General features: G+C 49.2%; 5 protein-coding genes across 6 annotated transcripts; 3 read left to right on the forward strand and 2 right to left on the reverse strand.

The window, feature by feature from the left end:
• Positions 1–6846: 6846 nt before the first annotated feature.
• LOC128268316 (synaptotagmin-8) lies at positions 6847–9465 on the forward strand. Its single transcript, XM_053005372.1, has 6 exons — positions 6847–7269; positions 7354–7437; positions 7604–7979; positions 8060–8250; positions 8877–9113; positions 9181–9465. Exons 1-6 carry the CDS (start codon positions 6847–6849, stop codon positions 9463–9465), a joined length of 1596 nt encoding a protein of 531 aa, XP_052861332.1.
• Positions 9466–13781: 4316 nt separating this feature from the next.
• Positions 13782–41833, forward strand: LOC128268586 (reversion-inducing cysteine-rich protein with Kazal motifs). Its single transcript, XM_053005712.1, has 6 exons — positions 13782–14160; positions 31683–31747; positions 38175–38658; positions 38741–39178; positions 39720–40814; positions 40873–41833. Exons 1-6 carry the CDS (start codon positions 13956–13958, stop codon positions 41667–41669), a joined length of 3084 nt encoding a protein of 1027 aa, XP_052861672.1. The 5' UTR covers positions 13782–13955; the 3' UTR covers positions 41670–41833.
• Positions 35470–36490, forward strand: LOC128268587 (uncharacterized). Its single transcript, XM_053005713.1, has 2 exons — positions 35470–36079; positions 36160–36490. The coding sequence occupies exons 1-2, from the start codon at positions 35510–35512 to the stop codon at positions 36325–36327; spliced, it is 738 nt and encodes a 245-aa protein (XP_052861673.1). The 5' UTR covers positions 35470–35509; the 3' UTR covers positions 36328–36490.
• Positions 41834–42221: 388 nt separating the features above from the next.
• Positions 42222–44748, reverse strand: LOC128267790 (digestive cysteine proteinase 1). 2 transcript variants are annotated; one of them, XM_053004711.1, is made up of 4 exons: positions 44580–44748; positions 43752–44072; positions 43409–43666; positions 42222–43333 (listed from the first exon to the last, which is right to left on the reverse strand). In XM_053004711.1, the coding sequence occupies exons 1-4, from the start codon at positions 44620–44622 to the stop codon at positions 42315–42317; spliced, it is 1641 nt and encodes a 546-aa protein (XP_052860671.1). In that variant the 5' UTR covers positions 44623–44748; the 3' UTR covers positions 42222–42314. The 2 variants fall into 2 exon arrangements, with proteins under 2 accessions (XP_052860671.1, XP_052860672.1); XM_053004712.1 differs by lacking the exon at positions 44580–44748 and adding an exon at positions 44166–44262.
• Positions 44749–46237: 1489 nt separating this feature from the next.
• LOC128267537 (39S ribosomal protein L39, mitochondrial) lies at positions 46238–47496 on the reverse strand. Its single transcript, XM_053004391.1, has 5 exons — positions 47436–47496; positions 47189–47371; positions 46882–47124; positions 46375–46820; positions 46238–46297 (listed from the first exon to the last, which is right to left on the reverse strand). The coding sequence occupies exons 1-5, from the start codon at positions 47494–47496 to the stop codon at positions 46238–46240; spliced, it is 993 nt and encodes a 330-aa protein (XP_052860351.1).
• Positions 47497–70172: the final 22676 nt, after the last annotated feature.

The raw sequence follows: 70172 nt of genomic DNA on the forward strand, positions 1-70172 counted from the left end.
GATAACAAGCGGTGAGCATGTAGCAAACTTTACCGAGCGATGATAATCTGTGTGTGGCCGGGTAAAGTCTTACATCCCGAAACGCTCAAACATAGTATAATTGAATTTAACTTAATAATTCAACCAACGAACACGTTTCGAGACGACTTTTTACTCATTTTAGATGAGACACGAAACGAGATTGTAAAAGGAAGGCATGAAAGATTAAAGTTGGATCCATCCTAAATTACAGGGCAGATTCGATGGGGAAGTGGTCGAAAGTTTCGGTGCTCGGAAAATAAAAGAGAAGCAATTCTTTCAGAACAACCACCGTCACGTAACGGATACGGTTGTCGGTCGGCATTCGAAATCATAATTGGGGGGTGGCCGTGCTTTTGATGACAGTTTCAGCTTTCCACGGAGTTCGCCAAGATATTCGCTCCCGGCCACCAAACAGGAGGGCCAGCCCGTACGCGTGATGATGATGGGTATTTCCTTCCAAAAGTGTGGCCCCCGCATGCCAAGATACGGTGATTACAGTCATTACCATCAAGCGTCTACTTGTCCATACAATCGCTCGAAAGAAGCAGCGAATTCGAAAGAAGCGCTCCTTGAGGAGCTTGCGGTGTTTGCTGGTGATGGTAATAAAGAGTGGCTTTCACTTGATGGCTGATTGCAATTTTATGAATTGTTTATTAAGTGGTTCGTGAAATTGGGACCATATGTCTTTGAGGGAGGCCTTTATTAATCTTTATGACACACATTTCGGCGAGAGGTTATCGAGATGTTTACTTCATTTTGAAGTAGGTCGTATAGTGAGACTCGCACAGTCGTTGTTATTGTTCGAAAGTTTCAATGATTAAATCGTGGTTTCCATTAACATTGTGTTCGTTACTTTTATATGTTTGAATGTGTTTTGGCCGCCAGCAATTGATATAACTATAATAAACGATGGGTTGATAACTTGGATCGCAAAACAGCAACACGAAAAGGTTCCTACAGACACTTTTCGTTTGTGAAACCATTTTGCTTCATCCTCGCAAATTCGTTATTGGATTAAGAAAACATTCCGTCAAATCCGGATGTCTCCGAAACGACTTTGAACCAATTATCAGGTCAAATATTTACCAACAACTCGGCCTCGGTTCGCGAAAAGCTATCAATCGATCGTTTCGTTAGTGGCAAGATTTGGCTCTCAATGGTACTGAAAGAGGAAAAAAAACGTGTCCTTTTTGAAGACCGATGCTGCCGGCTGAAGGCGTAAATTTCTTTAGTGCCACCCGGGCCCTGACACGGTGACGGCCTTCGTTCCGCAGAAAAATGCACGGAATGAGGAATCAAAGCCATAAACCCTGGGCCCTGATGTTTGCCCAACAACATAGGCTGGAGGGCTGGACCGAGAGCGTGTTGGATGGTGTTGGCGATCATCCCGGGCTCTTTCTGCTTCCCGCTGTCACTGGCGGCGTTTTGGCATTCTTTTGATGCGACAAAGCGCACGTAACGGTGCCATTGGAATGTGCAATATTAATCGTGGTAGACTACACTCCGGACGTTCTCACGCTATTGAAGGTTCCGGAATATGCTCTTGGGGTTGTGTTTCACCGTGCACCCAAAAATGTGTGTTTGAAAAAGTTGAAAAGAACATGAATTGTACCCCGAAGTTAATGTTGGCCAAACAGGGTAAAGGTGTTGAAAATCAAAATAGGGGAAACAGATCCTAAGTAAACAATTTTTAAACCCGATTGTTGTCACTTCTCGCAATTATCCGGAATGTGCCATTAGTTATCACCTTGCTCTGGCGTAAATTTTGTTCAAATTTAAAGTTTCATCAAAATTCGTGGCTCCACTCAAGCGCTACACCAGCAGTAGGTAGACTTATTACCCTTCTACTTGTGGACGGCGCAAACGGACGTGATGTGGAAATTTGTCGAAATATTTTGCAAAATTTCGTTACGATAAACTTGTCCGACGTGCGAACCGTTAACCGTCGAGGCGGCTATTATCCTGCCATAAATTGTGACATCCTTCCACGTACGGCCGGAAGCACCGATGATCTATGGATCTCGGGCTATGGTCCACGAGAAGCACCTAACCTGGGCCGCGTGATGGTCTCTTCCCATCCTGGAGATTGCGTCGGGCGCATTCGAGCGAAAGGATCAACCGGTTCCGGCTACTGGCCAACCGGTGTGGCCCGAAAAAGGTGGCACGGAATCATCCACTCGTAAAGTAATTTTCCAGTTCATTAACATGGTCGTCTGTCACATGTAAGCCAGTGCTTGCTGCTCTGTTGGAAGTGGCACCATTTTTTTACTCTTTTGCTTAGTTTCTGTTCCGAACTGGGTGGCCGGAATCGGAAGGATAGTGCAGCGATTCCCGTGCGCCGTGGGATGACGTTCGGCGTCCTCGGACACAGCAGGGCAGCATCGTTGCTGTTTATTACGAGCCGAAGGACACCGGCCAGGGTCCGCTAATGCATTTTGTGAGTGAGTGACATTCTCAGGGCGAATGCGAACCAAGCAAGTTGACGGACAGAAAGTGCTTACCAGGTAGTGGATTTTAACGTTCGTTGACCATTTGTTGAACTGGCTAAAACAGCGTCGAAAAACAATGCAGTAAAGTTTTCACAAACATTGTGACAAATAATTTAACCTATTCACCGATCTAATGTAATTTCAGCACAATAATAAAAAGTGAAATTCAAAGTGGAAAGAAATTCCGTTCGTGCCGTGAAATATTGGTCACATAATTGGCAATTACCATTTTCGCAATCTTTCCCAAGACACAAGCGGCGAGACGAACTGAGAACGTGAAACGAGCGAACAAATTTAGCAGGAAAGTGAAAAACTGGACAGAACGAAAGCCGAATTTGTGCACTATTTTAGATGCTTTTTCTCAACCTCTTGGGAGTGGATGTCTGAAGAGAGTGCCTAACCGTCGGAAATTCGTTAAGCTCATGAAGGAAAGCCGTGAGAGGCGGGACCTGCTGGAACCAATCTGGTCCACCGAGATTTGTGGTGACCCATTAAAATGACAAATTCAGCGCTGCATCATCGCTGCGATGAATAAATTGGCGGTGTGGTGAGGTAGTAGAGTGCTTTACAGCAGCGAAAACAGTTGAGAGGTTCGTCCCACAGATTCTTCGTTTTGTGGGACGAAGCAGTTAGGCAGTTATATATTTTGCTGTGAAAGAAATGGCACAGTTATGGCACGAAACGACGTTTAAGTGTCGCACATTTATTGCAGAGACACTGTTTGAATTGTTGATGGATGTGTTTCCCTTTGTGTTGAGCTAAGGCCAAAGTTATTTCAGCTCACTTTTAAGCAAACAAAAAACCATATAGATGTCTGAAAAGTAAGTCGAAAGATACAGTCCCGCATCATCACGCTCTCTGGAACACCGAGCAATAAACCTTTCATTTGGATCGCCACTCGGGCCGAGTCTCCCGTTGATTGAAATGGAGCCACTCATTATACGGAGCGTACCCAATGGGGCTGAGCTAATTTCCAAACGTCAAACCACCACAAAGCAACGCTACGGATTCCCGCCACACGCCCCGCCACGGTCAGGCCGACCCGGGCACGCTGTGCACTACTGGGCGTCTCCATTAGTCGCGCCACGAGACACCAGGCGTCTCCACCCGGGAGAAGCCATTGGAGCACTGGAGTTCATTGGAACAAATTTGATTAATCTCCCCTCAGCCGAACCGGACGGTCTGCTGGATGTGTAGTGGCCACGGAAAAGGTCATCTCGGCCAGTGTAATTGACACATTTATGTTATAATTGTCGCCCGCCCGGAATGCGCCGACGGAGCGGAGCAAAAATTGCGCCAGCAAAGTGATGTGAACGTTCGATGAAATGGTTTCCGGTTCGCTTCAAGTCCGGTTCCGGTGAGGGTGTACGGAGCCAGCCGTGTGTGCTGGCCCATAACCCATATCAAATCGATCTTTCGAGCGCTTTCACATGGGGGCGCGCGTCATTAAACACTCCGGGAGGTGTGATGTTTCTAATGGGCGAAGCAAGCGGGTTCAATTCTTTTACGTCATTGGGTGGAACCTTTTATTTTTGCTCACTAGCTATCAGTTGCTCCGGTGATACCGGTGCGGCCTTCGATTGGCATGCACGGTGAATAACGAAACGGACATTTTCATCGATTGCCCGGCGGGCTGTGGATTTTGTCAAACGGTTTCATTCGCCGGTTGAAATGGAGACGTAGGACCGGTGAGTGAATGATGAAGTCGTTACGGTTCTTGGCCGGCGGTTTCGCGGGAAGCAGAAAACCATCAGTGTTCACCATTCCTCCACACATCATCTGGGCCGGGGTAGTTTAGCTTAATGCCCCCGGCTCGGAACGAAACAAATTGCTTTGGAAATCCCTGCCATAATAGTGCCTTTTTTTAGACGAGAGAAAGGTCCAGATTCTTGCACGGTGGAATCGCAATCGCCCAAACTTTCTGTTTTTGGACCGAGCAACACACACACACACACTGGCGGAGGTCCGGATTTCTCAGAGATTATACAATCAATCACTTTAATACCTTTGTTTGTTTGGGTCAAATCGGTCCCGGGTGTGCCTGTGCGTATCGGTAGCTCGGCTGGTGAGTAGGATGATGGGTTGCCGGTTGATTGAAATTGATCGCATTGCGATGACACGTCCGTTGTACATCCAACGATCCCGACCGATGCTTTCTGCTTGGGCCGCCACTTTCATTCACTTCTTACCGAACCGGTTCAACCGGGTTCCGGCTGTCTGATTTTTGAGAAAGAAAGGCAAATCCACCTAACAAATCCCTTTAACGACGACACGCTGCGCCCACGGGCGATTTAAGCCGTCGGGTTGTTTAACGGCATTCTCGAATGGCACCACGGGTATTCACCGTTTCGGTGGGATAAAGGTTAGGAGTACCTTTGGGCGAACGGATTTCAATCCGGGCGGGTGGACCCGAAGGTGGATTCTGCGAAGTCAGTGCGCATCTTATCGTGTTGCGATTGATTTAATTAATTACGGTGTGTCACGTACGGTCGCCCCGGAACCGTAAATAGCCGTGGTGATGCTTTTTAGCCCGAAGAGGGCAAACGTGTCGGTAGTGGCGAATGTAGAGCGGCATCGACTTAAAGACCACGTCCTTTTGGTTTGAAATGTACCGTACTACTTAACCCAATCCAAGTCCGGCGTGGGACGGTATCACTTTAAGGGATTGGCACAAAAGGCACCCGGTAAAGGGAGGCCGCACCGGTGAAAAATACATCGACGAAAACGAAACGAAACCCGGAATGGAAATTTGCCTTTGCGACTCCACACAGAAAGTCATCTTTCCGTTCGATTGGCGGAAATGGATGTGGTTCCTTTTTCCCCTGAAATAAAACGGAAAAGTATTATTGAGTTTCTACACGACAACCGACGATGCTTTACGGGTTGCAGAAGTAAATGCGCCTCAGAGTGGGCGAGAGAAATCGGATAAAAAATCACATAACGATGTGCAAATCCTTTGACGTTGCCTGATTCGCTGGAAGCGCCGTGGCGTAAAAACGCAGAGCATGGTAACATCGAAAAGGGCCCCACCGTTACGTTATTCTTCGTTCGATTAAGATTCGATTTACTAGCACCGAGGGCTTTCGCTTTCGCGTAAACGGTTCCGAACAATGGCCGTCCCCGTCGTCGTCGGATTGGTTGACAATGTTTCAAACGGAGCGGGCACTGTTGACGATGTTTTCGAATTGAAAAATTACCCTCCTTACGTTCGCCGGCTCACCAGGCCAATGTCTTTGCTGCCGGTGCCATCCGGGAAGGCGCCATTGGTTGGTAGGGAAGAACGGTTCGTCTTCGTCTCCGTCTTGCGGTGTTCTGCGAACTGCGGCCGGCGGAAGCCGCAAGCGATCGTAACGATGATTTTGCTCGAATTCACCGCAGTGCTCCTTGCTTTATTTGCCTGTTTTGCGTAATCGGAAGCTTAGTCCTTCGGCAGCGGTAATTGAATCATTGTTCCCTTTATTACCATCACCCAGCAATCGAGCGACACAGAAAGAGGCAGAGGAAGCAGATTTTCCTGTAGCTCTGACACGATGAAGGACGACGTTCGTCTCATGTCGTCCTATTAGTTTCCGGATTTTGGGTTGGTTTCCACCTGCTGCTTAATTAGCTGCGGTGTAATTGACGCGGTGGGACAGCCGCCTCACGGAACGATGTGATGATGATAATGAAAATTTATACATACTTGTTTGCTGTGGTGTGCAACGTCGGGACACCTGTCGGAGCCAATGATGTGGTTATCAATAATGCAGTGCGCGGTGATGAATGGTTGTTCCGTTCGTTTCGTTCACGACGAGTGGTCATTTGGAAAGCATTTCCCACATGACAAGGCTTTTCTTAGAATATGAACATTTCCGGACGAATAATGACAAATTGGCATCAATCGAGAAGCAAAGTGGATAGTATTGGGCATTGCTGTTACGCTTTTCATCGCAGCACAAATCGCGAATCAACTAACTCGCGAACATGAACTAAAGACTGTTGAAACCTGCGTTTGTGATCAACGAGATTTGGTATTTCTAACACGGCAAAACAGTAAAGTTAAATATGAACCAAATTGCAGAAAACGAATAAATACAATTCAATAATTAGCAAACAAAACAACTTAAATGTTACAGAGAATTCTATCGCAAAAATTTAACGAGAAAACCAAACCAAAGTTTTCACCAAACCAACAAAAATTGTGGCTCACCAAAGTTTCTTATCAATATGTTTTCGCTTCTCCACAGCTGTTGGCTTCGACGTGAGTGGTCCGCTAGACGACTCTCTTGAGACGTGCTCTGTCAGGTCAGGCCGGCGAGTGGTTCGAATAGAGTAGAGCCCAGCGACACAGCAAGCGATGGTGTTCGTAAGTTCCGCCGTCCTGGGAGCGGCGGCCGGGACGGGGCTTGCCCTGCTGGTGGCCGTCACCATCGTCATGTACCGCTACTACGTGGTCCGCCGAAAGGGCAAGGAGTGGGCCGAGCTGGATCGGTTGGAGGAGAAAAAGGCGGCCCGAAAGATCAACCTGCAGGACTGTAACGTGACGAGCGGATCGGTACCGGTCCAGCCGGCCAGCAGTGTCGTCCATCACTCGATCAGCTCCGAAACGCTCGCCACCGGTTCGGTCGAGGTAACGCCAAACCCGCTTCAGCCATCGAACTCCGGTGCCGCGAAGAAGTCCTACGGCACTGGGACGGCTACGGCTTGCCGACCGCACCCTGGACGGACGTCGGCAGCATCGCGCAACAACAGCATGGAGAGTGTCCATTCGAGAAGCTCGGTACGCCTTCACAGCACGAACAGATCTTCGGGCATCGGAGGACTGCTGTTTGGTATTGATGTTTCTGTTTGCTCTTCTCCGCAGAGCTATCGGGAAAGTGTGCCAAAGTTCATGACTCACGCAAACAGTGACACGCGCTCTACGACGTCGGACAACCTCATTCTGAGGGTAAGGATGGTGATTTGAATATTGTCGTAAATCAATTCCCGATAAAGACGATTGCGTAGAATGCAATTTTACTAAGTTCTCGGTGAAGGTCTTCATTTTACTTCTATTCCCAAACATTTACTAATTACTTCTCTTGATAAATACGTGTTTTTTCCTAATGGTGTAGAAATCTCGATCCCCAAGTCCGATGCGTACCTTCAGCCTCGAGGGTCGTTTTCCCATCGGTTCTGCTGCGGGCTTTGGGGTCGATGTGGGAGCGGCAGAGCGCGGTAGTAAGGGTAGCTTGGCCTCGGTCATCAGTGTTAACCCGCGGGACATCAACTCGCCCCGGAAGCGCAACAGCACGTTCTCGGGCACGGGCGAACTGTGCGCTCCGGATTCGCCGATCGGGTCCATTCGCTCCGATAGCAGCCGGGGCTCACCGAGAAAGCGCGTCCCGGTGATACTGGCCGCCAACGATATCCATTCCGTGATGGGACGATTCCATCTGCGCTTGAAGTACGAAGGCGGTAAGGAGGAACTGATGGTGCATCTCGTCGAAGGTAGGTCCCTTAGGTCATTCGATACATATTCGATCTCGACATGATTTTGATCATCGTCTGCTCTGCCTTGCTCGCTGAAGCTCAAGACCTTACGCCGACCGGTGACGGTGGGTTCCGTGATCCGTACGTCAAGATGTTCCTGGAACCGGACGAGGAGCAGCGCACCCAGCAGACGGCGGTACATCGCACCGAGACCCATCCGTACTTCGACCAGCAGCTTTCGTTCCCGTTGAAGCCTCGCAACTTGGTGAAGAGTAGCTTCGTGTTGCAAGTAAGTATCGCTCTTGCCATCAGTTTTTGCTTCAATAGTGACGTTGCGCTTTTCGTTACTTCATTGTGGAAAAGGAATACTAATGTTGTGATTGTTTCGAGCATGACTAAGCTGTCTCTGTGAATTGGACTGTCTTTTATGTAGCGATGTAACGTCGAGCAACGTGAATGCGCTTGCTTTCAGTTGAAAACCAAACCGCAAAGAGCCACAAGAAGGGGTTCCTTTAAAGCTTAACCTAAACTGCGGGTATCGCAAGGTTAAGGACGTTCCCCAACATCCGTTAGCTTCCACGTGCACCATTAACATTGAAATACGCTGCGGATTACTTGCGCATTTCTGGTCCGGAACATTTGCGTATCCATTTTCATGTCGCTCAATCTCTCGAGAGACTTACATAGCTTAGCACCTGGATGCTTGGCGTGACTCGGGACTCCCAATGTCGTACGATAATGCAGCGAAAAGATGAACGGAATGATCAAATATTTATGAGTCACCTAGCCACAAATCCCAGTGCTCCAGCACTTCCCATTTTTGTCGCTGTACTTTGCATTTACCGCGTACAGCCACATCACAACATCCACCGCGGAGGGCGTAGACGTCGAATGAACGTTTTCGGTTACTTTCAGCTGCTCGATTACGATCGCTTTTCGCACGACGAGGTGGTCGGTGAGATTCGGTTCCTGCTCAACACGCTCGACCTGTCCGGCTGCGAGCTGTGGGGGGATCTTATTGCCGTCCGGCGACCGACCGAGTCGGCGACCGAGCTGCTCATCTCCCTCAGCTATCTGCCGCAAGCCGAGCGACTGACGGTGGTCGTGATGAAGGCGAAGAATCTCTCCATTTCCCACGAGCCATTCGTGAAGGTAAGACGTTGGATAGCGAGCACCAAAAGTTCACCAATTTGCTTAACTGTAATTTTTACTTCTAAAGCTCTACCTGCTGGTGAACGATAAGAGAGCGAAAAAGCGCAAAACCAGCGCGATCCGTGCCCTCGACCCGACCAACCCGATCTGGAACGAAGCCTTCACGTTCGAGCTGCCGGCCTCGCAGTTGCAGGACGCCGGCGTGGAGCTGTTCGTCACGTCGAACGAAGGCGAAGGTCAGGACCTGGGCTGTGGCGTGGGGCTGCGTGAAGGTGGCAGCGGCACGCAGCACTGGCAGGATCTGATGCAAAACAGTCGCAAACCGATCGCCATGTGGCACGTGCTGCGATAAAGGATGTGTTCGTGTGTGTTCGGTTCTGTTATTGAGTTCATGCAACTAAATGAAGAAATGGAAAACCATTCGTTCCAATGTGACCAGTATTGTAGAGTCTTTTCCCGGTAAGACAAACACAGAGCAAAATGGAATGGCTGAAGCTCGGGAGTGCAGATATCCAAGAACGTCACGGTAGTATCCATTATGGTCCGGCGCATCGAACACCTCGTGTCGCTTCTCAGCAAACCGCCCGCATCGAAACCAGGCAGACACGTGACAGGCGAGTGCGGCAGGAGATTCTGTAGAATATGCACAACGCGTCGGTCATGCAAATGGTCTGCTCAGGAAACGGTCTGTGTCTTTCCAGCCAAAGATGGCAGACCGAAGCAGGAGCAGCCAGACGTGAAAAGGCATAAAATTAAAGACCGGTCACCGAGGGGTTTCAAAATGTTCAAACTTTTGCAAAGAATTATGGTTCAAGTTTTACTCAGTAAATGGTAAATGAGGCAAAAGTTTATCAACTGTTTTGCAATAGCGTTTTGCTGGACTTGGTTGGGTTCGTTTTGTGCGCCACCGACAGGTTTCAACATAGTATCGTTGGGATGTAGTAATCTTCAGTTATTGTCGTAACTTTTCTTGCATTCGACATAAAAATTGCAAACATAAATTACATAGCTCCGCTCTGTTTTTCATTTATTAACTGAAAGCCAGGCCTAATGGTGTTGCATACCGTGGCTATACAACTATACATGTTGATGGGTGAAACAAAAATACAAGTATTAAGCTGTAGACTGACTTCAAAGAAGACACGACTGTAATACAAAAATATTTACTGTAAACCAAATACCAAAAAACTTTAAACGTATTTTAACACAAAAAAAGTAACCTTAAGAACGGTGACGCTAGATAAGCAGCAAGCAACCATACTCGCTCACAGGACGCAATTAAATATCGCTTTGTCTGTGGTGGTACTAACAACATACATACAGTTCAAGAAAGGAGCTTACTTGTGGCCCGATAGAATATTTGTGACCTGTGTAGGAAAATATTTATGTTACAATGTGGGTTGCTGTAAAAGAAAGTGGAAACAATTATAGCCAGCAGAGCACAGTGGTGAATGGTGAAACAAAAAAAACGCTTCTATTACAAAACGCTGTGTTGAATGTTTTATCATCCATAGCATGAAACCTTAATCTGTAGTCTACCTTCAAGGCGAGGCGAGCTTGACTCGTTTTATGACAAGGACTAGCTGAGCTGCTCCAAGCCACTCTCTATTGGCAAACAGACTTATACATATGCTTAACATACAAACAGTAGTATTTATATATGGATATTCTAGGCGCTGGTGCGAGCGCAAGACGAAGATATTTGCATATTTTGTGTACAAGAAGAGCTAATGTCCAATATCAGCTATCGTCAACTAAATAAATGACATATTATGCATCGTACCTTACGCGTACCAACAACTAACACTCAGAAGCACGCTAGCTAGAGGCCGACCATCAACTAAATATTTTCTAATGACTACTGTGAGGTCCATTGTGCACTACACCCACCGCCTAGCAAACCCCTCGAAAGTCTGCTACCGTTTCAACTAAATCGAAGCTATAGTCACGGCCAATAATAATCCTAAAGTTGAACTGCACTGTGCATCAGGGACAACATATGGACAGATGAGCTAGAGTAGCTATCGAACAAGTATCGAAACACAAACGAACCGGTGTCTATTATTCCCGTGTCTCTATTAACCGATGTTTAAAACCGGAGTCCCTCGTAATCGTAAGCATAGGGCATCATGTTTCGATCATTTCCAGCACACTTTAAAACCAGCCATGCTGTAGAAAGTGAACGGACAGTCAGCTTCCTTTTTCCGAAACACCAGACAAGCCAGCCAGCCTGCCAGCCAGTGCATTCGCTCCTTCCTGCTCGGTACACAATGTGCATAATGATTTCTCCAAACGCAACGAACCAGAGATAGACGCTTCCCGGTTGGGAATCGAGAGGAAAAGTTCAACAAACGAGAAAGCATGGCTGCGGAACCACCGGCTAATGATCGGGGTGCGCAAACCGGGACGGATGGAAAATGTTGGATTTTCAATAAAAAACAACATAACTAACAACCAACAACAACGGAAAAGTTTTCTTCTTCCCTGCCGCGCACACCGTCCGACGTTATCGTGTTTTGATTAAGTGCTAGTTTTCCGAGGAAAATCGCTGGCTACATTTTCCTTGCTGAGCCCGTGTACCCCTTGACATTTAGCCAGTTTGATACCACTCGGTGTAGATACCGGTTCCATCCGATTCCATCAAACTATCCTGCGTTCGGTTAGGGTTACTATCCTGCGGTTCAGGAATGAAGCACCATGTCGTAAAATGTGCTTGCAACCGACGAACCAAACGTGTGGTTTGTGAAATTTTGCCATGTTACAATAACAGAGAGAGAGACTCACGAGAAAAGTCATGTTGTAGCTTCTCATCGTAAATGCGAGGCTTATGTAAAAGTTGAGCGATAAATTTAGCCAGCGCGTGATTGTAGAGTTCAAAAGCTATTGCTTAAAGTTTTGCTTTCCGGGAAATTCACTTCCTGCGGCCATTGCTGTGTCTTGTTGTCGGGCCACCGTACACCGAAGCCATGTTCACGGGTTTTTTTTTCACGTAATATAAAAAGGAGAACTGTCCACAGAAAGGAACGGAGCAATCGGCAGGACACAGGACACTGGAGTATGTGACAATCTGTTTTATGTTTCCCGCTTCTTTGCCTGTTGCGTGGCCGTTTCGCAACGCAAAGTTTGCTCAATTTTTGCCGTCCATTTACTTCATGCCGGGAAAAGTTTGACAGAGACGGGCTAGTTACGGCGGGTGGCAGCTAGTTTGCGTAACATGGATGGCGCCAAGTTGTGAATGAATGAAATAATTAAATTTAAATAGTTTTCACAACATCAGAGGGCTTAAGCGCAGCCGGCAACGAAAAGTTTCCCGATCGGACTCGATCACAGAAGATGCGATGCTCACTGATTGAGCGAAAGAGGCAGCTGCTCTCTCTCAGCATTCGGGATTCGCGATTGCGACGACGACGATCGCAGTTCGGCGAGAGCTGCCGCATCTTGTGCTCTCTGTTTGTTTCGTTCGTGTCGTTTTTGTTCTCCCGCGAACCGGTTCAATCTGCGCGAATCGGTTCAATTGATCGAAACGTGCGCGCGTTCACAATACGATCGCGAGTACGTATTTTCTCTTGATCGTGGAAAGACGTGTGTCCGAAGTCGTCGTGTTGGGACGGGACGCTAGTTACTGGAGGTCGCAAACTCACCGGTGCGTGTGTCGCTCGCGTGTCGTTGTTTTCTTTTCAACTCTTAGCGGCACGGAGCCACGTGTCGTGTTGGGTGTTTTTGCCCAAAAATTATTAGCCCTCCGTGTGTGGGCCCATCAAAGTAACGTGCGTCTATGGTTGGTGAAGGGCGCGGTAACAGTGCGTCCGGGAGTGGGGTGCGTTAAGTGGACATTTTGGGGCGGTGATTCGCGCGGTGGACAAAAAAACAAACAAAACGCCTGGCGCGGTACGCAACACACCCAGGCTCCGTTGTGCGATCGTCGACGATTCTGCGGGTACCGTGGATCTCCGGCTGCTGGCTGTCGGTTGGGGAGCGCACAAACAAGCCCGGGCCCAATAATGGCTGACTCGCGCGACACTTGATTAATTAATCAATTGAGCAGCCCGTGGACCGGCACTTCACCCCGGGGGAGGGGGGCTACTCAAGGCGGAATAAAATACAAAAAATAACCACCTCAACTCACGCAACACGGGCGCTGTGTAGGGGTCACTTGTAACCGAGCCCTCCTGCAACGCGCAATGTCAGCATAAGGACAGCACGGTGCGGTTTCGCACGGCGCACGGCTCACAGAAAACGGTGACAAAAAGCGATTGGATTGACAAGTTGTTTTTTGTTTCGTCGTCGAGTCATTAATAATTTTACGTTGTTATTGATTTATTTAGCTTGTTTTGTATTATGTTAAGACACGTTGAGTGAACTATCGTAGAGTTTGTGATTAAACGAAAGATCGTGTTCCAGTTAGTGGCCAAAAGTGTGTCCTTCAACCAACGCCCCCTTCAAGTGGCTGAAGCGGTTTCCTGTTGTACGATTTCACTCTTTCAATGGTTTCTGTTGCGCAATAGAACGGGCACAATAATGCATGGGCTGTGCCCGTGGTGAACGTCCCAAAGGATGGCCCGACTGTGTCGCGATTCACAATAGTGTGTCATCACCGTCGGTGTGTGTATGTGTGTGTTTGTCGGAGAACGAATAAAGCAAAAGGAAAAGCTTTATCACCCGGGAACGGAAAAGCCGCGGTGTGCATTACCAATGAGTCCTGAAGTGCCGCCAAGCGATTCCCAATTGTTGCGCCCGATTGTGGATGCAGTGTGTGACCGGTGCAGTGTAAAGCCATCATAAAAACCTGCTGCAGCGCGCGCGTGGCCGTTTCCGGTGGCGAATTTTTCCGCTTTATGCTGAATGTTGCATTCAGCGCGCGTTGCTCCGATGGCGACGCTTCGGTGGCGTTATCGGCTGGCCATTGTTTGTGGATTACTGGTGTTCCGGTGGGAGCCCCCGATGGTTTATGCTAATTTACACCCACCGCCACAGCAGGAGCAACCCGCTGGTGACCGCACGGTAACCGGAAACGGTGGCGCCACAATCGATGGCGGTGCAGCCGGTGGTAAGTTTCGCTGCGTTTGTAATTGAAATACTTTCTTTTGTTCAGTTTCACTGATTGATACTCCCGGCTGATTGATTGTGGAACCGATGGCAAAGGGTTTCATCAGAGGATTTAGCCATTGGTCCCATTGGCCACCCTTTCTTAACAAACGGGAAAAGTTTTCCAATTAATAGGCCGATATTGTTGACTTATGCTTAGGCCGGTTGGATGAAAGCCAAAAACCAGAAGACAGTATCCGAACTCCAAGGGGCATATAACTGGCAGATTATCACCGAGTCCCGGGGGCGTGATTATGATGATGGCCGTTGTGCGTGCTGCGTTGTTAGGCGGACAATGGCCCAACCCAGCACAGTGGGCCGCGGTTATGGAAAGTTTAATGGTCTTAAATAATTCTGTGCGCCGTGCAAACTAGTCCAACGGTCTGGTTAATGATTGACATTAATTTTATTATTCAAATGCGAAACCGCTTCCATCCACGGCTGTGTCCGGGCCATAGATGGGCGCCGTAACGATGCCGGCCGCCTGGCTGCGGTGCGGGAAGTGATTTTTACGGTTCACAATCGAACAGTCGCCCGGCAGCCGTGGGCGCATTTGTTGTTAATCAATAGTGGACATTTTCTAGAGATCGTCCCGAATCAGTTCCGACGATTGGTCTGAGCCGGCGATTGAGTTCGGCAGCTGGTTAACAAGCTGACGATGTTTCCTGATCACATTTGCATAACACGGTGATTAGGGAAGAATTCGACGTGGGCCGTTTTTGGTGAAACCGCAACCGCAGCATCGTTTGGCAGCATAAATTGTAAATATTTTTGGGGATACGTTGATTGGTGGAAAATGTTTTTTTTAGTTTCGATTTTGAGTTCAAAGCCAGTCAACCGCACAGTGTTTTTGGGTGTTTTTTTCAGAGCCCCTCCAACCTGGAGAGATTTATTTTGAGTTCCTCTAGCTGCTGATTAAAGTTTCGTTTGATGTGCCGATAGCGCGTTCCAATTAAGCGTTTCTGTTGCTGACCAATAGCTCACAGAAAACTGTAGCTCAATCATGTTTTGACACACGTTTCAGCAACAGCCTATTTAGTTTGATTATAATGATGACGAGATTCGATACGCGGCTATTTGCTTTGCCTATTTGAAGCTCATTTATCGCCGATAAGCGCTATAAATTGGAACCACAAATTTAGCATAGAGCATATTGCATTTTCTGAGCGTTTTTTTTCATACCAGTTTTTTCACAATCATCACGATTGGTAATACGCTGCAGTTATTTGGCGGTTATTTATGGTCGCTTACTGTCCAGCTTTAGATAGCGATGCGGTGCTATGAATATTTGAATAATTTGAAGAAAAAGAAACGAAACTGTTGCCCATCGCACGGAGTTTTATCTGCCCGACTATGATGCTTCGTTTTATTTCCTGCTAATCCTATTACGCGTTGCGCATTCGTAGCTCCTGAGAGAGCACAGCATTCCAGTCATCACGCAAGCCGTCGGTGGTCGGTTCGGAACTGGTTAAATTAAGTAATCATTTATCTTAAAAACCGGCCCGATACTACGACCGGTGTCAGCCGTGTCGGTGTGTTCACGCACATCTCTCGTGGTCGCTTTGGTGGAAAAAGTCGACGCTGACGCTCCGTGGCGCACTAATGCACTTATCAGCTTGTTGACAAATGAGCGTCAGGAAGCTCTGGCTGACCCGCAGGTTGACGATTGAAATGCAAATGTCTCATCAATGCCGGCGATGATTAGGTTGACGCCGCGATCGCCTAATGATCGCGCACACGCCCTGGTGCGCGTTCGTGGCTGATGCTGTTTAAAATCTGAAGTTAGTTTGTACTACACCATTCTGCTTGCTGTGTCGTATTTAAATGAGGAGTTTAGCTGAAGTCCGCTTACTTAATGCCGGTTGTAATGGAGTCAGTTGCCGATGATCGTGCCGGGGCCATAAATAAAGCAAATTAATTGAACTTCAACGCGGATGAAGCAGAGTGGAATAGGAGGAGGCTTAAATCTGCATAAAACAGCATCGCTACACGCTTTCGTCATTTAAAGACGGTGCCTCACTCGCGAACAGCCGACACGAAGCTAATATTAATGGTCCATTTAATTTTACATTTCTTTTGTTTTACTTTACGACTTCCCGGGGCCTTTACGGCTCGAGAAGCTCGAAAGCGGGCCTCGTTTTGCATTAATAACACATTCATATTCCAATCGGCGTCCGGCCCAGTAATGTGCAGTCGGACGCGATAGAAACCCTAGAAGGTTATCGCTTGGGGTGCGTCCGGTCCGAAGAAACTTGTCTTGTCTTTGGGACCGCGATTGCGTTACGTGCAGAGGCTTCGTGGCTACGTTTGATTCTTCCTTTAGCTGAACGAATTTATTCGCATTTATTCGCACTGTCGTGTAGCTTCTACAGCATGCTGGGTTTACCGTCGGCAAAATGGACCAAAATCCGCGCATGCCGCAAGCTCCTACGTGGAGCAATTTGTCAAACAGGTAAATCTGGCCTTCGAAGCCTTGTTGACAGGCGGTCGCCAACCGGCCGGCTACCGGAATTCGCTGTTTCGTTTAATGCCCTAGTGTGTTCCTTTTTTGCATTCGATGGCTATGCAATCCACAGCCGTCAGGCATGTGCCTTCGGCTTTGACATGGCTGCCGTCGCTACGGCGAGTCGTAGAACGAGTTTATTTGCAAATGTGAGTGGGTTTTCACTGAAGTAAACGTGGACCGGGCAGTAAGCAAAAAAAACAGAAACTATAACAACCCGTAGGCGGGCGGTTGGGTTGGGTCGGGTTGAGCTTGATATCTGCAACCGGTAAACTGTTGGCCCATAAAATGTAATTTACCATTTATCGGGATTCATACACCTGGTTTTGGGGAGCTTTGAGGGGGTAAGAGAGAGAGAGAGAGAGGGCGAAGCGCGATGCCGAGAAGACGTCTACAAGAAAACGATTTCCGCTTTGCTGCCTGCCGACCCCGGCATCGGGTTTAATTGATTGAAACGGAACGAAACTGTCTGTGGGCTGTGAAATGGGGAGATTTGATTCCCGTTCTATGGCCGTTCTTTTCTTGCTCACTCTCTTTGCCGGAGCTTTCGCCAGCTGTCAGCAAGCGAATGGGGCAGCCGTCCCCGTATGCGCTGGTTCCCGGAGCTTTAATTAAGCTGTCAAAGGACTCCCGTAATGGGATGCAGCATGATGGGCCGCCTCTGCTTGAGAGGGCGGCCAGTGTGACGCCTAATAAAACTGCGACCAACTCAACCGCGGCCAGGTTGTGTAGAATTCGTTGTTTTTTCTACCCCACTACGAAACACGATCCGCATGGAAGACGAATAAAAATCACACAAACAACCCGTGAATCGTCCCATTTGCGCAGGCACCCATCCGGAGAAGATCGTCATTCATGATCGGTCCGCGGTGCTGCATGCGCGGTGGACCTTGGGGGCATAATAGGAGCCCTCGTGGGAGAGGCCGAACGTAATGGACCATAGCGATGGAGGCTTCTGCAAGACAGGGCACATCACACCCCTGATGCAGCGGGTTTGCCAGTTCTCTGGTGTGCCTGGTGAATTGGTGGAAAATTGTCTTCGGAAAAACACTTTAAATAGCCCGACACCCTTTCGCCGGCAGAAGCTGGAGCTAACAAAACAACATTTTCTGTTAAAAAAATATTGAATCGTTTATCAACGACCTGTAGGTTAACACTACATCCGGTTTCACTCTGATTTCTGCCAATTGCATTCATGTTGATAAATCGAACTTTTAGCCTATCTGAGTTCGAATGCTGTGCGTGAGAGTACTGTCCTTTGGTATATTGAGTTATCAACGAGCCAACGATCGTTTGGCCGTTCAGATACGTTGGATTGTTTATTGCAGCACTCCGATTGCTTGGCTTGGTAATTGGGAAAGTCTTTAATCCCAAATTTATAACAGTAACAAATTGGCAAGATGAGAGAAATCCACAGGTCTATTATGCATAGTTTTAAAACTTCCAGGCGTTTGCCTTGGATTTACTTCAGGAAGCCACAAAAGATACAAGAAAGCTGCTACAATATCAATAATGCTAATCAGCACGAAGGCATATTTATTGTTTGAAATAATTTTAAGCTTTTGAATATTCATATGTATTCTGGACTTTGGTTTGGTTTGGTTATTTTCCAACGTTCCTTTTCAAGATTATTAAAGTAAAGATTGAATATTAAAACAAAAAATCCAAACCAGCTCCATTAGAGCCTACGAGTTGATGGAGAATGTCATGCACACCGTTCATCCATCAGGCAGTTAGAACCCATTTGGCCTCTTTGCGCTGGGTGTATTTTTTACGTTTTTTCCAACGAAAAATACAACAAACTCTGTACGCTCGGTTATAAGTTATGACACATTTGCGCATGAGTAAATTGTTTTGCTTCGAGCGACGCGCCCAGCCCGACCCGTAAGCTGTCACGACGCGTTGCACTCGTCCGCGATGTCTAGCTGTCCGGTTTGATTCCCGTGTATTTGCAACAGCATTCGTCACACGAAAAGACACATACACCGGCCAGTGTGTGTGTGTGTGTGCACGAGAGAGAAAAAGTATGCTTCGAGCGCACTTCGTTGGACACTTCTTCGTCCGGGACGGCCTTAATCGTTGGTGCAATGTTGTGTCAATTTTTATTTCACTCTTTCACTCACCGAATGTGCGAAACGAGAAAAACCGGTGAGCGGGCGAGTCCTCGCTTGCCTGACGCTCGCCGTGCCGTGAATCGGCACACATACACATGCACCATACGCTAATCGCACCACGAAGTGTCACCGGGCAGGAGCCGGGCCCCACCAAGGAGTTGGCTCTTGACAGGCGATTTATTTTGATTTGGCTTGGCGTTCGGAGGTACGTTCCTTGGCGGAGCGCTGGCTGCCAGTCGCGCGGGCCGAGCTCGAATGCAAACCCGGCGATGCATCCTGATGTAGCCGCCAGCCAGCGAGTCTCTCGAGCAGTTTGCGAACGTCGTCGTCCGATAAAACCCTGCGAGACAGGGTCATAAATTATTTTTGTGCACCACACAAAAATAAATCCCAAACCGGGCGCGGTGTCTCCGGCACCGCCGGATGGGCCGGGTGTTTGGGTCTTATTTTTAAGACCCACCACACGGCCGCGTCGCCACAGGCTGGCTGGTGACAATTGGCGGGGACATGCGTTCGGTGCGCACTTATACGGCGGAGCATAAAAGTGTCACCGCGCACCACCGCGCGGTGGTGTGAAATAACGGTGCGGAACTAATTCCACGCCGAGTGATCCCCCCGGGTCGGTTGCCGTGGGTGTTGGCGGGCTTCGGGTGGGTTAAATGGGTGTTAAAACATAAAGAACTGTGGGGGTGTTTTGCGGAACACTCTCCCGGCCCTTGCGGAGCACTCGCCTATCCCACGCCCAACGTTCGGCGGATCTGCGAAAACATGTGTAGCAAATTAATGGTTGCATTATTAAATGCACGATCACTCGATCTGGTGTCGACTGGCAGCTGTTGGAGCCCGCGACTGCCGACCTCACACCCGCACGGAGTAGCACGATTCCGTCGTCGCATCAAAACAATCGATGAATCGCTCCCGAGACGATCCCAATTTTGTGCCGGATCGCCGGATTCGCACGACATTTGCCCGGCGCAAAGTAGGCCACAATGCTCTGCCGGTCGGGATTCTCATCTTGAGCGTCTCCAAGACGGTGCTACTCCCGTGAGCACGCAACGCTACGCTTTAGGGTTGTGCGAGTTATTTATTTTTCTCGAAGCTAATGACGGTTCATTACGGGGGACGGGAGCAGCAGTGGGTGCCGGTGGCACTAAAGGGCGCAGTGTGCCCCCTCCACGTGCCCTCGTCGCCCCAATCGGGCCCACCGGTTTTAACGCTCGATTTCAATCAGCGGCAATAAAATAAAGCGCTTCATTAAGTGCGTGATCCGGCCCCGATCGTGCGGCGCGAACCTGGGGCCCACAGGTCCGGACGACGAAGGCTCCGGCCGGACCTGACGAGAGCTTGATTTCATGGGCGGAGATGCAAATTATGAAGGGAGTGTTATTATTATTGTGTGCGCCTCTTCTTATTCGCGAGTCCAGGCTGCAACAGGTCGGCCCTACCTTTGGCCGGGTGCTGTGCGTCGTATCACGTTGCAACTCTTTCACTTCCACCTATAACGATCGGCTGAACGATTTGCCGTTCGAGGTGACGGCGACAGTGTTACGGAGACATTGGCTTATGATGAGAATTTAATTAACAGAACCGAGAACCGCTTCGCATCGCTACGCGTATCGCCCCGCGCAGGACCGGAGGGCAACGGCAAACGAAGCACCGGAGGGCGTTTCGCCAACACGCAACCCTTAATGAAGCTGTAGATCAGCACACGATCAGAGCATCCAAAAGCTGCCCACTGTCGAGCACCGTCAGCAAAGTAGCACCCTTCAACTGAACACTAGCGTCTGCTGTCCATGTAGTTTCTGAGCCGCTGACGAGGCGGTTGGATCAACCAAAGAAATGGAAATAGTCCAGAAGTAAGGTCCACAACAGACCTTAGGGCCGCCCGTACCGTGGTCTTCCTTGTGCGTAAAATTAGTACAGTTTGTTACCATCGCTTCTGTGAGGTAGTTTTATATTTCTTGCTTGATTTTATCACAACGGTCAATAACAAAAACACGCCGCAGTGCCATCAGACATTGTACTGGCGAACAGATTAGACTTCTTCAACTTCAGCATGGTGTGGCCGCATGGCGGTTTGCGGAAAACACTTGAGGGCTGGTGTCTTTTTGCCTCTGTTTGCCATCAAGTTCTGTATCAAGCGGTCGCCACAGCCCGGCCTTGACTCGATTCATTCTACAAAACTGGCCAAACAAACTCGGCTCGGGGCCCGGTGGGGGCTTTCGCGGCTACGGGCACCAAACGTGCCGCCATTTGTCACGCGCAACGCACCGTCGTTCGGCGGCGCTGGCAGAGGTTTGCCGTGGCCAGAACCGTGTGTGACGCTGCTTGTCACGGGGCGCGATATTGGTGCGTGCAAAAGGACCAGTGTGTGCCCGGTGCCCGTAGCTATAAAAGCTCATCCATATGCATGCGGCCGGCACCAGTGGTCAGTGAACGGTAAACGGGAGCAGCGCAAAACCCAGCGTCGCAGCGCGCACCCAGCGGAGATCGCACCTCGAGGTGGCCCGAGGTTGAGCCTTTCCCTCGCGGATTGCCGGATAATTGGTGTACAATTATTGGTCATTTCTCATAATTTCCGGCCCAACACCGGCAGCATCATGGGCCGGTGGGCCATCGTGGGCTTGTCGCTGACGATCGTAATCGGTGCCCTGGTGGGCTTAACGGTGGCCATCGATAACCCGCTCGATGTGGCGCACCTGCACGTGGAGAAAAGCTTTCCCCGAGCACTGCACGACTGCCTGGAGTACCTGGAGGTGCCGCGCTCGCGCTACGAAGAGTACGCAAAGTTGAACTTCCCGAACGATCCTGAAACGAGGTGTCTCGTGCGGTGCATCGGGCTAAGCTTGCGCTGGTGGAACGACACCACCGGGGTGCGCCCGTCAGTTATGGCCAACTTCTTTCGACCGGATCCCACCGATGATCACTTTGAGCAGCGCACCCAAGCGTGCGTGATGTACCGGTTAGGGCAAGCGTCTGGTGAGCAATCGCCGGCGTCAGGCTGCTGCTGTTGGCGTGCGTACGAAAGTTTCATGTGCTACCTGCACTACTATGGGAACGTTGTCTATGGTCCCCAGTTCTGTCCACAAGACCACTCCTGGCAAGTGCGGATCGCATACGAATGTATCAACTTTCTGCAGCTTCCGGAGGAGGTCCTGCTGCGCCTTGCCGCCGGCAGTGTCCCCGATGAACCGGCGGCCCGTTGCCTGCTACGATGTTTCTTCCTTCGCACAGGACTGTACGATGCCGAGCGAGGCTTCAACCTACGGCGGCTCTATACGTGGAACTATGAGAACCCGGACCGGAGGTACCTGGCACCGGAGGTACACGAAAAACTACACGCCATCCGCCTGTCCAGGTGCGACCAATGCACGGAGGTGTACCGCTCGTACCGGGAAGTACTTGGGGAACTTGGTAACCCCTTCCACGATGACTTGGTCCTGCGAGACGCCGCAATACTGGCGCTAAGCGAAGGGTCACGCTGTGAGGTCGCTCGCATCGATGGACCACCGCAAGAGTTCCATGACTCGTACGACACGGACTGCGACTCACATGAGGTGTACGAATCGCAAGACTCGAAGGACGGCACAGAAGAGCCTCCAACTGCAACCACCCCACCACCAGCGACTTTGGAGCCTACAACGGAGACTTCAGCTTACGAAGCCACTACGGGTCCTTACTTCAAGCTGCAACCTAAAGAGTACAAACGCTGCCGCAAGTGTCGTAAACCGTGCAGCGGATCACTGAAAGGTTCGTTCTGCTGCAAACGGTGCACCAAGTGCTCGCGTACCCGGTACAACAAGTACCACTTCTAGCGGAAAAGTGTCGCCAGTCGTTTGTTTATTGATTCGTGTATCTATTCATTTATTTGTTTCATTCATTTATTTGTTTCTATCTCATATCGAACGTTAGGTGTATTATTTAAATAAAATGGCAAACACGTGCCCTGGGTGGATCGTAATTCAATTGTGGATTTTATGAGTTGTTTTTAAATAGTTGAGGATGATATAAGTTGATGAAATAAGTTGATCGATTAGTCAATGTGGTTCTGAGAGGGCTGCTTGTGGCCCTATACCTATTCGAGTCCGATGGAATGTTTTGATTGAATCAATGAACACATTCTTACGTCCCAATTAATGAACTTCCACTATGTTGCATGTTACAGTAGTAAAATTTCGGTGCATAGGTTAAAAGTAGAGAACCCATCATTCAAGTTAAACAACCCAAAAGAGAATCCATTAACCCCCACTCAGGGTCCATGACAGACTCTGAGATAACTATTTATTTATTTGTACTTGGCAAGAAAGATACAACACATATCAGGAATGTGCAAAACATTGCATCATCTACGTGGTGTGTTCAAAAAGTTTTGACTATTTTGTTTTTACGCGGGCTACTTATATCCGATTTTCGATAAACGCTGGTTTTGGTCATAATAGCTTCACCATAAGCCACAGTCAACATTTCGATTGCATCCGAGCTCTTAATTTCATTCTTCACACAAAATTTGATACAGATTCTCTGTCATCCATTTTTGGGAGTAGAGATAAATGGACGATGAGCCAAAGCTTGTCCAAGCAAAACAGTTGTTAAAAATTAACTGATTACTCGAAATGGCCGAACTTAACACCATAAGTGAGTGACATGAATAGCAACATAATGCCACAAAAAAAATCGAAAATATGATATACGTAACCCACGTAAATACAAAATTGTCAGCACTTTTTGAACACACCTCGTATTACCGCGGCAGCGGTTCAACGACGCACAAATTATAAAGTAGTGAATATTCTTTATCCACTTTTTGTGATCTCTAGTTGGCCGCCTTCGTGCTCAATCGCTCTCTGTGAGCTGCACTATGAAGTTTTATTCGGACTGCAACAAGTTACATCGAACGTCTAAGAATGAGTACTAATTGTGCTTTCTAGGTATGTGCGGATGATACTGCTTCATGTTAGGAAGTAAAATTACCATCGTGGGTGGCTATAAAAGCTCCTTCACATGGTTGAGAAATGTATTATTGTGTAGAGAACAGTGCACATCAGCATACCTCAAGCGCCGGTCCCGCTCCAGTGTCGGATTGCCTAGTGTTTTTGTAGTTGACGACCAATTGTTCGCGCTCTTCGCACGACATCATGGGTCTGCTAGGAGTGCTATGGTATCAGTCGATGGTGATTGCAGTAGCGTCTGTGGGCTTCAGTGTCTACCTGGAAAACTATGGGAACCTTGTGTACAGTCCCCAGTACTATCCCGAGGATCGCTCCCGGCAGGTGCGAATCGCGTACGATTGCATCAATATGCTGCAGGTATCGAAACCCCTGCTACAGCTTTTCACCGAAAATGGTTTCCCCGAAGACCCCAAGACACAGTGTCTCGGGCGGTGTTTCTTCCTTCGCCTGGGATTGTATGACGTAGAGCGAGGCTTTGACCTGCGCCGGTTGTACACGCGCGACTATGTGACCCCCAACAAGCGGTACCTGTCGAAGGAAACCTACGATAAACTATGCGCCATACGTTTGACCAGCCCAGATCAGTGCACGGAGGTGAACCGCGCGTTTCACGAAGTAATTGGAGAACTGGAAACATCTTTCCACAGTCTTTCGATCGCGCACGAGGCCGCGATGCAAGCGTTGAGCGATGGATCGCCTTGTGCTGTTCTGGAACCCTAAGGAATGCTGCGAACCACCTTGTGTATATTGCGGCACTTGGCCAGTTGACTATCCTTCGTTGAAATTTGTGGATCCTTGTGCCGCCAACGTATGGGAATCCGCTCGCGTGGTCGTCTAACTGGGACTGCGTGTTTTTTTACAGAATTTGTGAAAGTCTTCTTTAAAAGTACTCTATATCAATAAAACTGTTGCTACTCCTACATCATCCAGCTGCCCGTCATTCTAATACGGTGTTGCCAATAACTGTACGCGTTATGTAAACCTCAAAGTTTAACTTCTAGCAAACCTTAAAGCAAACGCGGTGAAGATAAGCGCATCGGTAAGTCCGTTGGATGGAGCCGTTTGCAAGTAAATGTTTGCCGGGTACCTTTTAAAAACAAGACCAGCTTCAGACAAAACAATCGCCACGGCGTAAAGATACGGCACGTACAGAAGGCAACGGTTACAGGCTAAAGCGTGCGGCTACGTCATTGCCACTGCCACCGTACGCTTTTGCAGTGTTTTCATGTTTGTGTGTTTTGTTTTGGGAAAGCTACGTATTTATGAAACAATAGACACTGCTATAAAAATGGAAACGTGACGCAATGTAATGCGGTTAGCAATATTTTATATGTTTTGTGCACACTTCAAGAACAACTTTTACGTAATTCCTTCGCAAGTGCTCGGGAAAATGCATCCAACAAAGATTAAAACAATTCTAATTTTGTTCGTTAGCATCAGATCACCATCACCATCATCAAAAAGTTTGGAGTTTTATTTTGAAGACTTTTTGACATTTTGGAAGCACCCAAGGGTTTCAATAAATAAGCAGTTTCATAACCGCACCTTAATGCACCTTAAAAAAAAATGTCTCACTAAATTGTATCACTTCTATCACGATACCAAACTATTCGTCGCCCTTCTACTGTTGCAATTGTTGGCCGGAAAGGGAATTATCCAGGAATGTAGGAGGAAAGATGTCCCTCACGGTCGCCACCGGCATCCGACTGTATGACATCCTGGGCTTAGTCGCGGAACGCACCGGTTGGCTGTCGTCGTTTACCTTGCAGCCAGGCGTTGCTATGTAGGCAGGAAACTTTCGGGGCACAAGTGGGGGCGCCTCTTCGCCACTCGCCCATCTTGGTTCCCGAAACGCATCAAACTCTGGCACTACGTATTCTTCCGGCGTCACTACCGGCAATGGGGCTGGTAGTGGGGCAGGCGACGGTGGTGTAAGTGATTCACACGGTTCACAAGGACTCAGAGGCACGCTGCCGTACGAAGCGTAACTGTATCCATCCTCAGCAGATGCTTCAGGCTCCTCCGTGACCTCAGGGCAACACTGTGCTTGGAGGTTGGCGAGGGCTATCTTGGACGCCTCGACGATGAGGTCGTTGGTGTAGGTGCCAACCCCGAGCCCACTCAAGCACTGGTGGTGCGTATCGTATACTTCCGAGCACCGACCACACCCGGACAGGCGGATCCGGTCACGACAGGTACGCGTTTCCTTGCTGAGATACCGCAGATCGTTGACCTCCAGATCGCGCAGGTACACCCGCGCCAGATGGACTCCGTTCTCGGGCGTGTACAGCCCGGTGCGCAGATCGATGCAGTGGTACAGGCAACGGGTTTCGGGCACATCTTGGACATCGCCCGCACCGTAGGACCGCAGCAACTCGTCCGGCACCCGCAGTATATTAAGACAGTCCAGGGCCGCCTGTGTGGCCTGAAGCTTCGTCGGGGGCACGTACTGTGGACAGGTGACCAGGTTGCCGAACTCCTTAAAGTAACATTGGAACGTTTCGTACGCCTGGCAGCAACTGTTCGGTAGCTCGGCCGAGCGCACGTTGCGTTCCAGGCACTCGTTGGTACGCTTCTCATATTGCCGGTCACCCTGGACAGGCTGGAAGTAGTTGACGATGGCCGGGACCTGCAGTCCGCAGGTGTTGTTCCACCACCGGAGATCCATGCCGACGCAGTGTATCAGGTTTCGGGTGTCGTCGTCGGCCGGGAACTCGTAGGCGAGATACTGCACCAGCCGGTGCTTCGGGATCTGCAGGTACTCCACGCAGTCCTGCACCGAGTGCAGGAAACTCTTCTCGATGACCACCCCCTTGGCATCGTTCGCCAGAACCGCCGCCAGCGGGATCGCGAGTAGCGTCAGACCGAGCACCAGCCGTCGTTGCATGGTTGGGCTATTCTTCTGGTGAGCCGTACGGATCGCCTATGATGCAGACACCCCGGGCCAGATAAGCTTATATATAGCGCCTAGCCCGCGCCGGTTGCGTGGGGCACGTACGGCCACATTTTTGTGCACCAAATTATTTGGCCCACGTTGTTAAACAAGCGCCATGTTTGGGCGACTGACATGAATGTTTGTCTAAACAGGCGCCCGGCGAGGGGGCCAGGCGCCAGGCGCCCTGTGTCCCGCTCCATGTGGGGTTGCAACCGCTTTTGGGCATCCGAGGCGATAGCTTTCGGGTGTAGCTTTGAGGTGCCGATAAGATTTGGTTGCATTCGGTGGGTTGCCTCACGAAACTTTCGAAGTGAAATGCTTTTCTTTGCTGCGACGCGAAGTGACCAAGCGTGACCAAACCTCTCCAACTGGAGACGGCGATAAGATGGGTGTGAGCGATAAGGTCTCTCGGTTGCTTTGCTGGTTCACGAGCAACAGACAGGGTCGACGATGACCTTGTGACTAAAGTACATCAAGACCAGATTTATTATAACCTCGCAAAATGAGGAAAAAGACTTCATGGGACGCACAACCGAACTGATTAAAAAGTAGTAAAATTAGTAAACGAAGAACACTAAAATAAATCCAATTCAATCCAACTTTCTGTTTGTTTGATCAATTTTACCAAAAACCTGATGCTCTTCTCGAAACATTTGAGCTAGTGTGAAAGCTCCAAGTTGTTAGAAAATAAAGTAATCAACGAGTAAATCCCTGTAGACCCGTGGAACCAAGTCTCAGGGGTGGAAATGAGCATTAAGATACATCCTATAGCGCTGCAATCGGACTACATCAACCCGCCTGGACCGCAAAAGCTACTGTCGCAGAATTCTTGAGCGCGACAGAATTCATGACGGCATGCTTCAAGGTTCTAACAAGCGAATAAATAAACAAGAAGTCAACTGGAATGTTTACTTACTGTTCTTACATGTTCAAAGAAATGTGTTAATTTTGGAAACATGTCTTCAGGTGATCATGACGGATAGCATTAGCGGAATAGCCATCCAGCCAAACAGACTCTTCACGTAGTACGTAAGCCAGACTTGAACGTTCGAGAAAGAAACAAGATTGTATGATTGTATGTTTAGATATTATTTAGAGGTTTATTATAAATTACAACATCATCGACGCATCAATTAACACAATTGGCGAATAAATTAACAGGACGCATCCAATCGTTATCGATTGGCACGAGCGTACCCAAGCTTGGCTGAGGGACAATCGACAAGGAACACTCATCTTTCGGGTTTCGCGGCACCACGGAATAGGGGTTGTGAGCCGTACCGTCGGTTGGGGCTTTTGTTGTAGACACGCTGCTTATGGCACTTGCTATAGGTTGTGGTCGGTTTGGGAGGCTCGGGCGTCGGTGCTTCCACACACTTGCAGCTTGCAGGTCCTGCGGGGTGCTCTTGTGTGCAAGCGGAACAAGCGGCCGGTTTGGACGGGTAATGTGGTGGCTCGTACTCGACCTGCCGTTCTGGGGCAGGAAGTGGACGTGGATCCTCACAGCAGACGCCCAGGTTGGCGAGGGCCATCTTGGCCGCTTGCGTGATGATATCGCGCATGTAGCCGTCTTCGCCCAGCCCGGCTAGACACTCCTGGTGGGTGGTGTACACCTCGGAACACTTATCGCACCCGGACTGCCGGACACGGTCACGGCAGAGCTTGGTCTCCCGGCTCAGGTACCGCAGATCGTTATAGGGCGCATCGCGCACATAGAACCGCGACAGTAACAACCCACCGTCCGGAGTGTAGAGACCCATGCGCAGGTCGATGCAGTGGTACAGGCAGCGAGTTTCGGGGCAGTCCTCCACCCGACCGGCGGCGTAGTGGGTCAGCAGATCCTCGGGGTACCGCAGCACCACGAGGCAATCGAGCGCGGCCTGCGTCGCCTGCGCCTTCGTCAGCGGCACATACTGCGGGCAGGTGACCAGGTTGCCGAACTCCTGGAAGTAGCACTGGAACGTTTCGTACGCCTGGCAGCAGTTGTTGGGCGACCGGATGGCCCCGACACGGCGCGCTAGGCACTCGTTCGTACGCAGCTCGTAGTCGGTGTCACCGGGCAGGGGCTGGAAGTAGCTGACGATGGCCGGGACCTGCAGCCCGCAGGTGTTGTTCCACCACCGCAGATCGACCCCGACGCAGTACAGCAGGCACTTGGTCTCGTCGTCCGGTGGGAACTCGCTCGAAAGGTAGTGCATCAGGCGCTTCTTCGGGATCTGCAGGTACTCCACGCAGTCGTGCACCGACTGCAGAAAGCTCTTCTCAACCGTAGCACCCTTGGTGTCACAGCTGCTGGCCATCAGTTGGGCCACGGAGGCCATCAGACACAGTAGCCCAGCTAACCGCAGCATGATCGTGTAAGAGGGGTCGATCTACGCCTTGTGATGACCAGGCCGAGCTTCGCCACTGCTTTTATAGCGCACACGTATACGAGTGTTTGCTGAGGTAAAGTTACGCTGCAATGTTGTTCCTATGCTGGGCACGCAGAGCTCTTACACAATACGCACGGTGAACGATAAACTCATCCGGCTCGAAGCGAAGTGAAGTGACTTCTTCGATGGTTCGAAGTGAGTTTTGTTAATATTTTTGTTCGACAATTAATAACAACTTAATAGGGGATCATGGGTAAAGTTTTTAAATTTTTTGAGCCGGATTTAAACATACTCACTACCTCAATGCCTGGTTTGGTCAACTGAAATTGTAACATGTGAAATACTTTTCTGGCGTCAATATCGACCACCACATAGCTTAATCTACTCCATTTAATAGATTTTTCGATTTGTCAACAGATTATCTTAGATTTGCTTCAACGTTCAAGAACTCAAAACGGAACGCATGTTTAGGAGATTCATTTTCTAATCTAGAGACCGATCCGTGCCCCCATGGACCTTGGCGGGAACGTTGAACGTGTGAAATTAATGTTTCTCATTAATTCTTCTCTCGGAACCGATCTGCATCTATACGAATGGCCATGGGCCATGTTTACCGCCGTCCGCTTTTCGTTAAACATTTCAACGTAATACGCCCCGGGATGTGTTTGAACGTCAACCGCATAATTGATGGAGTGTAGGTTTGTTTCCCACACGGCAAGCGGCTTTCGCGGTTCCCACCGCGACCGGGCCCAACTTGGCTGCTTAGCGAAACGTCACCCATTTTGCTCGACATTATTTTCGCACTTCCGCTGATGGAAGTCAGATGCCGGCGGGTCGGATCCGGGTTGATGAGTGTTTCCTGGCCCATTCTCCGGCCGCAGCCCGTCTATCCGAAGGCCGGGAATTTAGGACGGGTCGCGTCAAGGCAACAGCGCCAGCGTGTCATGACGGGATTATTTGTCCGTGCGGGAGAAAAGAAAGCACAAAACACTCGCATATGACACTCCGAAAAAGTGATGGTGTGCACACATGCGGTTTGAGTGACAGCGCTGAGCGGTATAGAAGAACCTCCGACGGACCGTCGGCTCGGCGGTGTGTCCTTCGCGTAGAGGACGATCTTGCGGCATGATAGATGATGGCCGCAGCGGTGAGCGAGAGGACAATTATTTAAATTTAGAAAGGCAGTTCGGCGTCTTCCGTTAGCTCCGTTACAGACTCGCTGCCAGTTTTTGCCGAGTCTCTCTGGATACGGCACATCGGCGACAGTGTTTGTCGCATCGCATGTTAAACTACAGAAGTCAAAAAATTTGAAACTTGAAACAAAAAAAGGTGGACAAAATTGAATACTTTACTAACGTTTCACAAAAGGTAAGCGAATATAACAGCGAATTATGAATTCAAAGTATAACATGAAAATAAAAAGTATAGATGTTGAAAAAATTACCTATGGACGAACCACCAAAACATAGTACATGTAAACATAAAAACATATTACTAAATAAAATTGTTTGCTTCAAGGGGATAGAAGAATAAAATGTCAGTAGTGCAGGTTATTGTCACTGAAAAATGTGTCGTTTCATCGCTTTGTCAAATCATGAAAACGTATACACCTTTATTATTTATTGAACTTTGATTAGCCAACTATTAACATGTCTTTGAACTGCGTCACCTTTGACATAATATTTCTAAAAAAAAAGGAAAAACTAACTGCAAACTGCCCGCGAAACATTGAACAAAAATGAGATGCAAATGACTCAAAAAGACTAAATATTACACAATTTTTATGGGAAATTCGCTGACATACTGTTCGTGCCGCGCTATGTGAACCTATCGCGCTATGCCGCTCCCAGGTACCACGCCTGTTAGATCCAGTTCCACAGTCACATACGTTGCCATTTGCACCAGGAAGTGAAACTGGTGCATTCAGCCACCACGAGGTCACGTCTGCCATGGTGGGCCCTATTTAAAATATGAAGCAAATAAAATATTATGCGCAGAGCCCCACCACACGAAGGTTTACGGTGGGTTATAATTACATATTTTTAATATTTGAAAGTATGATTCGGTTCGGCTCGCCCGGTCGGAGCGATCTCAATCCCTTCAAGACCTACTGCTGTGCAGCACCATTTCAGCCAATCTACAGCACAATCGGGTGAGAAAAGGCCATGATCTGCGGGATTATTAACGGCAAACGCACGTGCACTGCGTCGCCTCTATGCTCTCATAATTGATTCTGCACGGCTGGATACCGGCGCGGCAGCGTGGGCCACCACCGCCTTGGGAGTTGGGCACGAAATTTGCATAATAAATTTTCTTCTCCCTCCTCGCGCCGCAAACGCAATAAGTTTACCTTTTCCACCGGCAACACGGGGCTACCCACACATTCGCCCGAAGTGCATCGCACCGGAGTTGCGTGTCGGAACACGCGGATGTTGGTTTCTGCCGCGTTTAATTCATTATCTTCCATCTCGAGCTGTCATGTTGTTTTATCCGTTCGACTTGTTAGGCCCGATCCGGGAGATGCGTGTTCCCCGTTAGCCTCCCAACCCAACGCATCGTGGCTCCAACCCGTGCTCTAATGTAGTTTTTTTTCTGGTTGGTCTCTTTCCAGCGTCCACCGAGGGCTTCCGATGCTGCGCCGAAGTCCAGGGATCCTGCCGAGCGGCATGCGAGAATGTAAGTCTTTTATGCGTCGTATCAATCAAACATCCGGACGGATCGCGCAAAAGGATTGCCTGCCCGTAGACACCGTAGACCAGCTGGTGGAGCCGAACCCCTCTCTTGGCCAGACCTGACGTCCGGCGGAGTGTCCATATCGGGTGAAGAGTTGTTGAACTGGACTTTGGGCCAGCTCTCATGGGCTGCCCGGAGGGCTCCCCTGCGTGAAGCTCTCCATATGGGTGCGATTTCGATCATCGAAAGACAAGATGCTGGAGCCTCCGGACGAGTTCCACTCATTATCGCAAATAACCATCTGTCATGTTATTAATTTTCAAACCAATTCGCCGTTCCCTGTACTGCTTCTTCGGGGGAGGCGAATGTGCTCTGCTCTCACGCAAGCGGTATGCAAATGAGCATCTGACGTTCTGATGGCGCTGTGCTTCTGTCAGCCCGGGTGTCGGGTTCTTTTGTCGTGGCGAAACGAATTCCAAAAACCCGAGAGAGGCACCAAGCAAACACAAGGATAAAAAAAACATCAACAATATTCCAAGAACAGTGGTTTTGAATTATGAGTATGATTTATTTCGGTGCGATTTCGGCTCTAACTGTCGGGGAGTTGATTCCTGGTAGTCGCACCGGAGCAGTGGAACTGGTGCTGTACCGTGACGAGTGAGGGGTTTTTTGCGTGCGCGTCCGCAGAGCTGAATATCTCCACGTCCACGAAAGGGTAGCCACGGCAGTTGCCGGCGATTATCTTGATCTTCGTGATCGCCGTGCGCCTTCCGCTGGGAGTTCGTTCTGGATGGTGGGCGACGAATGGGCAACACGCACCGTAATCGAATGAGTCTCCGCGGGAGACATTCGAATGCCGTTCGAAGGTGCGCAGGGTGAACATATCTTCCTATTCTTCTCTCTCTCTCTCTCTTTCTTGAGGAAGGTCACATGGGGTTTTTGCGATTTGTTTTTATGATTGACTTCATATTGACTGCGAACGTTCGCATCGCATTGTATGATAATTATTTTAAAGGATTGACAATGGAAACTGGTTGGATGTGCCACGAATAGATTGCTGAATACGGTCGTGCTGGAAACGGCGATTTGACTCCATTTCTAAAAGAATTGAAAACCCATTCCAAACATTCCCAACCGCTTTGAAGCCCAGCAGCACCACACACCGCGAGCCTCAAAGTTTTTGGTGCCTTGGCCAAAACCGTAGGCGAATTCTTGTTGTTATTTGTGTACCCTTTCCGTGCCATTTGGTGGTCACATAACATAACATAACGAAAGAGTTTTGTTAAAGAACTCCCCGAATTATGCTGTGTTGTTGAAACAAGATCTAGCCTTTGTGTGATCCGGACTAGAAAAAAATCCGTTTGTGACATGATCAGCAATAAACTATGAAATATATTGCCCGCGCCCTATCGTATCTGCCGGTGCTGCGCGGTCCAACGCCCGAGAAACCGGTCGACTTCCTGCTGTTATCGGACTTGGACCCAATGTGGGTTAGTTTCGGTCGTTTTTATAAGATCTATATGCGTGCTCCTTGAGTGCTGCCTTGGAGAAGATGAGAGGACTGTCGTTTGTTTTGCATAATTTTGAATTTTAATTACCGTCAGCGAGTTCGGGCGGGGTCTGCGCAAATAGTTGAGCAGACTGTGTGGAGCTACTCCGCGCGGAAACCTGATAACCCCGCGGTTACGCCTACGGATGTCGGTTGGCTTGTTTGGAAATCGACGACACACCTAAAAGACACCGGACACCGATTGCTCGAGCTGCGCCACACGAGACCACCACGTCCAATCAACGCGAGTTGGACGGTTTAATTAACATGCGCGCTAAATTTACCGATCGCACACCGCATAAAGTTTGTGGCAACGGAACGCCGAAAGAAGGACCTCTTCACTGCAGAGTGCGTCGTTCTAGGCGACGACGGCACCGATACCGACTTTCTCCGGCCGCCGACGAGTAGACGACGAGCGATAAATTTAGCCAAAAACCACGAGCGGGACGTTTACGGGCGAAAATTGATTCATTAGCGCAATCGCCCAGCGTTGACGGTGACGGTGAATTCTTCGCTTGGTGGCGCGCCAAACGAGCGAAAACGAGACAGGGAGATCCTGGTCCGTGGCCTGGTGGTGAAATAACCTGCTGCACCCGCGGAATGCTGTCTCCGGGCGAGTTGCACTCCCGAGGACACTCCTCAAAAAAACACTCCCGATGACGCTTTAATGACGCAGTGGCGACCAATTAATTAACGCATGCCTCAGCCATCGGCACACAGTGGGGAGACATATGCCTTCCAACGGAATCCGAATTAGTCGATCATGTGGCCCCGAAATGCAGCGGTCAAGCGAATTTATTTGGGTCGCCATATTGGGCACCGCACCGATGCCTGGGTTGCGCTTACACCGTAATGCTCGTGATGACAGCTTTAGTATCTGATGGATGAAATTTATGATTTTGGACCAACCTCCAAACACTTGAAGCTGTCAGTGACATGGGACCACTTTTTTGGGCTTGATTAATATTATGGATTAATTTTGTTCACTACTTGATTGTTACTTTACTACAATCTTTCCAAAGCCACAAACGTCTGTTCAGAAGAATGGCATGAAATGTATCATTATTTAATGATTGTCTAGAAGTTCGGAACGAGATGTGTTTCATTTGAATATTTTAATTTTTTTTCACGTTAATTTGTAGCTTGTCGTAACCAAAAGGAGATTCATACCTTACTGATACATAAACAAAAAGTGTTTAATTTATGCTTTAAATTTGCAAACAACGTTCGGTTAATTGAGACGCATCATTACAATGTATGCAATTCATGCATATCAAGCCGTATTGATCGGCATTACAATTATGCGGTCACAAAATTATGCAAAACCTATAAATCAATGTTATTTTTGGGTTTTTGGAAGAAGTTTCATGATTGGGAAAATAGGGAACTGAATTGCTTCGAGAGAACCATACACGTCATTAATTCATGTGTCCCGCTCAAGCCCGACTATACGGATCTTGTGATAACCTCCGGTGACGTGGTGGAGGTGCAGTCCTGCTCAGTCCGTCGAGCAGACAGCCAACACGAACGCAACCTGTGCAAAGTTTATCTGTTTGCACATTTTTATGCGCTGTTTACTGTTCCCTATATGCCCCCCCCTATATTTTACCCCCGTTGATAGAGCAGTCGGTAACGCTCTTCGCTGTCAGCGCAGCTGGCCGTGGTTCGAATCCCGGGATCGGTTGTAACTCAACCGGCCATGGTTTCGATTCCCGATACCGGCGTGACAGGGGGGTTGGCGCGGGGCTAACAATCCCGCCCGTAAAAATTAAATGTTACAGAGAGCATCAGAGATTAACATTGTCTCTGGTGCAGGCCAAGACTGCTCAGCGGTTGTAGCGCCAAAGAAGAAGAAGAAGAAGAAGAAGTTTACTGTTCCCTCTCCTCTCGCTCGCTCGTAAAGCCAGACAGCGATCATGTCTGGCCGGTTACGAGCCGGTAAAGATCGAACCACAGACCTTAACGCCGATCGTTGTCACCCGACGGCGGCCGCTTGAACAAATGGCGCAGACGTAACGGACGCGAAAGACTGTCCACCTAGCAGAGCAATTACTGTTTGCTGTGGGCAAATCAATAAATCAATCACCCCGCCCTACCTTTGACACCGCCCAACGCATAGCAGGTTCACCGGAGCAGGTCTTGGCAAGTCGCACAGGCAAGTCACACCACAGTTATCCGCTCACCGGACAACATCGACAACGCCGCGGCCGGCGACCATGGCTGGGGAATCACGAACGACGACGGCTCGGCGACCCATTATCGTGACGGTGATCGTCCTTAGGATCGTCCTCCCGGTCCTGCTGTCGCTGGTGCCGCCCGTTACCTGCGCAAGTGACTTTGTGGCGATTCGGAGCGTCGACGCGAACCGTACGCTGCTCTGCTGGGCCATAAAGCTGTCGCCGGCGGCGTTCGTTGGCGAGGCCAAGTGCGTCCGCCATCAGCGTAAGCACCAACTGGTGATGATCTACGGCGACGTCCACCCGGATCGCCGTGCCACGCACGGCTTGCGGCGGAAGTTGTCAACCCTACGCCGAACGCCGTGCAGCCACCGGATCCCCGGGCTCGCCCTGTATACGGCCCATTCCGCCAACGGCGACGGCAATCGGTCCGCCCTCGGACTGACCGTGCGCAACTTCATCGCTTCGTACAGTATGCTGCGAAGTTCGTGGGAGCAGGAGCGCGCCGAGAGCGTTTGTCGCGAATGCCGTGTGCTGGGCATTCGCCGGCAGCTACCGTGCGACGCGGAACCGAACACCGTGGTGCTGTATCCCGACTGTCTCCAACAGGTGCCGGGCCGCGGAAAACCGGGCGACGTCCAATAAACCTTGCCCCGTGCTTGACTAGCCACTCTCTGGCTTCGTTCCAGGTCGAGGGTCTCGGTCAGGGGCAGCGCTGGGAAAGGGAACACGCCAGGAACCTCGACACCTGGATGTGGCACTTTCGACGGAGACTTCAGAGCACACTATACGCGGATCTCGAACGCAAGCGACGGCAGCGGATGGAGATGCTGAGGTTCATTTCGATGCGACACTGAATCCACGTCGTACTGGGCGTAGAATGTTGCAACTATACGGCAAAGTGCAATAAATACCACTGCCCGATGATGGTCGTTTGGCTGGCGCAGGTGGTCCCGTTGCTTGAATGATCGCAATAAAGTCCAACTACCAGGCTGTTCAATAAGTTTTGAGCTTCAATAATAGAAGACGCTGCTGCTAACCAATTGTTGTTTTGTTATGTTGGTACATTCTTCATATGAACGAAACCACATATGAAAGAACTTCATATGAACAAAAAAAAATTGGAATGCCACTATCTCGGCAACATTCGGAGCGTTTTCGAAAGGATAAAGCGGTTTTTGTTCGTCGATTCATCACTATGGACAAGGGTCTATCACCATGATCCTGAATCAAAACAAGATGCTAAGGGGTGGTGTGAACCAGGTTCCTCCGCTCCGAAACGAGTTCGTATCCAGAAATCGGCCAAGAAGGTGTTATATAGCACCAGTTTTTTGGGATGCGAAAGGAATTTTGTTTGTGGAAAAAAATCCCTTCTCATCAGAACAACAATTAGTTTTTCATCAAATGATGAAACAGCGTGTTTACAGCCCTTCCAGATTCTCACTTTAGGTATGCAATTCATAAACTGGAATCTCGTTGTAACAAGTGGGAGACCATATTTAATAATAAAAAGTATTTCAAACCATAAAATTGTGTTTTTCTTATCAAACCATTGCGAAGCTCAAAACTTATTGAACAACCCATTAATGTTGCGTGTGGGTCGTCCGGCGAACCAATCGCTACAAGTGGGTGCCATAAAACGGGCCGATTTTTATTTGCCCATTCTATACAATGTTGTCCTTGTTGCGGATCGCCACGACCGTCAGAACGCAACACGATGACGGTCCGGCCGACGAGGTTGCGACAAGTGTTCTGAGTCGCCACAAACGCCTGCTCCATACCGCCTGCTTCACAGCTCACGAATAACCTGGACCGTGGTCCTAATGAATGGCTCGTGGAATGCTAGACTTTCCGCAACGAGGCTTCCTCCGACGGCGCCGTACGACAGCATTCCGGCCAGGCCGCCATCTTTGGTGAAAAGTGCCCCACCGGCAAGACCCTGAAACGCAAGAAAGACTGGCCATTATGGCTTACGTTCTGTACCGTAGCTCGATCGCCGTCACTCACATCCAGGGTGCGCACCTTCGATCGGTACTTCCCGACGAGTTTGACGCAGATCTGTCGGAGGCAGTCGAACACTGCGTACTCCTGCTGGCACACTCTGCAGTCCGCAACCCGCACCGGGGTAAGCAGCAGCTCGCGTTGCCGGGCGCGGACGGCGGCCAGGGTCAAGAGATCGCCTTTGGTGACGTTCCGGAGAACGGTGCGGAATACTGGCTGCGTTGTCCGTCGAGGGCACTGTACTTGCAGCACTCCGACATTGTTGTTCAGGAAAGCGTACTCGGGGTGGGTAACGATCGTGGTCACCCGGCACCCGGCCTTCTGGTTGCCTTTAAGCTGGGTGGTTCCTGGGTTTGACAATGAGAGGCCCGTCGCGTGGGCGCAGGCCGCAGGAGCGATCGCAGTTTCGTCCGCAACATGGATGGCGTTGCAAAGGTGCCGTCCACGGTGTTGCACCGAGCTCAACAACTTGGGAATGGGATTCGGTTCGATCCACGAGTGAACTCGCAGGATGAGACCGCACAGTAGTAGGGACACTGCACAACTTTGGCCGAACATGGTCACACGGATACAGCGGCTGCTGCGGAACCAATGGAAGGAGGGTTAATCGCTGCGTAGCATTTATACCAACCACACTAGAGCGTACTTTGTGGAGGAGATTACCCGGGGTGACTAATGGATTCACTTTGCTTCCACTTGACAGCTGTCGCTGGCACGGATCGCGGCGGATCCGGGCTCCCGGGAGGCCAAACTGGTGGACGTGCGGATGTACTGCCCGGCGCAGCAGCAGCTGCCGTTCTGGCGGTGCATGAACGAGACGATGGCGAGCGTGCAGCGGGGCGCGAGCTGGCCGGGCCGGATCTGCTGTCCGATGGCGATGTCCGTCAGGTGTCAGCACGTGTGCGCGACGGGGTCATCGCAGGACGAGCTGCGGCCCGGGTGCCGGCCGAGCGACGAGCAGAGCCTGTTCGGGTGCCTGAAGCGCCAGGAGGACGGCCACCGGTGCTGCGGCAGCGCCCGCACGGCCGAGTGTTTGCAGGCGTGCGGCGAGGTGTTCCGCCGCCACCAGACGCCCTCGCGGGCCCTCCGCGAGCAGGTGCTGAGCGCCTGCCGCAGCAACAACAGCAACGTGATGCAGTGCATCCGCGGGTTCATCGACGTGACCTTCAACCGGAACCTGAAACGCTGTAAGCCGAGCCGAGACGGCGATCGTGTGTGATCGATGTCGAGTGTGTCAAGTACCGAACGCGGTGTCCTTGCCCGTTTCAGATGTGCCGTGCTGCGATAGCGCACCGGAAGCACGGTGCCGGAGCGTTTGCCGCGAGACGCTGACCGCCGGTGGGTCCGACACCGACCCGTACACGGTCGAGGAGATGATCGATCTGCTGCAGCACCGGGGCGGCTGCGGGGCACTGATGCCCACCGAGGCCCCGTGGAGGTGCTTTCTCGAGGCGGACCGTCTCCACGGTGCGTCTGCGGCGGCCGCAGCATCCCGGCAGCAGCTCAACTCGAACGAGGTGTCCCGCATCAACCAGATCGGCATGGACTCGGCCAAGCAGCATTGCTGCCTGCGGGCGGAATCGGTGCGCTGCGGGCGGCTCTGCTTCACCACGTACGCCAACGAGTGGACCACCAATCTGGTGGACTTCGAGCAGGAGTGCCTGACCGCGCCGGAAGAGCACGCCCTGCGCCAGTGCATCGACGAAGGTAAGGTGTGTGCGTTGTGGCCGCCGGGCGTGCGTGAGGAGCCGCTGGGGTCGCCGGCGGTGGAACAGTGGCTCAAACCATAATACACTAATGCATGTAACAACAGCAAAAAACCTGTGATCAATATGTGTTTTATTTCTCGCCAGATGGCCCTGCATGCCGGGGGGCTTGTTGCCACGGAAGGTTGGCATCGTCGCCGTCGATGGGGAAGTCAAGGGGAGTTTATAGGCTGGCCACCATCCTGGGGTGTTGTCATTCTCATTTAGCATTTAACCGAATGGTCCGAAACTACCGAGTGGTCCAGCGAACTCCTGCGATAGGGCTGCATGATGAATTCATAAAAAAATGGCGTCCCTCATAATTTGACAGTAACGTTTCCGCATCATTTGTTTGTTGTGTTGTCTCCTGGTTTTACTAAACAGTTTGAGGTAGTTTGGTCCGTTCTCGCTCTCTCGGTCTCATTAGCCAGTATTTCGTGTTTTTGCGCTGGGTCGGGAGCCGAATCTTAACCTCAAAAGTCCTTTTCTTTTCCCCCTTGCAGTCGACGAACCGTGCGAGCTCGGGTGTGACGGGTTGTCGTTCTGCAGCAACTTCAACAATCGGCCGACGGAGCTGTTCCGAAGTTGCCGCCAGCCGTCGGACGTGGCCGCCCGGGCCGATGTGCAGCGGTGGCGTCAGCAGGGCTACGTTCCGTTTTTGGGCGTCCAGCTGCCGATGCGCAATCAGACGGAGTGTTCGTTCGAGATCTGGAAGTCGATCGCCTGCACGCTGCAGATCAAGCCATGTACGAAGGCACACCACACGAACCACATCTGCCGCCAGGACTGCCACGAGGTGCTGAAGAACTGCGTCGACTGGGACCGGATGCCGGAAGGGTACAGCGTTGGGGCGCTCTGTCAGCAGCTGGCCCCCCAGAACAACACCGTGCCCTGCATCTCCATGGGCCGCTTTCAGCCTGGTTTGGCCCGGGGAGACCTGCCGTCGGGGGAGGTGACGGACGTCGCGCTGGTGTCACCGTGCCGCGGGAATCCGTGCAATGTGTCCCAGGTGTGTGTGGCCAATCGGGACGGCACGTATGGGTATCGGTGTGTGGCCGGGTGCGCCCTAGGGGAAGCTTCATCGTACCTCGTGCCGGTCGGGACGTTCGTGCGGATCCCGGTGTCGGTCGGCCAAACGGGCTGCCTGAAGGTGTGCCGCTGTGGTGCGGGGGGTCGGATCGAAAAATGTCAGCCACTGCCCTGCATCAGCTACGAAACGTGCTCGCTGGCCGGGCGCCGGTTCGCGCATCTGTCACACTTCTACGTCGAGTGTAACGTGTGTAGCTGTTTCGCGGAGGAAATCACGTGCACCAAGAAGCAATGTCACGTGCCGGGGCTCACGGTGGACCGGGCGTTCACCAGCCTGCCCTGCAATTGCCCGCCCCAGTATATGCCGGTCTGCGGTCGAAACGGTAACACCTACCCGTCGGCGTGCGTCGCCAAGTGTTCCGGTCTGGCCGACACCGACATCGAGTTTGGACCTTGCCGAGCGCGGGCCGCCTGTCAGCGGGTGGATTGCGGTCCGCTTGGTGTGTGCTTGCCGGACTGGAATGTGTGCCTGTCCGGGATGCATAAGCCCTGTCCCCAGCACCGCTGTGGTACGTTAATCCTTCGCGCGCCTCAGTAAGCGGCTCATTTTTCACCTTCTACTTTCAGTCAACCTAACCGCAACGAACTGCTCCAGCGTCACCGACGTGCGAGATACTAATCTCGGATACCATCCGACGCTGTGCGCACTGGTGCTGGAACGGGCCACGTTCGCGTATCAGGAGAAGTACCGCAAGCACTGCGAGACATCGCGCCGCCGGAACCAGGTTTGCGGTGTTAATGGGATCACCTACCGGAGTGAGTGCGAAGCGTGGAGCGACTACTCGACCGTGGACTATAACGGGCCGTGCCAGGAGGTGGGCCTGATCAGTGCCGAGCTGGAGGCCAAGTGCTCCACGATCAAGTGTCCGAAGCGGAAGTCGTACACCTGTAATCCGGTGCTGCCGCCCGGAGCTTGCTGTCCGGTGTGCGGAACCGGACTGCGCATCGTCTACTCGCGCAAGCAGATCGACCGTGGGCTGTACGCACTGAAGGGACAGTCGACCGAGTACTTGACACTAAAGTCGATCCTCCGCTCGCTCGAGGCGCTGCTGCAAACGGTCGAGTGTCGGCTGAGTGGACAGCTCACGTTCGAGAACGATCTGTACGTGATTGTGGAACCGCTCGGCAAGAGCCCCACCAAGCTTCAGGCGCAAATCTGCGCCCGGGAAGCGGAACGACTGGTGACCTTGGTGCGCACCCAGAGCCATCGCATCACGAGTGAGCTCAACCTCAGTGCGCTAACGATGGCCTCACTGGTGACGTCCGGTGGTAGTGGAGCGAGATCCTCGTCCGTGCCATTTCTGTACAGTAGCGTCTTAGCGTTAGCGTTAGGATATATGATCGGTGCCACGAGGTGCCACTAGAGCAGGTGAATTCGCATGTGCCACGACGGACTCCCTCGCGTACCGGAGTTTCCGGATCGCGAGGGCCTTCCCCATTTAGCCTGTATGCATTTAGAAACCGCGTTTGACTGTGATAGTTAGCTGTAACCGCGTACCGCGATTTCTGACCCAAAGTTGCCAAAGCCGTGTACGAAAAGCGCGCCAAAAGGGAGATGTGAAGATCACAGCAATAAACCTCTAGTCTCGTAAGCTGGGCTTCGAAGATGCTTTTGCGCCGTGTGTACATTCCTTCGCTGGAGAGGACCTCAGCAATGGAGTAAGAGTAGTCTACGTTCGAAGCTGGCAGCGAGCAAACATTGCAAAGTGCAATCGTCTTCAACCGGTTCGCGAATGTCCGGGCAACAAACAAATGCTGCTAAGTGTGTGTTGTTTCTGATGTCTTTTGAGGTTGTCGGCGATGTGCATTCACGAGTGGTAATTCGTTCGTTCGGCAATCGGAGGCCTTCTTCCATACAAGTGTTGAGTTTTTCGATAAGTTTAGGTTAAACAATAAGAACTCGAATCGTTGGACGTTTTGTTTTGGTTTATTATTCAGAATTCATACCCTTACAATGCTAGTGTAGAACGTGGAGGTTGGGATCGAAGTATCAAACTTTATCCCGTTCCTCACATCAAGACGTACGTCGCATCGGTGGTGAGGCCACAGTTGTTATCTTTCACCGCCATTAGTGCGTAGCCATCGTTGCCCCAGTAGTTTGACCACGAGTTCTTAATCAGCCAGTAGTCCTCGCCGTTTAGCTTCCCGTAGCCAACGGCCAGCACGGCATGGTCGAGCTCGTCCAGCTTGCTCTTGCACTCCGGCTCGTAGTATACGCCGTTCGAGTAGAAGCTGAACGATTTGTGACCCGCATCGATTGCGATCGACAGGGGGCCGTGCTTGAACAGGGCCACCTTGAATGCATCCGGATCGCCGGAAGTGACGTTCACCCAGCCCGTGATCGGTGCGTAGAGTGTGGTGTTCTCGACCCGGCAGTAGCCATCCTGACCGAGATAGCCATACTCGTCCTCCATCGGTACGCCGCCAACTTCCTGGATCCACTGGTAGGCGCGGAAGTCTTCACCACCATCGCACCCGTTGTTACCGTAGCCCCACGAGCAGTCGATAAGGGCTTGCTGCGAGAAGCGCACCAACTTTTGCGTCTTCCGGAAGTACGCACCCTCGATGTGGCCGATCGTACCGAACGACCAGCACGAACCGCACACCGACTGATCCTTGACCGGTGTCACGGCCCCACTTATACGCCAGTCCCAGGTGTCGGGCAGATCGTCCAGGTGCTCCCGTGGCTTATACGGGAACGGTTGCCCACCATTGTACACCTTGGACGAGCGGAACCCACGCAGCGACTTCAGTTCGTCCTCCGTTCGATCGGCCAAGTGGTTGACGGCCACCGTGAAGCCCCGCTGGGCGCGGTTGTGTGAATGGATGAACCGAAGGTTCTGCCGGAACACGTTCAAACGCTTCTCGTGCTCGTGATCACTGGCGTAGTTCTTATTGTGCTTGCCCTTGAAACGACTAAATTCGTCGTGCAGATGTTCCTCCGAGCGTGGGTGAATAAATTCTTGCATCGGGTTGAACGTAGCATAGTGCCCGTTACCCGGTCCGGGGAAGCCAACGCAAGGATCACCTAAAAGACGGACGTAAAAGTATTAAAAGGTGATATCCGCCCAATGATTCGACGCGATCGACAGCGACCACTTACTTAGCTTAACCTCAAACACGTCCTCCGGGATGTCCTGGTGATCGTACGAGTCGTACTCGATGTAGTAATGATCGTAGTGCGATCCCAGCAGCGTGTTGTAGCCCTGCATGTCGTAGCGCACCGGAATTGGCATGCGCGATGCCGGATACTTCGGGGACTTTACATACCGTACCCACAGGTTGTAAACATTACGCTTCTGGCCGATGACCTCAATCAAGCTGAACTTATCACACTGATAACCGTCGCATTCTTCCGTGCCTGTTATTTGGGATGAGAAAAACACAGTCCGTTGATTACTGCAGTCCGAGGGACTGCAGCACCGGGGCACCGATCATTTCCTTACCGACAAGTTTAAAGTCCTTGGCGTATGGTAGAATGCCCTGCACAGCAATAGCATTATCGGCCGATCCGTTGACCTGAAGGCAGGTTTCTTTGTTCGACTGCGTTTGCGTCGTGACCGGGGCCAGCTTCAGGCTCACGCCGTAGCTACCCTGCTTCGTCAGCTGATAGGTCTTCACCATGCCACCATAGTAGTCGATACGCGATCGGCCATTCGCTTTATCGTACCAGGCGTAGAATGGCTCGCTAATTTCGGCATACGGAATATTCAGGACACCGCTGACCGAGTAGATGTCGGGCCATTTCGGTGGGTTTGTAGCAGTCGCTGTTTAAATTAATAGATCAAATTTCGAGTCACGATAAGATTCTGATGTATGGCTTCACTTTCCAACAGTCTCCATTTTGTTACGAAACCCACTTTCTCCTCTGAGAAACCATTTTTTGGCCACCATCGTAAATGAAGCTTTGGCTTGGGCGTTTGGTAGGTATTTTCTTTTCGAAAAAGGTGAGTTTCGTTTACGAAGAACATTGCTTTTCTCCCAGCAAATTAACAAACGCTACGACGCACGACCGCTTAGATTAGTTCTTTTCAGTGTCAGTTCAGCTCGTTTGTGTACTCGTTAACGAAGTTCGTTTGGGGATTGTTTGTTGCGATCGCTAAGGGTCATCCGCAGCGATAGTGGCCCGCGAGGGCACTGAGAATATATTACTGCATTGATAACGACCACCGTTTGCAGCTTGTTATTCTGACTAACTATAACATTTACGTTGTAGTTTACTTCTGTTACAAACTTAACTAAATGCTTGTGCAGCTATGACCGGTTCTACTCACCAATTGCCAGCAGGCAGCTCAACGCCAGTAAAAAGTATTTCATTGTAAACTAACACAAAACGAATAAAACGGTTCACTTTTGTAAAGACGCCACACTTAATCCCTTGAGGGACCGATGAACTTCCGCAAACGGAACGGTTTAAAACGGGAACAGCACGTCCTCCCTGGTTGGCCGTGCTAGCACAATGAGCTGGATCCGATTACGCTGGCCTCTGGAAGCGAAGGACTCGGAACAATGTTCTAGTTATGACTCGGAGTATCATTATAAAGGGTGTGCCTGTTAAAAATTGGTCAAACAAAAAAATGTGTAAATCAGTCAAAAAAATTATAAAAAAATCAAGTCATATTTCTTTTGAAAGCTCATTTTATACAGAATATGTAAAAAAAATATCATTCAGTCCTCCTTCTTAAGAAATGCGAATTGCCGAGCTTTTCGTTTTACCGCTTTCATCAACTCTTGCACCGTTTTCTTGGTCACTTTCATTGCTGCAGAACACCAGTTTTTCGTGAACTTTCGTTCGAAAATTTCGTGAACATCTTTATGCACAGATTCCGCGATCGTTTTCTGGCCCACATGGTTTACTTGGCGTCACGATTTGGAGTCACTACTTTCTTCTAGAATGCTAGACTTCAAGACGAAACTTCCAGCTTGCTTGAGACATCTCGGACAGAGAGTTTGGGATTGCACTTGAAACAACTGATCACTCGTTTCATCGTTTTTGCGGTCTCCTGGTTCTGATTTCCACCTGATCCAGGCTTTCTGACTGTCGTCAAACCTTCTCCGAATACTTTCAATACATTGGTGATAGTTGATTTGGCCACATTCAACAGTTTCTCAAACTTGACGTGTGAGTAGTTCGGATTTTCGCGCTGACGGTGCAAAATTTCGAGACGATGCTCCTCTTGTTTCGACGCCATTTTCACAAATGAAGGCCAAATTTCAAAATCGACTAATACGTATGATTCTAGACAAAAACATCTTTAAAATGAGAGGTGTATCGGATTTTTTGATGCACTATGAAAAATAATGCGTCAAGTTGAAGTTGACCAATTTTTGACCAAGACACCCTTTATTCTGATCGAAGAGAGGAACGAATGATCGCTCTGTCCTGCTCGATGGTGAATCATTTAAGAATCATCACCATCATCGTGTAGGGGATCGGTTGGTTCCTTGGACACACATCGTTCGAAGGAATGGTCATGGGAATCTGTACAAAAGCACGGTTGGGCTCGTTGTTGAGTCACAGCGGGTGGTACAAAAGCGGAGTAAAATAATACGAAAAGGTGACACAATGCGGGACACTGAATGCATAACCGTTTTGACGTGGTAATGCACCATTTTTATTGGCCTTCCTCTTTTGCCTTTTTGCTTCGCTTTGTCACGTGAGCCTTGCCGACAAACCGTAGCAGACTGATGGTGACCTAAGGGATTAAATTTGTGTTTTGTTATGTTTCGCCTCGTTCAAAGGAACATGAGCATCAGCGGTACCTTATCCTCGTTTCAGTCCGTACCCGTATCTATTTCAGTTCGCTATTCGCTTTTTTCTAATATTTTTTTAATTCCTACAAGCATTCGGTTCTTTAACTTAGAAAAGAACAAACCATTTTCCATTAATTTTATAGAGTTTATTTTCCACAGATACTAAGCTAAAAACACTTTACGCTACCTGTTCCGCGACAGCATCCTCAAACGGTTCGTTGGGTAGCTTGGCAGCGTTCTAAAATGGAAAGCATCAATCATCGAACAGTCAATCTTGGAATGTATAATTTTCCTGCATATAAGGCGAGCACTTACTAGTTTCCGCGAACGATTCTCCAGGATGGCGTACGCAAAGTGATGGACACGGAGAACAGCGGGAAGCGCTACACCCTGTAGCCGGTAGAAGTACTTCCCATCTTCGTTTGCCTCCTTGATCGGATGCACTGCCGAGATGGTGCACCGGCCAAGCAGAGCGGTCGAGCCTATCATCGGTCCCTTGCTGATGTCAACGTGTTCGCCCACCCGGTACACCGTAACCTGGCCGTTATTTTGGCTCGCCACACTTGGAATCTGCTCTCGCTTGAGAGGATTGTCGTGGAACATTTCGGATGCCAGCTGACTGTCCACGTCCAGCCGCTCGATGGGGAGCTCCTTTTGCGAGAGTTTAATCATTTCGATCGAAAGTGCACGCAGCTCTGGTACGGTGGGCTCCCAGTTCTCCTTTGCCAGCACGATATCGTGTACAAAGCTGCCGGATTTGACTGCCAAGAAATTTGTCGTTTCTAAATTGCTTACTGGCTTTGTGGCTAGGCAACTACTCACTGTTGGGTTTGGGGAAACTGTGCAGGTGCAATCCGGCTTCCGGTTTAAAGCTGGATTGCAGAACGGCACCGAACAGGAAGGAGCACGATCGCCAGAAAACCTTATTGGCAATGTGCGGTTCCGGCGAGGTAAAGTTTAGCAGCTGCAACGTGCAGGAATCCCGCAGCGGTCTTCGCATGTCCCAGGGCGTTTTGTTGTCCAGCAGGGCCAGTGCCGACTGACGAAAGTACTTTTCTCCGATGTCTACAGGCAAAATGGATACAATTACAACACATTCGAAAAGGTTCCCCGGGGCGTATTGCCTTACGTCGGGCGCAATCGTACGGCGTGGAGAGCTCCCGGTTCATCACGAGCGTCGTGTCGTGCGGCAGTCCTAGATATCGGACCTCGATCTTTTCGATACGTCCCACATTTTCACGCTGGCGCCGTTGCTCTTCCGAAAACAGTTCACTCGCTTTCGTGGACACTCTTGACGACAGCGAGAAATGCTCTGCGAGAGAAATGTGACGAATGAGAAGAACGTTCTGTACGATTAAACGACTGAAGGACCTTACTTTTTACGACGTGATGTAGCTGGATGGTCGGAGACTTTATTTTGTGAAGATTTACTGACATTTTTAATAATGTTGTAGCACAAATGCAAATAAAATTGGGACTTAACTACAAAAATTGTGCCGGTCTGCTTATGTCACTGTTTGTTTTGTTTTCGACGAGTAGAAACGTCAAAAAGCAGTGCAGTGGATGAACTCGAATTCGAGCTCGAATAACACGGAACGAAGCGACTATTTTCCGATAGAGGGCGCATTGAAGAAGAAACATTTAAACAAATTTTTGAAACGTTTGAAATTATTTGAAACTGTAGAACTGGTTCATGTTAAGCAAATTGATGTTTCTGATTTCAACGTGGTGAAGCTAGTTCTAGTAAACAAAGAAAAAGTGGAGAAAACAATTTATATAGCATGATATCAAACGATATCCTTTTAATGAATGAATACACAAAATAACTGTCCAAAATTAATATAATGGCCGTTAATTGAACTTTCTTATAGCAGTGTTCAAATTTCATCGCAGCCGATGGCACAACGCGTGATGTGGTATTGAATGAAAATGAAAACATAAAAACATTTAGATTGATTGAATAATTTCAACGAGTGCAGCAGTGACAAAAAAGTGGTCATGGTCACTAAAAAGCAACAATTAACAAGCAACTTCCACGCTATCAACGGCGGTGCTCACTCATGCAAGCTGTAGCGACGGCATTAGGCAGCTTCCGGTGGTTGTGTGTGTGTTTTTTATGTCCACTGCATACATAATTGCCATTTGGTCAATTAAATCAATTTCCTATTCAGGTGCATGGCGTGAACACGCAAAGGCATGCACGACTGAATATCGTACAGCAGAAAAGAGGTTCGAAGTACGCAGCGGCCGGATGTGTAGCATGATTGGTGTGATAAAATGTTGAAAATTTGGTGAGAAATAAAAATAGTTTGGCAGCGAAAAGGGAAAACACATGCTCGAGAGCACCGGTAACTGAAGAATAATATAATTAGATATGTTTTATCGACCTATGCCCAATGAGGGTTCATCACCAAGCCGCCATTAGTGTTGTTTTTTTGCAATAATAAATTCTTTATAGTCGTGCAGGGCCTAGATAACCGGTTCCGAACGTTGTGCGTTATAATCTTTATTAAGCTTCAGAAGTTCAGAAAAATGGCGCCATAAAACGGTTCAATAAAATACCCCACTCTCCGACCAGCAGGCGAGAGTTCGATAACGGAACGGCAGTCTATACGAGGCTCTCCGGCCGGTCCCGAAATGCTGCTTCCGGTTTGTGGTCCCCGAACCGTTCGTCCAGAGACCCATGGCGACAGTTGATAAGTCTGCGAGCGCGGCGCGCACATGCGAACGCATTAAATGGCGGGTCAATTTGGTGCCACTTTCGTCGGCATTTAATGCATTTCAGTTGCAAACATAAACCCCAGTTCGCCGTTCTCCTGGCGAGGCCAGCAATAGTATACATTCATTTGTGCGTAATTATTTCGGCGTTTGTGTCGCGCGAGCTGTGCTCGCATATGTGTGAGCGAGAGAGGGAAATTGTTTGTTATTTGTTGATAAATAAAACACATTCAGAGTGAGGTCTCCAGAGAATCCCACCCGCCACCCGCGGTGCTGGAAAATGCGATATGACGGTGGCACTTTGTGGCACATCCGGCGCTCGGCAATGGGAAATGGAGATGGTGTCCTCGCGCGCCCTGCTGGACGCTGTCGAGCGTAAATACTTGGAAACCGTTTTCAATAAATACCCGCCGGGGAGGGCTTTCCGCTGGCTCTTTCCGATCTACGATTGTGGTTGAGTAATATGCTGGCTGTTTATGCACGCAGCAGCCGGCAAATATACTCGCGTGTATTGATCCGATCCGTTCGTCTATCCGCATCCGCGATTTTCCTTTTTCCATCGTTATTAGCGGTCGGGGTGGAGTGTGAGAATTATAACATCAGATAATGGACAGCGGACATTGGGAAATTGGCCAAGTGTGCCATTCGGTCTCCGGCATGCTGCGTGAGAAGATTCGCGCTTTCCACGAGTTAACCCTTCGGTACATCATGTATCACTGGGCAACTATTCAAATTTTGGTTGTGAAATATTTATTGAAACACCAAATTCGAAGTAGACTACCTAACCGAGTCCCCTAACAAATTATAATGCTTTATAGTATCTGCTGCCAATGTTTCCCATAATTACTTGCTTGGCTCAGAAGTGACACTTGCTGTGGCACAAAAAATCTTCGATCAAGTCATCAAGTAAAATAAAAATCGAGTCTCTATTGTAAAAACAATACAATCATTTTGAATGATCCGTGACCACCGAGCACTTGATGCTCTTTACTTTAGTAAATAGTTTGTTTGTGATTGTTGCAAATAGAGGCCAAAATGTAGCCATCAAATTCCAACCACTTCTGAAGGGTTAAGCGCGACCGAGCTTGGTGGGACCGAGTTACCCAAGATGGGTGTCGGTGGCGGAAGTTCGGTTTGGCATTTCAAATACCGCAAAATGGACACCGAACCGAGCTTAGCAACGGGGGCGTCCTCGCCATCCATTGTGGTCCATCGTGGCGGTTGAGCATATTTTTAATGGCCACGTTTAGAAGCTAGACACACACACACACGACGCGACACGTGGCTGCAGTTGCGTGGCATGATTAGCGTTTCAGTTTTTGGGGACTCCCAGACCGGAAGCGCAAATCGGATATGTGCCGTGAAACCGCGTGGCTTCTGTGGAGCGAGAGCTCGCCCGGCGCACAGTCCAGCCTAACGCGGAGCCCGGAAGGGGGTCACGTTTTTGGGCCGAGGATGCGCTCGCACGTGGCTGTGCGCCAGGGGTTTTATGCAAGCGATTTGCTGTGCTCAAAACACACAACCATACACACGGGCACGGGTTATTTACCGAGTGGAACTAAATTTAACACCGCCGGAGTGATTATTTAGAAGAGTGAATTTAGAGTTTAGAGTTCCGGTGCCATGCGTGCGTCCGATTCGTGTGGAACGTACACACTCGCAGGGCTCTCCGCAAATAAATCCGAAACGCACTTCGAAATGCAGCCCAAATTGCCAGACCGGCTGGATGAAGAGGGGCTCTCCATCTCGCAGGGGCCACGTGGAAATGGAGCTCGATTTACGGTCGGTTGAAGCTCGTGATGGACTTTATCGGGGGTTTAGCGGTTCTCGGTACACGCTTGGGGTGTCGAATTATGCGCTTACGTGGGGCGCCCGAATGGGAAGCCAAACTGTTGCATAAGTGTGACCCTCGGCGTGATAGGCAAGCCCCGCAGGTCGGCTGGGGATCCGATTTTCGGGTCGAGTTTGAAGAGGGAACAGCAACACGAGTCCATTTTCCATTATCAGCCCTGCGGTCCATCAGCCATTTTGTGTTTTTTTTTGTTCGCTGGTGTTTCTGTAATTGTGATTGATTTTCTAAACTCCCGGGCACGGAGCTGGGCATTTTTGGCCCGTAAACTGTTGGCTCCGTAACCCTCAACGAACCTGTTTTAACTGGTCTCTGCGTTCGTATGTGTTTGTGGTCGATCATTGTTTTGTATAATTAATTCACGAAACCACAAGTGGCGAGAGTTTGTGGTTGTCTCCGAGTGTGGAGCTCGTAATTTCTTCGGTGTTTATTTTGTCCAAATTTAAGTCGGTCGGTCGGTCGAGAGCTCCTATTTGGCAGGATTGCCTACCTGCAGTGATTGCGAAGTGCTGCAGTACTTTGTGGACAGGTCCAAACCGAGATAGTGTGCGATGATGTTGGCTGCACGAGACACTGGAACACACCGAGAGGTTGTTTCTAACCTAAGTCGGAGATGCGTCACAAGGCAGGAAGAAACGACAAGCTCTTTTCAGAGTCTGGACTTTGCAAACAATCCCCAAACAGATCGTGCTACTGTTCGGTGGGTGCTTCTTTGATGTCCGTAAACGTTATCGGCCTGCGGCTTTCAGGTTAGCTAGGGCTAGGGTTTTGGAGACAATAACAACCCAGCTAACCCGGCATTTCTCAGGCTTCTGTTTTTGGGGACCGCAGTTTGATCGCAGTTTGCGTTTCGATCCGGTTGAGAAGGCGAGACGACGGAGGTCTGGCACACCTCGCATCCCTAGACACGCTGACGAACCCAGACGACAAGTTTGTCTTTTCTGGCCGGCTACAAACCACCGGGGCACTTGCTGGGATGGGTGTGCTAAATCGGCTCACCCGGTGTGGGCCGGGAGTTAGATTTTACGATTTTAAGAGCCACTTGGTGGGTGCTCCCCATAGGCCTCCGTGGGGCAACTCACACTTATCGTTGTCAGAGTTGGAGTCCGGAAGTCCTGTCTCCGGGCCGGCGTGCGGCGTGTGATAAGACAAGTGCCACCGAAGCACCACAATCGACCGAGAAGCCGCAAGGAAGCTTGTTAGCCGAGACCGTACCTTCAAACGAGGCCTCCTGATCCTGACTTTAAGAGAAGGGCGGAAGGCGGGGTGGGGAGACCGGGTGGGACCAAAAAAGCGGCCAACTCCTTTTCACTCACTCACTTCACGGGTTTTTGGAAAGTTTTTCCAAATGTTCGCCAAACGCCCCAAAGCCCTGGTTGCATCACTCGTTGCTAACATCCTAAATTGCTGTCAGGGATTGGTGGTGCCGGGTTTTTTTTCTACCTATACCGCTGCGCTCTCTCAGCTCCGAGAGGTCGGATTCGCCGACTGACAGACGGACCGCAAAGCTAACAGACCGAATTTCCGCCGGCCACGGCTTCAGACACCCGGACTCGGAGGTGCCCACAGAAACCTGAAAAGTGAACAAAAGTGACCATCGTAGCGAGAGGCACTGGCCGCTGGTCACCGGTCGTTCGTCGAGTGGGTTTCTGGCCGCTTCAAAGTAGTGGTGTGCGCGTGTTCCTGGCCCACAACTAAAACATGTCCTTTTTGGGTGCCCAGCGGGAGTAGCCTCTGCCCCATTCCCGGGGTAGGGTTTTTATTCCCCGGGTTCGTTTAAATGCGCGCCACATTTAGCAAAAATTGAGGTCTACGCAGCGGCAGGCAGACAGGCAGGCAAATGGTCGATGGGGAATGATAAATAAAAACCCCAAAAAAGTTTCCCAACCGTCGTGCAGAGCCCTCGCCAGAGCCCATCCACGATAAGTTGAGCGGCCCACCGCCCTGATATAAAAAGGCGAGCATAAATTATGCGCTTCGCTTTTCAATGAGGAGAAGGGTTTTACAGGATTTAATTCGAATCATGTGCCAGGAATAACATTAGCTTAGCGCTGGGTGTCTTTCGGAATGATCTAAAGCGGGCGTGCGAAAGCCCCGTCCGGGCGGACGGATAAGTTGTGCCACAGAAAGTTAAAGAGAGGGAAACAGAGACAGAGAGAGAAAGAGCGAGAGACTGGGGGGATAGCCTTTGAACAACGGTTTCGGGTAAATCATCATTCCCTATGCTAATCGGTATGTGAACATTCTAAATGAATGGGACCGATGATTTATTAAAAGGAGTTACAGTTATTTTCGAAAGTTAAACCGAATGTTTTCAGTATAATTTAGGGATCTCCGCTACAATCTACCAGCTTGGTGTACATGTTTCATGCTACTTAAGCTACTTTCCACTGAAACTAACTGTAAATACTGGAAAGCATTAAACATTTAAATATTTTTTTGTAACGAAGTTAAACCAAAAACTCGCCGAATGCAACAAAGAACGCAGATCTTTACAATTTTAGGGTATAAAAAGATGTACTAAATAAAGTTCTAACTGATTGTGCAGTATTTCCTTTATTTTCCCTTTATTTTATTAAAATAATCAGATTTTGCTTGCACCTTTATGTGACCATATACAATATATTGTACATGGAAAAGGGTCATGTTTTCTCCATCAACATATAAATTTGATACATTAAAAGATGATCGGATAAACCAAATCACCAAGATCTAAAAAACCTCGACATTGGTCATATTGTCGTAAGAGTTGATTGAAGTTGTTTCTGAAAATTAATCTACTTTTGCAAAGGTACACAAACGAACAAAAAACAAACTTTGTAAAAACACAAACTGTATAATTTCGAGGAAAACCTACAAAATACTGACAAAAATGTTCGAGCGGAATAGCATTACTGCGATGGATTTTATTTCATTTCAGTTGTGTTGCACCGCTTAAAAAGTGCTTACGTTAATAAACTAAAAAAAAAGGGAACGCAAAATGGCGCCGGCTTTTAATCTCCCCTCTCATGCGAAGGTGCGAAACGAAAGCCCCGTAAAATATGCACAGCAAAACAACAGCATTGTCGGTGGTGACGGCGGTTGTGTTGCAACAGCAGGAAAATTAAAATTTCATGACAATTACCACCAGCCAGCTAGCCAGAGATGCCAGTTTCCGGCACTGGCGTGGAGTTGTCCTTTTTGTGAGAACTCGTTTTTTTGCACCCTAACTTCCCCCACAAAACAGGCCTCGCGGTTCCGAGGTGTGCCTACCGACGTGTTCCGATCGGGCACAGCACTGCAACCCCTTCTTCGGTCGAGTCGAGTTGCGATTGGGGCACCGATTCACAGATCCATAAAAGTGCCGAAACGCCTTAAGCGAAATATTTAATTTTCCATTTCGATCACCCGCCCTTTCGAAGCGGGAGAGAGCAAGCGAGAGAGAGAGCTTTCAAAATGAATTCTTATCCATTTTTATCTCGAGCGCGAGCATGTGGCGGATTGCGAAACTTGGAGACCCCCGAGTTTTTGTCCCATTTGAACCCGGGGCGAACTCCCTTGCCGAGGGTAATTTTTCTTGCCGTTCCAGAGCGACTGAAGACGCAGTAGCGCGGCCGATGCACGGGAGGCAAAAGTATGAAATCCGATAAATTATTGGTGCATATTAAATGTCAGCGGCAGACTTTGCAGTGGAAGGAAATTTATTAAAATGCTCCAATCGTTACAAGCGTCAGATAATGGGGGACCCTCTCTGAGCCGCTGCTGCTGTGTGTGGGGCGCACGTCGTGTCAAGGTGCAGAAAGTATGCTACAAGCATAAAGGAACACACACAGACGCAGGGGGTCGCAAATGGGCACTAAAAGCTTGCCGAGGGCTGCGAGGATCGCGCACCACTTTGGGGCAGCAGCGCCAGCGGCAGCAGCAGCAGCAGCAGCAGCGTTTTCATAAGCGACTCGAAACGAACACGAATGTTTTAATGCGAACGTCGGTCTTGGGTGTCATAGAAAGGCAAGTCTTGGAATGTGACTGAAGCAGATGCAGATCCTCGCTGCGGACGGTTCGGCACACTTTGCAGCGCGCCAAAATGAATCGCCTCGTCTGCAGGCGTGTTCCGTTGATGGCTAGCATAAGAAATGAAAAACGAGCAGTGCACCGGGCCTGGAGTGGCCACTCGGTGGTCCTTTGTTTCTATTCCGGACCGGCTAATTTTCCGTGCACCACTCTCCGGGTTTTCGGGTCTGTTTCCAATTTCTATGTTAAACATAGGTATATTATGGATGGCGCGAAAGTGCGCACGGTATGTTGAAGGGAGCAAGTTCAATCGAGAGATTTATTTCTATAAGAAAGAAACTAGAATCTCATTACGGTGAGAATCTCCGATTGACCCAAACTACCGGGAGAACGTATCGCGGAAAAGAATTCTATAATTCATATTTTCAGCAACCTTATAAAAACAGTCTTAAATTGCAGTGCCAGTTGCTGAGATCGGAGCGTTTCTAGAAAGGTTGTTCTTAAAATGTACGAGAAATGGTGTCTTCGATAACTGAACAGATGAAGATTTGCAAACGAACTTATAAGCAAAGAGCAAATATCCACTGTGGCCAGTTTCGCGGTCACCAACTGATGTCAAACTCTGTCAAATGCTGCCTTGTAGTCAGTATACATTGTATCAGCCTACCGTCCTATGCCAAAGTTAGAGTAGCAACCATCCAGGAAGATCAGAACGCTTGTCGATACGGATATGAGCGGGGCAAGGCCATGCTGCTGGTCACAGATGTAAGATTTAGAGCATGACTGTAGGTGCTTCATTAAATTTAAATTATTTACTACATCTGCACTCAAAGATACGTTGCCACTTCAATATGTCTTCTTATTTCTGTATATGTTCTGTGTAAGTTAAAATGCTGTTTGTATTACCATAACACTTTAGACCATAACATAATGAGATACAGGCAGACGGTTTAGTTTTTGATCCGATATTTCGTAATTTGCCAACACACGCGCTTGATTAGCATTTTATTTGCAATGTATATTGGTTGGTATTGGATCAACTACAATTATTTGCCCCCTCCTTCGATTAACTGCAAGCGGTGCCACCAATAAGTCAAATATTTGGTGCTCCTTTTTGCTGTCAAATTTGACCGACCAATAATAATGGACCAACCACGGTCCGCCACTTCGATGCTGGATTCGATCGTGTGCCGCAAAAAGGCCGTAGCCAAAATGTGTTATTGATTTTGTTGCTCATTTGCCCCGAGAGCCGCTAATTCGATTCCCGGGGGCCGCGGGCTACAATTTAGACGGCTCATTATGCAACGAAAAGCACTTTTGCATGGAAATGATTCCCACTCGACATGGGCCGCGGCCGCCGGCGGCGGTTCGAATTCCGCCGGTATTTTTGCAACATATGCAATCGAATCGGGCCGCCTCCGGGCAGCTCGGCGGTCGCAGGAAAAACCGCCAAACCCCGAAAACTAATTTCGGGTAACAGTGTTCGTGCGCGCCGACCGACTGGCCTTCGCTCGGCTGCCTCGAGCAAAACCTCAGCCGCTCAGGGGCCCGCCGATTCGTGAACTAATTTGCAAACGCTTTGAATGGGAAATTCAAATGAAATTGTCACCTTCAATTCGATTGAAGCTAATTTTTGCATTCGAGACGCCAGGGACTGCTAGGGACCCAGCATCGAAGCGTAATTATGGCAACCGGAATCGCGGATGTAGTGGCGGTATTCAGGGTGGCTGTAACCAGTAAAAAAAAAATGGCGGAAACCACCGGATCGGATCGGTGTCGCCGGTTAATCTTTTGACATTTACCGTGCACCAGCCCAGAGGTTGGTGTTGCCGTTACTTGATCGTTGGTCAGTTGAACGTTTAATCCCTCTTCTTTATTGCCGGGTGGTCTCGGCTGGGTGCCGCAACGTTCCGACCATCTGACAGTTATGCACTGACGCCGACGGCCGACGAGGACGAAACCAAACGCCAAAAAGGACATCAGACATCAGGCCGGAAGCCGCCCGGCTGTAGGCCAAAGTGAACCTCTAACAGGGCCTCTCGACCGGTCGGAGGGCAAGATATGTAGCTGTTATGTACGCAAACATACTCGACGCCGGGTGGCACAGGACATGTGGGGGGGGCGTTACGGCGCGACAAAATGGGATGTTCCGCACACACAGCGGGCGGTAATGCTCTCGCGCGTATGCTGCGCAGCATAGAAATGTTGCCGGTGAAATGGGCAAACAAAGGTCCGCCTGGTGCCATCCAATTAAAATGCTGTGGTTTTGTTTTAACATCCCCGTTCCGAGGGTTGCTCTGTTTTTTCGGCCTTACTTCGGCGTGCGAAATCGTCCTTTGTCAGGCGCCGGCCAGCCGTGGATGTCCGGCTGAGCCGAGGCACCGAACATCGCCGAATTTGTGATGTTGATGGCGATTACACCTCCGGCGGACGGGCTTTGGCGTGAACCCCGCGAGCCGTTTGAGCTACGTTTTTTTCGAAAGTAAAACAGCTTTACAAAGTAATTGTGAAAAAAGGATTGATTGTTCGTAAACAAGTCCATTGGAAGTGACAAAAAACGCTGGTGTATAACGAGTTGCAGAATAAAATGTGTAAAAGAGTTGCGTTTTCACACTGAACAAATATGTTGCCAAATATCAAAATCCGAGCACTCGTACAGTGGGCGCAATATTGATTCGATTTGTCAAAAATGCAATCTGTTATGTGGTGTGTTTTCTTGCTACACTTACGGTATGTTTCCAATCGACAACTCATGGGCCGGAAATAGCATAACAAATCAACAATTTTGTGATTTATTATTTATCTGTTATTTGTGAAGTGTGTAGACATTGAATTTGTGCTTTAATATGCTGCTGTCAAAGTAAGACTAGGTGGATAAACAGTATTGTAGCATCAGTGATGCATAAACTATTTATACAACAATTTGATGAACAAAATAAGACCAATTATAAGGAATGGTTTTGTATTTATTCGTTGTATTTCATCTTACTCATGGAACATGATGCTGTATTTTTTATGTGCACAAATAACTAAAGTAAATCAAGCGCATTTTAATAAACAGCAAATGTTGGAATAAAGGCAACCCGCGTAAACAAACACGAATCGTGCGCCCCATAGTCCGAACAGATCTGAAACAAATTGCATCGGACGAAAAATCTAACTCTACGGCGATCGAAACGAGGCATTTTGTGGTACTCTGCACGCTCCCGGATGGCGCCAAATTGAATGAAACCATTTGAGTGGAAAAATGTCCGCATTTTCTCGGGCCTATCCGCCTCTACGTTTTCCCACCCGCAGCCGGGCGCGCGCGCGCTCTCGTGTGTGCGTTTTATTTTGTATGCCATTATTTTCACTTGGATCATTTTCAATTTTCTTTCCACATGCACACAGATCGCGGACCGGGGTGGCCGGGTTTCAGCCCGGTGTGGGAGCGTTTACCACAATTTATTTAGCTACCATTTAGTTGAAATTAAACCATCAATTTGAGCCACGGTGGCGCCAGTGTTGATGGCGGGATACGCAAAAGAGATAAATTCTGCGCACAGCCGCGCTCATTAGCATAGGTAAATTGAAAATGCGTCAATTTTTTGTTTGGAGCTCTGCCAAACGATCGTTTGGTGAAGAGTTTGGTGAAATATTTGCCGTTTGAATTTGTGTAGAAAGGCTGATGTTTCGTTTTCGTAAGTTTAACCATTATGCTTCGCCTTGTAAAAGATGTATTTTTCACTACAACGTAGGGGAAAGCGCAGTAAAATATCGGCACTTGCTCTATAATCGTGTTAGGTTCGCTTTACGGCACAACCCAGAACTGGCATACAACTTTGCGTGCACGGGTCGGGTGCTTTGGAGTTCAAATGCTGTGATTGATGCTACTTAGTCATCAAACACAAAATGGTTGACGTGAAATGTGACCCTGTTCACATTCGTAGCCTTCCCTCTCGGCGGTTTCGTTGCCAGTAATTGCATTAGTGCACCGACCCATCAACATCGGGTGGCATATTTAGCAAAGCACACCCAACATGCTCTCGGCCAAGTAATGATTCAAGTCCCAAAAAAACCAGAGGGAACAATGAAAAATAATGTGCCCCACAGATTATGCTCTCCGAGCCGCACCGAAGATCGTTTCGTTTCCCTGGGAGGTCCGTTGCTCTAGCGGGGTCGCTGCGATTCGGAAAAGTTCTTATCGGGAAAACCGAGGGTGCCACAGTCCTGTAATGATTGAAATAGTTACGCTTACGCTTTTAATCTCGCAAGGACCCTTCCGTAGCCGGAACGCCACGTTCCGGACGGGCTTCGGAAAAGTATCTGGGGAATGTTTTCGATGGAATTATTTTCTTGTCCTGTGGGCCATTTTTTTGTTCCGTTTGCCGCCACCGCCGTCTTGTGTGCGCCGCCCGGAATTACCCCGTTACCGAGATCGAGTCCCGGGGGCTCTCGATTGGAATATGCAAATGAGAAAAACGAAAGGAAGGCGGTACACGTGACGAGGGCACCACACCGATCCGAGGCCCGATCCGATTTGGCGGGGAGGTCCTTTTCGCCGGAATCCTTTCGACGGAATCGCAGCTTGTGAGGCACTTGTAAATTGATTTTCACCAACCATCATCGGGCGGAATGGACAGACTTATGGCCTGCCGCTGCCTCCGGCTCCGTTGGAGTGGAGTGGCGAAATGGAACCTGGCGATCGCCGGGTTCCATTTGTGGGGCGAAAAGCAACATCAAACACTTCCGGTTTTTGCTGCTCTGCATCGAAACCGGGTCGTGGCCATTTCGGATTTCTTTTCTGTTTTCAATCAACTACGGCAGGCCTCATTACGATCCGTTCGGGACGGTTGAATGGTCATTTCTATGCTCCCTTGTGTGGAAATATCCTGTCGAGCGACAGAAAAGGCATTACACCGCATCGCAACCGGGTCGTGCGTATCATTTATTTCGATTTGCTTCTTTATTCTGCTCCCAACCCTTAACCGGTTGATTGCTGCATCGAAGAGCTATGGGCTCCGGTCTTATCAATGTTAGCCACTTGTCGTTTTCGCCGGATTCGAAAAAAATTTGACAAGGTTGGCCTGCAAAAAGTATTCGTGCGATGCTGAAATTTATTCAAAAAATTGCAGACCATCGAAGCCTTTTTGCGTTTTGATACGTAAGTTTTGATCTGTTACAAAGTTAACCTCATCAAAAATAGCAAAAATTCAGATTAAATCTCCGAAGGCACGAGAAGTTGTTAAAAAGTGTCCTCCGATAATGTTACCGAGTATCGAGCTGTACGTGAGAAAACATCAAGCAAAAGTAATGAATTAAGTCAGACACTAACTTGAATGGCAGACCTCTCGTACCGTGTGCCGCTTCACGGTGCCAACCGTTTCAACGTTTTCTAACACCTCGGCCAACAACCGAACCGAGCGAACCGACTCCTTGACTGAGGGTTTGGTAAACATGTAATGAACATGCTCTAGGCTGCGGCCCTCCTTCTGGCAGCTTCTGGCAACACGAAGAACGATTGCATCGACACGGCGGACGGACCCTGGTTCCAGGTGCTGCCCCGGGTTGCTTGTAGCAATCAGGGCGGATTTAGGACTCAGGCCCAGTCGAACGAAAAACACAAAGATGTGTATCCGTCCCGCCCGAACCGAGTGCCAATGGTTGGTGTGTCCGTAAACTGGGTAAGAAAGAGTCTCGTCTCTCGGTCTAAGCCGCTTGGAAACATGCTACTGGAATCTGTACATCTGCGTTGGGGAAGTGTGCCACGGAGGGGGAGAGAGAGAGAGACAGAGAGAGTGTCATTGTTAATTTAGATGAGCCACAATAAACAAATAAAGACAGGTTGCCATCGGGATGGATCGAGTTTATTGTGCCGGGCACCGCAGGGATATTTCTTCACTATGCCACTACTACCGGGATGCCTGGAGGAGGTCGGCGGGAGTACAGGAATTACAGTTATTCAACTCGCAGAGAGTAACAACAAATTTACAGACACTCCAGAGCATACGGCATACAAATTTCGAATATTCATCCCACTGGAAACATTCCGGGAACAGGCGGACAAGATTTTGCAGTTCGTTAGTGTTTCTCCATTTGGCATGGGGCTGTGTCGATGCTGGGGCGGCAGAAGTTCCGAATGATCGAGAAGTTCCGAATGCACCGGCATCGGGGACGGTGATAGTCTTGAGCGAACTTGAGGACTGTCAACAATGCTGAGTGTGGTGCGTGGTCATGCGGATATGTTCTCCGGAAGTTTTGGAAGCCCGCTTCGGTGGGAACACACCACGTACGGGGTTTGTTTGAGCAACACATTACGATCCGTGTTCAGCTGTTTCTGTTGGCTTCTACTGTCGTACCTATTTGGTACGCACACACACACACACGATCCGTATTACTTTGGGCTTTTTGGTCAAAGTTGAATTAATGGTTAAATTCTTTTTTTTTTAAGGAGGCCATTTGTTTGCATTTTGGTCAAAACCGCTCAGTGGATGGGTTTCACCATCACCAAGCAATGGGGTCCGAAACGGCGAACCCACTGTCAGTGGCAAATCGCCGATGGGCCCACTGAATAATGAACATATTCAAATTGGAGGCCGAATCCATTACTCACCGAGGAATAAATCACCGCTGAAAGCGTTTTGTGCACAGCGCCCGGGATGCGTCGTGCTGGTCCGGTTGATCGGATGTGGGTCAATCAGTGGGTAGCAAATGAAAAGCAAGCGAGAAAAAGAAAAAAAAAACGCAAACCAAGAAAGGAAACACCAAAACCTGGCATAAAAATGAACATAGTACAACATAAAATGGCTGCAGTGCCATTGCCAATTGCCAACAAAGGAAAATTTATAGTTCATTGCATTATGCCGTGGGCCTCCGTGGGGAATGCACTTCGTGTATGCAATCAGCTTCGCTCGCTTGAATTGGCATCGATAAGCGTGATTGGCAAAATGGTGCATAACACGGAAAACATCGGCAAACCGTGCCAACATAAACCTGGAAGTGATAGCAGGACACCGAAGACCCAGCGAAGGAAGCTTTGCGCCATGAAAGAGGAAGTTCAATGAAGGAAATGATTTTTAACCAATAATCTTATTTAATGGTTTCATTTAAGCAAACACAAAACTAGGCAATATGGTCATTAATTGATCAATTGAAGACAAATATTGCTTATTATTAATAGAGCGTGAGAGCCGTATTAATGACCAAGTTAAAGTTTTGCACTCAAGTGACGTCCTTCGACCTTCGCACAGAAACCGATTATTCGGTGCAGTGCAGTTGTATAATTTGCGGACGACCCACACCTGGAAAACATCTTTTAGTATTTCTGTTTGTCAAAAGAATTCAAAAGTTGAGCCAAAAGCTAAAGAACTGACTACGAAACATTTTTATTCAATAAAGCGCCCGTAAAGATTATAATGTGGAATGGCCTTTTTAAAATGCACTCCCTGGCGACGGTTTAATACTGTCGCCTATTGTTCTTTTGTTCCCACATGTCCACTTAATGAAAGGGATGAAGAAAAAATCACCGTCACGGAAGGAAAGCGCTACATAATACAGCAGAATTCGATGAAGCAGCATAAACAACGCAACACGACACTCATCATTTCCACTTCGATGGCGAACAAGTGTGACCTCGTTCCGTTCGTGCACACACACACACACACACACACGGTCGCATGCATCCGGAACTGATCAGAAACCAATACGCAGGGCAGAATTAAAACATTATGCTATCACATGCATGCATTCATAGGACGGTGCGACCGAGGAACGCCGCCGTTTGCCGGCACTTTCCGGCACTTCTGTGGTGGTGGTGGTGGTGATGGTGGGTGCCTGTGGTGTGCAACATAATGGCGCCCACTGCACTTCACGCACTGCACTGTCACTGGCGAAGTGGACGGCAGAAAATTGAAAAGCAATGATCATAATTACTGTTGATGAAAATAATCTATTTCGGCACTCGTCCCGCAGTTTCGTTTTTTGTTTCGTCCCCGTTTGCAGCCGGTCGCCAATTAATTAAATCATAATGGGACGGCATGCACGCACCGGTTGGCTTTACCGGTGCGAACCGTGAGTGTGCTTGTGTGTGTGCTTGCGCTACGGCATACACTCGGCCGGTTCACACCGGAAGTGGCGATCGGGATTGAGGCGCACTCGGGATTATGTCATAATTGTGAACCGTCCGTCACGAACGTCCAGTCGAAGTTCGGTGAGCGTGTCCTTTTATGCAGAGCTCGACTAGGAGCCACTCGTGTGCGATGCTGATCCTGGCCTGGTGCCGGTGAGGGGTGTGGCCACCGCGCCTGTAGTGACCGCATTCGTGCATAAGTAAAATGTGTTTATAATTTCGCTCAAATTGTCCACCGTTTTATGTTCGAACTGGCTGAGAAGCATATAGCCGGTGCCTCTCGAGATGATTGGGACGAGTCAAATGAAGCATTTGTTTTTTACCTATTTCGAACCTTCGAGCACGGACTCTGGCCGGAGCAGGATTCAAATTGCGTTAGTTTTAATCAGTGTCACTTGGGCGTCCGCCTTTGGTTATTAAAAAAGAAAGGAAACAATAATGATAAAATAACAGCAAAGCTAACGATAGTAAACTTTTCTAATTAAAATGGCCGTGGATTTGGTGTGATGAAAGTCGGCCTCGACTCAGTCGGGTTTTTGCGGACAAGAGACTGCTTCCATCCTGCATCAAGGATCCGCGTTTTGTGGATTAGTTTGGAAGTTTCGCTTTTCGCGCAGTAATTTCCACCGCTCCTTCGCGCCGCTTCTCATTAATCCTATTTATGGAAGCGGATGGTCAGTGTGCTGTTAAAATAATGCTGCGCTGTTAAGCAAAACCACCGTCATTACAACTTCAGGTAACACACAAATTGGCACAAAACTAAACCGCGAATCACGGTGATTGTGATGAAATCATGCCGAATGGAACATGTTTTTGCGAACTTTTGCGTTAGAAAGTTCGGCTGCGGACGCGACACGGGCAAACGAACTGCCAACGAACTTCTGGTTTGATTAATATCTATTGACGAGTGCGATGTGGTTCGTTGATTATCGTTGGATCAAGAACACAATTAAGGTTGACGTATGCGATATAACTCTACTTTAATGAAACATAACGAATAATAATTGGAACTTTGATTAGTGCTGATCACTCAAGGTAGTTTAGTAATTGAATCAATCAAATGTTTGAAGACTTCCCGTTGGGTTGTGTATAAAACTAGCTAACAGACGTACACACAGACGAGTTCAAGCAATTTCTGTCAAAACATTTCTATTATTTGAACATTTTGCGAAAATGATTTGAAATTAACAGCCTTCGTTCTGACATGCCTGGCAGAGTAAACTCGTTCATCACAACCTGTCTCCGAATAGAACGCATAAAATTTATCGAAAAATGGCTCCCAGCGTGCCTGACTTCTTATGCTACACACACACAAGCCTTCGTTAGCATCGGCAGCATTTAGAGAGTTCAGCGACCGCAAGCCATCAACATCTTTCTGTCGCTTATTTGTCATACATTGACAGCCCGCCTGAAGGCGTATCCTTTTTGTATCGCCCCGGCTCATTCCTCTGCACCCTGATCCGCTCAAAGCCAAGATGAGAGACTAAATTAATGCAGATCTGGTTCCGCGGGAGGCAGTGACTCTGTGACGGGCAGCGGAATTATGCTTGATTCAAATAGTTTCGCGAAACATCCTTCGAACCACGGAACGGACAGAATGCGAACTCGTTAGGCGAATATGTTTGCATTGCATATTGAAGAAGCGTCTTTCGGGTTGCTGCTCCGGGCTTCTGCGCTTGACACTTTCGGTGTACCAGAAGTGGTGGTAGTAGACGAAGCACCATACATTTACACCTCCAAGTGGAGGCGCGAGCAAGGTCAGTGTTTTCGAACGTTTTGTTAAGAGTTTAGCTTCACATCTCATCATTCGAGTAAGTTAGTTTGACTACTAAAAAGCCATACAAATTTAGTATTAAAGTTATTTTACGCACATTTTAAGAACTTATAGAAGCTGCTAAGCATTTTTTAAACCATTTTACTGAACTCTCAATATTTCTGCTCACCGCAAAACGGCCGCTATGACTGAGCTCGAAAGTTCCAAGGCATGGAAGTAAAGCACGAAAATAAAAACGAAGCATTTTTTTACATCGAACTTTCGCCAACTAAAGTTTGATGGTTTTGTGGAAAAAAAGGAAGCACGCCCAAAATCTGATACCGATTTCGCTTACGGGACAGTTTTTCTCTCACCCCCGGTTCGAACTACTTGAACGTGGGCCGTATGCGTCACGCCTCCACAAAAAGAAACGACTGGAGAAGAAAGGGGGGCGCCTACACTTTAGGCTTACTCAAGCCTTTTCCTTATGTCCGGGGTGTCAATAATTCCCATTTCTTCCACTGCCGGGTACCTCGAAGTCACGGAATCGAAGTGGTTGTTTTCGATTTAAATTCAAATTTTTATCAACACTCGAGCGGTCTCCACCGTCCAGGTCAGTCGGTGGTGTGGCTGACTTAGATTGAGAATGCGAACGAAGCTTCTTGGGAGTCGGGAAGTAGCTTTAGCGAACGATTTACAACACCCTCCCCAAAACAGACCTCGGGCAGAGCTGATTCGAGCAGATTTGATTATCGGAGAGTAACGGCGGTTTTGTATATTCGAAGCACGCTTTTGTAAGTATTGAGTTCGGTAGATTAATTGAAGTGAACTTCTCTTGCAATTTTAGTAGGTTTATGTTCACAATACTACCGAACCACTTTCGTGCAACAAGAAACTCACTTTTTGAACGTCTATTCCGAGGGATATGGAACACTAATCTTCTAACTTTCAAACGCCTTTGCCCCATTAACGGCCATTATCATTGGCTTAGTTTAACATACGGGGATAGTAAATATATTCGTCAAGGAAAGTTAAGCAAAAAAGGTTTGTAACAGCCGTTGCTCGAGCTGCTCGAAACCGCTCTAATTCTACTCAATCGAAAGTGAGCAACCGATTAATTCGAATTTAATGTAAAAACTACGATAAGCTATGCTCTCGCGAGTGCTCTGCCTGAATGCTGCTTGCGGCACATATGCTTTGTTGGTCTTTTTCTCTCTTCAAAATTCATCGTCGATACTAATGATTCACTTGCGCCTGATTGCTTCCGTTCCCGTGGGTTAAGCCCAGCCCAGCCATTAGCTCCCTGTCCTGGCGAAGCCGTTGTAAAGTGCAGTTCATTTTGTCGTCCGCGTTTCCGGCGTGGTGTGGCGGCGTTTGTGAGCGCCATGAGCGTGTTAGAAGTGTTAGAAAAATAAGCATAAACGCTCGGGAACACCCGGGGACCCGAAGCCGAAGTTTATGGGCACGGGGACCAAAAGAGCGCTCGCCGGCCTGATGGCTTCGCCGGCCTGACGTGTGTAACATATGGCGGGCGGGGTGGTAAAATGTGAAAATTTGTTATAAATTTCACTATAACCGTCCGTCGTATAAACACACCCTTGCCCGCTCTGCAGGGTCTCGCAAGAAGGGACGTCCTCCACGGCGTCCTTTCCACTCTAATGGATTGAACACACGGCCGGGGTCCGCTGGGCCCCGGTGCCTGTAAGTGGATTTTTGATCTTCGCCTTCGCCTCTTCAACCTCCGGTCGCCATTTTGTAGCCGAAGAGCAGCAGAGCAAACAGATTGCCAATGTGACCGCGCACGGGAAGACCAGCAGCCCGTTAGCATGTGTGATGTAATCCATTTTCCCTATGATGGCACATCCTGGCATCCGCGGAAGAAGGCGATTGTGGTGTGGAGGAGGGTGCAAGCTGGCGTGCTTGGGCGGGGGATGATGTTTCGGGGTTTGGGTCGCCACTTTTTTGTCCGCCCGGTGTTTATTTATTTTTCGGTCCGTCTCCATTTCCGGTTTACGGGCGCGCAGCCGGAGCCGGTTAAACACTTTGTTTCACTTTCTTGGCACCTTTCTTTGGCAGGGATCGCGGGGGTTCAGTGGCTGAAACCGAGCGTCCGTCCATTGCCCGGACGGTGGATATTTAGCACAGATCCGAGTGATTCCGGTCCCATTCTGGGCTTTTCTGGGTGTTTCGCTGCTTTCGCTGCCTGCCGAGTGGAGGTGGTAACAGAGAGGGCTTCGAGAGGTTTGGCGCTCTTGAAGTGGCCGAAGAAACCGAAACTTTGTCGGGAATTGTTTCAAATAATGTGATTTATGACGCCGGAACGGGGCGGCCGGGCGGCCGGAGCGACCTGACATCTGTATCGGTACCGGGGTATATCGGTACCGGGCACCACACGTGCTGTTTATGTCGTCTCTCGCTTCTCGGGCTGCCATTTAACACCCTTTGGTATAGTTTGAAATTTATGTTGCTTCCCTTTGGTGGCCGGCGAGGGGGCGAAACTAACGATTTGTACAAAATGGTTCACAAAATGTCCGTTTTGTTCTTTTTTTACGTTTTGGTTGAAATGCTGAAGGACACAGCAGGCAACAGCAGGCAACATCCGCCAAGCATTTAGTTATTTTTTTCTTTAATATTTTTTGCAATATTTATTTATTATTTTAGTGTTTTATTTATTATGTTGCTTATTACTTGTGTACACTTGGTCCAAATGAACTAAGACTAGATACAGATTAACAAGACACGTCAGCGCTAACATCAACACCTGCACAGAAAGTTTACGAACTGCTGCTGATGTTGCTCCTTCAGCACCGATGGTGTGTAAACATGTACCCCAAACAACCTGGTAACATAGCTGCATTGAGCCACTGGCCGCTTCGTTACGCCCAAGTCAGTTACGAAACCTAAGAGTCGCGGTTTCACCATGAGCGAGAGAGACAGTGGTTTTATAGTGCCTTCGCAAAGGTCACTCAGTGGCCGAGCATCCATCAGCTTCAATCTGTAGTTTAACAACCGACCAAAAGCCCAACATAAATTGCTGATAAATTCCGGTGCTACTGATGCGACCAGATCCGACCGACGGTGGAGCTCAAAAATCAAAAGTTCACGTTACTCCCCTGGAGAGATACCGTGGACCGCTCTGTTTCAACAACCCTCCGAACTCCGAAAACATTCGCCATCCGCGTTCCGTGGTTCCCGTGTGGAAGAGTAGGTTGAACTTTCGAGTCCCAAAAACTCCTCGGCATAAAAAAAGGGAGTAAAACTAGTTCAGGTACGCCATCAAGCTGAATCCCTTTTCGTATCCTTGTTTAAGTAAGTTTTCATAGAGTAAGTACACATGCGAGGACTGCAATTGTGATCGCCAGCAGTAGTGTCAGTAGGGCGCAGGACTCTGGGCAGTCCAAAAAAGTACCCAAAAAGCGTAAAAAACAGCTGTACTTTCCACGAACTGCTCGCGGCGTTCGCTCGCTCCCGTGTGTGTGGCTGGAAGCCAATAAAAAGTTTGGCCACAACACACCTTCGTTATCCGGGGATTAGGTGCAACTACCGGAACCGGTCATGGACCGGTTCCCGGCGTTTCCATGCTTCCCGTGTCAGAGAGAACCGGTACTACACACAGACACACACATACACACCTGAAACCGGATAGTGGCCATTACGACGTAGAGTGGGGCGCACCCTCTCGACTCTGCCAAGTCTTTATAGGCCGGGCCGGAGGTTGGAGAAGTTTTTAATTAATCCTCGGTGCCGGAAGTCCGGAACCGGGTTTTTGTCATTCCGGCCAGGGCCCTTTTTCGGGCGTAGAAGTATTACGCACCTGTCAGGGATCGCTTTGGACAGTCGATGTCCAGGACGGACAGGCGGGCTATTAAAAAGTTCATAAACGAGTCGGGTGCAAACTATTTTTGGAGAATCAATGCAATTGCTGATGCTGCGGATCCCGGTGGCGGACGGCTTGAATCTATCTTTCGCTACACAAACGCTGCACACAACACTTTAGTCATTATGAGCTCAATCGATAAGTCTTCCATTAGAGTTAGAGGCTTTGTCCTGTATTTCTTATAGTTAACCGATTTAGGTCAAATTTGCACCACTTTGCTCTTAGTACTCTTGTTGAAACTAATTACTGTATGTTTCGCACATAAAAGCTCTTCTTTTAGAAAATGGTGGTTGCGTTTCACCAAGTAAAATAAATGAGTTTTCGATCTGGATGAGCCTGGATCCGGATAAAGTTGTGTATAAGATTACTTCAACCAAGCATCGTTTTCATTTTTTTAAGGACACTTTAGACGGAAAGGAACGGCATAAATATAATCAAAATCCGTCATACTTGGGGGCCTCTCAATATCGGATCAGTAACTGTCCGAACCGTATCGTATCGAATGCTGTACCATTCAAGTCATCTGTTTGAATTCTCATCACACCGACTGTTGGCGGCGGATGGCACGAACAAATCCCGCAACCTCCGGGTATCGCAAAGAGCAGGAAACACAAATTAGCAAATAATTTCCCTCTCAAGTGGTAGCGATAAATTAATGCATTCTTCAACTTTTCCGCAGCTCGGCTTGCAGTTTTCTTAATGTTCCGCGTTCGCTTTAATATTTATGATTTAATCCGCCCTGGCGGTGAGAGAAGTGTACTTTCATGATTTAATTCTTTTTTCGCTGTTTTCTTTCCTTCTTTTATTTTGTCGAGCGTAGAATCGTAAATTCATCCCAATCAGCGATATTCAGCGATTTTTTTTGTTGGCTGGCCGCGGAGCACACACACAATGTTCACGGAAAATTATCATAACGGGCGCCCCCGGAAGCCACAAGCCGCCGGGGAAAATGTGGAAGCAGAGCTCACCGGGTGCTCACCACCATCATCGAAAGCACTGATCGGGGCGCCGCGGGCTTAGGTGGGCCTTGCTCTGCGGCGGCCATAACCATCGGCGGCGCGATAACCACGGAACCGAACGAAGCTCCATCCCCAGCACGTGGAGTGGTTAGCTGTTAATGAGATAAGTTTTTCATCGTTTAATTTATTCCAGCACCTCTCACCGGTGGGATGAGGCAGCACGGCCTCTGGACCGGGGCGCGCTCTGGAGCGATAAATCTATTGTAGGAATAAAAATGGCGCCGGTAACGGGAAGTGAGTGTCAAAAAAAGTCCATCCTGTCAGACTGTCAGACGCTGGGAGCCGAAGAGATCCTGATGGCCGCAACGCTGGGGGCTCAATTAAAAGACGAAACATCACGACGACGGGGCACAAAAAACATGACCTACATAAATCAAAAGAAGCGGCGAGATGTCGATTGTGTCAGGTCCGCCCGCGATCCCGATAAGACGTGCAGACCGGACAAGTGGACACCGGCCACGAGCCGCGTCGAAGGGCCATTAATAACTCTCTCTCTCTCTCTCTCTCTCTCTCTCACCAGAAATTGGTGGCGTTGATGATGACGATCATCGGTTTTGGGGTTACGGGCCATCGGAACGGGGAAGGGGCATGATTGTTTTGCGTTAATTAGCCCTTCGCCGAGTCGGTGGGTGGTACGGACCACCCGTGCGACCGCACGATGGGCCCGGGCTCAGGGTTGAGCATAAACATCAATTAAAATTTATGAGCCCATGTTTTGCGGCAATCACAGCCTGGCGATGGTCCGATAAACTGTGACCAACATTGTTTACACTAAACACACTCGGAAGCTGCCGGGGTGA

Source organism: Anopheles cruzii, chromosome 2, assembly GCF_943734635.1.
Source record: "Anopheles cruzii chromosome 2, idAnoCruzAS_RS32_06, whole genome shotgun sequence".
In the NCBI taxonomy this organism is placed as follows: domain Eukaryota; kingdom Metazoa; phylum Arthropoda; class Insecta; order Diptera; family Culicidae; genus Anopheles; species Anopheles cruzii.

Bases quoted from the DNA above. Each gene is read 5' to 3' on its own strand.
- LOC128268316 (XM_053005372.1), top strand. From the start codon at position 6,847: ATGGTGTTCGTAAGTTCCGCCGTCCTGGGAGCGGCGGCCGGGACGGGG. The intron at 7,270-7,353 runs GTACGCCTTCAC...TCTTCTCCGCAG, and splicing joins GTGTCCATTCGAGAAGCTCG to AGCTATCGGGAAAGTGTGCC. The intron at 7,980-8,059 runs GTAGGTCCCTTA...TGCTCGCTGAAG, and splicing joins GATGGTGCATCTCGTCGAAG to CTCAAGACCTTACGCCGACC.
- LOC128268586 (XM_053005712.1), top strand. From the start codon at position 13,956: ATGTTGCATTCAGCGCGCGTTGCTCCGATGGCGACGCTTCGGTGGCGT. The intron at 14,161-31,682 runs GTAAGTTTCGCT...GTCTCTTTCCAG, and splicing joins CGATGGCGGTGCAGCCGGTG to CGTCCACCGAGGGCTTCCGA. The intron at 38,659-38,740 runs GTAAGCCGAGCC...TGCCCGTTTCAG, and splicing joins CAACCGGAACCTGAAACGCT to ATGTGCCGTGCTGCGATAGC.
- LOC128268587 (XM_053005713.1), top strand. From the start codon at position 35,510: ATGGCTGGGGAATCACGAACGACGACGGCTCGGCGACCCATTATCGTG. The intron at 36,080-36,159 runs GTGCCGGGCCGC...GCTTCGTTCCAG, and splicing joins ATCCCGACTGTCTCCAACAG to GTCGAGGGTCTCGGTCAGGG.
- LOC128267790 (XM_053004711.1), bottom strand. From the start codon at position 44,622: ATGAAATACTTTTTACTGGCGTTGAGCTGCCTGCTGGCAATTG. The intron at 44,073-44,579 runs GTGAGTAGAACC...TAATTTAAACAG, and splicing joins GAGCTGCCTGCTGGCAATTG to CGACTGCTACAAACCCACCG. The intron at 43,667-43,751 runs GTAAGGAAATGA...CCCAAATAACAG, and splicing joins CAAGGACTTTAAACTTGTCG to GCACGGAAGAATGCGACGGT.
- LOC128267537 (XM_053004391.1), bottom strand. From the start codon at position 47,496: ATGTCAGTAAATCTTCACAAAATAAAGTCTCCGACCATCCAGCTACAT. The intron at 47,372-47,435 runs GTAAGGTCCTTC...TTTCTCTCGCAG, and splicing joins GCTACATCACGTCGTAAAAA to AGCATTTCTCGCTGTCGTCA. The intron at 46,298-46,374 runs GTAAGTGCTCGC...TTTCCATTTTAG, and splicing joins AGAATCGTTCGCGGAAACTA to AACGCTGCCAAGCTACCCAA.